This window comes from Lygodium microphyllum, chromosome 15 (genome assembly GCF_053477565.2).
Source record: "Lygodium microphyllum isolate KBCC chromosome 15, Lygodium_microphyllum_v1.1.10, whole genome shotgun sequence".
NCBI classification, from domain to species: domain Eukaryota; kingdom Viridiplantae; phylum Streptophyta; class Polypodiopsida; order Schizaeales; family Lygodiaceae; genus Lygodium; species Lygodium microphyllum.
The window spans coordinates 71,478,156-71,550,244 of record NC_141149.1 but is presented as its reverse complement, the minus strand read 5'-3'; the positions used below and the strand labels follow the sequence as shown (position 1 = coordinate 71,550,244).

The window sequence follows — 72,089 nt, the reverse complement described above, 5'->3', positions numbered from 1 at the left end:
AAGGGTGCACCATTAAAATGTGGGAGCGCCCCCGAATCTTTGTAAAAGAGTGCCAGACTCGCTCCTGTGCAAAGTGTATACATTAGTTGGGAATAGGATAAATTAGAATGGTGGGAAATGGGAAAAAGGGCCTAGGCTACGGCTGGCCATGTAAAAGAGGGAAAAGGGGATGACTGGCCCAAAAATGATTTAGGGCTTTGTATATAAAGTTGAAAAGTGAATGAGAAGCTCATTCTTTGGTGTGTGGCAAAAAGAGTCTTCTTCTTCCTCTTGAGGGAGTGAGTTGTGTGGGAGTGAGGGATCAAGAGGGTGAAGCTCTTCACCATCTCCTCTTCTCTTCTTCTCTTCTCTTCTCTTCTCTTCTCTTCTCTTCTCTTCTCTTCTCTTGCACGCGCGGATATGGAGGATGGAGCTTGGAGATGGAGGAGGCTTGAGGATGCTTGAGATAGCATCAAGAATCGTGGAGCTACCGGAGTGCAAGAGAGAGGAGGGTACTCAATCAAGCATCAAGGTAAGCTCACTACACTCGTAGGATCGACGACGCGTCGGCTAGGTGAGAGATAGCCATTAGAGCTCGCTTGGAATGCTTGAAACAATAAGCAGTCATGGGTCTTGGTGGTTGAGCGAAAGCTCCCACAATGTCCCATTGATTACTCTCTCTTAAGAGAAATGATTATGCTTTCCATCACCTACCCATCAACAATAGGTACCCTACTTCATTGATGGTCAACAAACTAAAGCCATCATGTTGTCTTCTAGTTATGTAATAGCCTATGTAAGCATGTGCACTCACATAATAATTGCATTATAACCTATATATGGATTGGGTCCAAGTGTGGAACAATACTCTAGCTTTTGCCTTAACTTCAATCCATGTCCCAATTCATAAATATGTCATGTGCACACAACCCAACTAGCACTCTCATAGGAAGAGAGTATGAGAGGTTTGCCCTTGTAAGTACAAGTGAATGTGGTGGCTGGCAATTTCTACCTTGAGCCAATATCCTTTGTGGTGTCCACCATCTTCAAATAATCCAGTTTGTTCCAAATGGCCTCTTACTAGGAGATCCTAATTCCATGAGCTGCATTCCATCCACATTATAACTTTCTACTTTGCATCCAATGCATTAAAAAACTCTAGTTTCCACCAGACCTTCCAATGACTTTGACATCCAAATCAAGATCCAACAATAACCACCACTCTCTTCATCATGATCCCCTTGTTGTCCTTGATATTTTTCATCTTCAATGCAAGTTAAAGCATACTACCTCTGACAAAGAGTGCAATGAAACTAGACCCTATCTAGGGGGAGGGAAGATAATGTTAACTACTACTTGTCTAGTGGGGGAGGGGAGGTAGTAGGAGACCATAGGATAGAAGGCAATAGGAGAGCAAAGAGAATTAATAAAGATGTATAAAGGAAAAAAAAGTAAATTCAAATGCAAATCAAGGAAAGGGTGTAAGGCATATAATTTTTGGTCAAAGGCCACAATCATATAATTAATTGTAATATTATTTTGAAGGACAGGTGTAGCACCCGTGCAAGTTGTAATATTTTTTGTTGTGGTAAAAGACACGTGGTTTGCAAGGGCATAGATACTAGCTTTCATTCACTTTCATGATGGTCGGTGTAATCTAGCATGCATGCATAGATTGGGAAACGCCGACCAAGAGCAAAATAGGAGAGATGGATGCCCAAATTAAGTGGAAGCCCAAACATAAGGGAGAAGCTCATTCTTGTGGTGTACAAACTTGAGAGCATGCTTCTTCTTCTTGCTTCTAGTCTACCTACTTATGATTCAACTTGAGAGTGAGGGAAAGAGTGTTAGAATGAGGGACTTGAGAGGTGAAGCTCCTTCCTTACACGTGCTCTTCTATTCTTTCCCTTTTAGGTAAGAGGAAAATTGGAAGGGGGATTGGGTAGACTTTCTTCTTCTTCGAATTTCCTCTCGTAGATTAGGTGCTTATAGAGCAAATTAGGAACTATGGAGATTGCAAATCAAGGCCATTGCACAGATCATGGATCCATCATCGAGCCTTAACTTCATGGCATTGAGAAGGTAAGGTGGTGGGTTCACTATACCCTTATTAATTTGTTTGTTCTTTCTTTCATGTGGTTTGGAAGAAGAATGGATAAATCAATGAGTTTGGAGTATGTATAGGCTATATGAGAGGTAGCCATCACCAAATTGAATGAAGCTCTTGGAATAGTAAGCATTCCCTCAAGCTTGAAGGTTGAGCTTACAAAACCTTCGATATTTTAAAAATGTTGTGCTACATGAGCTCAATGGATTGGGAGGTTGGATATACTCTTATTCCTTCAAGAGCTTCAATACATGAGAATCAACGAGTACCTCTCACACAATCTCTCACACAATGATGCAAGCATTTGTTTGTAGTGCACTCCATGGTCTTCCTTCAATCCCATGAAGGATGTGTGTTCACACACTCTGTGATCCAAGTGAGGCTCCAAGTGAGTGCTCCTTCAATCCCATGAAGGATGTGCTTTGTACACTCCATGATCCAAGTGAGTTCTCCTTCGACTCTCAACCCTCTACAACCTTCACATGCAAAAGAGAAGCACGAACATGGCAAGAGAGAGTGCTTGGAAAGAAGATAAGTAGAGCTTCACCCTCTTGTTCCTCACTCTCACTTTCTCACTCTCTGACTCTCAATTTCTCACTCTCTCCCTCACAATGAAAGTACAAAGGCAAGTGCACAAATTTTTCATACACATGAATAGCTTGTTCTATTCATTCTCATCCTTTTCATACACATTTTCAAGATTAGGGTTTCCCCATCCCTCCAGGGATCCAACCCATCTTTTGGGCCTCAAAGCCCTATCATCTCTTATTGCATGCTTTTCTTATGGTGAAGACGAACAAAAATCTTTATAGTTTCTTCATAGGAGCCTATATTATCATTACAAGTGGCACGAGATCATGTGCATCTTGCAGATTTACATGATAAATCATTGATTATAAAATAGAGTTGTCTCAACATGTGAATAATGTCCAATTGCAAATACAACAATGGATGTGAAGTTGATTGGTGTGGAGTAGAGCACTGATGATGAGTCTAGAAAATATGATACATGTTGAAAAACCCTCTTTGATTATGTGCGTGGTTGAGATAATAAGGGGCATTAGTAATGGATTAGAGACTTAATGCTAGAATTTATAAGTTCATTCTTAGGATCAACAACCTTGAGAACAATCTACAGCAATCTTAAGAGGTCTAAATGATACAACTATCCTTAGATCAACACAACATCATTTGTTAGTCCAATTTAGTCTCTATTTCCTTCTTTTAGTGTTGCCAGGTGGCACCTACATGAGGGGATGAGCACCTTCAATAGTTCTCCCTTGTGTGTACGTTAACAAGATGAGTACCTTGAATGGTTCTCCATTAGTGTGGGGCATGTCCCTAGGAGCGAATTATTATTCATCTTAGGCGGAAGATTGATGGGGATGCCTATCCTTTCCGAGCATGAGGTTTGCAAGTATGAATGCAAATGAAGTCATACGTGGGTGATGCAACAATATTCATATATCAAGCACAAATTTTTATGTGATTTTATTATTTAATGGAATGCCAATGATTATTTGATTTATTATGGATAGCTACATTTATTTAGTTAATTATTTTTCTAACATGATTTTTTAAACTTTTAGTAGAGCTGATGGGTAGAGCGAAATGAATTGGATACACATGGCAAGCACAATTTATTCTATAGACTTCTTCATTATTTAAATAGATGCACCATCGTTTATTCTAAGGCGTGCATACATCCTCTTTATAGATATTTATTCATACTTGAGATTCTAGGAGATATATTAAAGATATTCTAGAAATATTTTATGGCTCTTAGCCACAGTCATGAGTTGTGCAACTAATTGCAACCATGTATTCAATTAACTCAAAGTCTTTTATCAAAAGAGTGATTGTAAAGGGCTTACCTTTGGGCAAAGCAAGATTCATTTCAATATTATAAATAGAGCATAGAGGAGATGCCCACTCTATGTTTGGGGGAAGATTGCATTCAATAGTATATTGCTCAATTTTGTTTTACTCTTCTTTAAATCTATTTTGAGTTCTATCTGTCGTGCTTTCATTTTTATGAGTAAGAGAGAGAGAAGCAGAGCTTTTTTAGTTCACTACATGCAAGTCTCGCATTCGATCTATACAACAATAGTGATAGAAGCACCAATGGATGCTTCTCTTTTCCTTCAAACTCTCTATCAATACTTAAGGTTTGTAAAAGTGGGGATACAAGCCAAAATACAAGCTCTCAGGTAACCCCACTGAAGAGCCAATAGGCAAGGCAAGCCAAGGGGACTACCCTAATACCACTTTCTAGGGTTCCAACTATGAAAGTAGCACAATATGACTTCCTTATTCCTCCATCTAGACCACCTTTCAAAGCACATAATCCAAGGTTTTCGAGGGCATCTAGTGCCTCCTCTCCTTCAAAGAACCATACTTCCAGTGCACATGAGCATTAATGTATTGCATGTGTACTAAAAGAAAATTAGAATGCCTCTCCACCCAAGATCTCAACCCTAAGATAAGGTTTAAGAAGAAGTACGAGTAGAGCTGATTCTTCTAGTGTATCATTAACACATAAGACATGCCACCCTAGCAACTCATGAGCCCTCTCACAATTATTTTCAAAGAAAACTAGGTTTCCAACATCAACAACTAGAAACCACAATCATTTTCAAAGAAATTGAGGTTTCCAACATCAACAACTAGAAACCACATTTATAAACTCTTAGACTCACCTCAAGCAAGTATTTTTAACCTCTCAATTCAAAGACTTCCTTTTCTCGTAAACTCCTTCTCAAAATTGGGTAGGATTTCAACAATGATGACCCCAACCACACAAACATGTATTCCCTATCTCAATTTACCTTCCATCCAAGTGAAAAAAGTTATTCCTCTTTCCAACTCTCATAATGTTTTTCTCTTCAATGTTTGACCAAGTTAATATCACAATGTGTATCCCTCTTTGTCTCTCTTGATGAAGATGCTCTCTTAAGTTTAAACCACACTCCTAACCCCAATAGGTGAATTACAACAACTCAAATTTCAAGTGTGTACTTCAATAAATAATGCAAGTTGAGCATGCAAATTCAATCACAAAAGATAACAACTCGGTGACTCAAGCTCCCAAGAAGTTGACTACTACTTACAACCATTTCTTGCAACAAGGCATCATCATATTACTCATGTAAGAGCATCCACACATCCAACAACCATCTTGACAAAGAAAATGTCCACACTATTTACTAACAAGACTTACATATCCACATAGAAATTAAAAGAAATAGAAAAAAAACACTCTTGAGGAAAATTGAATAATGCATGTTGTTACAACCTCCAAAAACTTCATTGTATCCATTCTTTCTCTCACTTAGCCACCAACAGTGTATCATGCTCCCTATTGGCCCACGTGCAATTATCATTCTCATCCATTTTTTATTTCATGCTAGAGTTGTGTCTTCTTTAGCTCTTCCTTCTTGGGTAACTAGTTCTTCATTGCACCCTCTAGCAAAAGATTGACTTGTTCAATTATTGCTCATAATGTGCTCTTTTTCCTCCAAATTAACACCTTGTACTTAGATCTACATATCTTGATCCCAATATGCTCTCTATATTCTTGTTCTTTTAATAGGCCCCCAATTGTTGCTCTTGATAAATCTAAGTCGTGCATCCTCCATAATAGCTTCATAACCCAAGCTTTAAGAGTCACCTACTAAAGTTTAGGTTGCAAATTAGTGATGGTGTTATAGGCTACCCCACTCTTTGTATTGATTACATTGGGGATTTGATGTTATTCAATAGGCATATGTAGTCTCCCTACATAACTTATATGGAGATAAGCATACATATGATGAAGCATTCACAAATGTTTTTATCAATCATATAGAACCATCCATGAAATCCACAATTTACACTAATATATCATGCATAGGCATGTAAATATAAAAAATTGCACATATGACCTTCTCATAGAGAAGAATATGACATATACTTTAATTAGTCGCACACACTCATAGGTATGCATACGCATGTACATGACATGTATATAGTATGTGTTTTGAATGCTAAAACATATGTGAGGACACAAATTATACATTCATACATCCACACAAAAAGAGGCCAAAGGACAAAGTTATAATTATACACATATATAAACAAATAACTCTCCTCTCTTCTCACCTCTAAGTTTGATGAAGATAAGCCTAGATTCACCCCATAACCCCTCTCAAATCTCTCAAGACATGATGATAGAAAAGAAGCCAGTTCCTAACACTAGTAGCCTTGGAGCAGGTCCTACACATCCCTTGTGCACCTATCAAAATAGCATGCTTTTTTTTATGGATGATGTGCATGAGAACCAACACTTGAAAAGAATGTATCTTGAGATTATGACATGACCATTAGCTCACAAATACTCATGTTAGAAAGATGAATGCATTCAAATAGGTTATGTCTTATCCAAGTCTACTATGTTAGTGCTTTATGAAAAATGCATACATAAGGTTTGTCAATTTGACTTTATGTCCATTTACATCTCAACCTCACCCTCATTACTCTATTTCATCCCCTAATATTACAAATATTCTCAAAGAAATTGAGAATAATTCAAAATATTGGCTTAATTTGGTGTATTCCTTCACAATCCTTAGCTTTCCAACCCCTTACACCCTCTTCCTAGGGTTCCTATTGAATGAAAAATTTTCTAATGTGTTGCGTAAGAAATGTGAGTACAATTGAAGGTGTGGTATCTTGTGCACATGCTTCTGGATTTTCTGAGTATAGCATTTGTAGGACCATGTCATGTAGTGCATAAATAAGGTGCATCATGTGATTTACCCCTCATGATATGGAAGTAATTTGAGAAGTAATGGTATACGATACCCATAATGCAATGTATATAAACTGAGTGTAGCTCTTTGCTTGTGATTCCTTGCCTCCCATATGCGGTGCAAAAGTTTAGGATTCAAGAAAGATCTTACTCTTCTCATGTTGCTTAGCTTTCTAATCTAGCTTCTTTCCTGGTACTGGTGCACAGATGTTGTATGCGTACGTAGTGAGTGCCGGAAGGTCCCCAAGAACAAAAGAACTCTACTTTTGCACAAAAAACAAGAGAGAAGACTTGCACGACATGAAGCAAAAGACTAATTGGATACAATCTCCTCCCATGCCTTGTGTGAGTACTCCACAAAGCATGTATTTGATATATTATTCATCTCCAAGCTCAAAAAAATAGCCCAATTTACAATTAGCACACTTTAGCTTTTGTGTTTGCTTTTATCCCACTAAAGAATTAAAGCAATTGGGTGCCCAAAGAGTCAGGCTATGCCCAAATACAATGTCCAATAACAAATATTTAAATTGTGTGCCTATGCGCATACAAAATAATAAATAAATGTTAGACGCTTCAATAAATAAGTGTGTCAAAATAAGTATTGGCGCCATGTCTAAGATGTGCACCCATCAAAAATGATAATTTCTTCTAAATAACTTGAATACATGCTATTGCCCAGTGCTTCCCAATGCCACTGCTGACTGCTCTACACATCAACTAAAGCATTCACAATTGCTAGAAAATAATAAAATTAAACCAACAAAAGTGAATACCTAGCAGACTTCAGCTACAAAATAAATAAATTGGTTAGAACTCAATCCTAACCTTAATTTATTACGAGTGCGCACTCTAAACTCATAAACATCCATTAATTTAAATATGTATTTTGTGGAATCACCCGCTATGGAATCACCCACTTGCACATTAAATTAACAAGACGCCTAAAAAGGACATGCGTCCCCATCGACTTTTCACACAAGGAATCCACCTTGTGTATGAGCCCCGACAACAAATATAATTTTATGGAATCCACTGCAAAACCTCACGGAATCCACGGTGGAATATGCCTCCTGGCATCAGATACAAAACATCTAGTCTCAACCATAAAAGTTAACAACAACAAGAATGTCAAATCAAAATAAGCTCAAACTTCTAGTCCATCAAGATCTCAAATTTTTTCCAAAAATCATCAAAAAACAAAAGCAACACCTTCATGTGTATATAAGGTCCCAAAACCTAGCTATTCAATGCTAACCTAGGGGGTTTCTTTGGTTTTGCAAAAACACATCACACCACCATACTTTTCTAAGTTTTGAGTAACTAGATTAAGTAAAACTATTATAATAGATGATCCTTCTATTTTGATCACACATAAGTATCTAACACATCTTCAAAATTGTTTCACAAAATAAACCCCATTGCTAACCATTGTGTACTATCCCTAGTACACACCTTATCCAAACTCATAGCAACAAATAGACTTTCTACAATCTCAATTATGACATTTTGTTGAAAGACTATATGCATTTTGCTATTTCCCATGTTGCTTTAATAGACCAATGCTTGGTAGTCACATATGGTACTTCAAGGAAAATATCAAAGTCTTTACTCTTAGAAAACTCACTTATGGGCCTACCTTTCTTAAGTGATGAAAGATGCATGAAAATTGACATTTTATAAATTAGCATTTGCTTTGTTGCTTATTTGAAGAGAGAAACTACAACTTCTTTTCGTGGTCATGTGCATTATCATTTCATTTGGTTTGAAAACTAGAAGAGATAATAAAGTGACCTACAAGGTGAAGAATGGGCCAATTTAATGGAGGCTCACCTTGTTATGTAATTATATTTATCATTGTATTTTATTGACACTCACTATGAAAATAAGTTTATTTTATTTTATTTATTCGTTGCATGACTTGTGACTTATCACACAAGGTGCATTGTGTGATAAGTCATAGATCATGCAGCAAATAAACAAAATCCATAATAAATTAAATAAAATAGACCTATTATATAGAGAGTTTTCACAAAACTCACTATGAAAATAAGTTGACTTTATTTCAAAAAATTAGTCAAGAGATTGCAACTAGAGACTAGCCCGTCATTGTATAAGGTTAAATTTGTGTTTCAAAGCATTAGATACAATGAAACATGAGAAATCAAAGGGTTAGAATTTTCTATGGGTACATATAAAGAAATATTTGATTCCCTAGTTGAAACTCTCCAATCATCAAATATTATTTTTGCTATGCCATTTAATCATTAATTTAATTCTACCATCATTATCATACTCACATGATAACTTTTGAATTTCAAGGATAAGCAATTTATTTGGCTAACAACCCTGAAATTGCATTGTTTCCATTGATTAGTCACATACAAGCTAAAAGAACACTTAGAAAGCAACAAAAAACATGTATGATTCTTGTGACTAAAGTATAATATTCTAAATCTTCTACACTGACACCAACACAAAAAAAAAAAGATTGATATAAACATTATTTTATCGATGATTACCTGTGTGAATTTCCATCATCTCAAGGAGAATCAGATCACAAAATTGAACTCTTTCCTACTGTTTCTCCATCACACAAACCTCCATATAAGCATACTCCCTTGCATAAAAAAGAAATCCAAAGACAAGTAACTAAATTATTAAACAAGGATTCAAGTGTTCCTAGTTCTTCTCCTTTTGGTGCATCTGTCTTGTTGGTTGAAAAGAAAAATAAAAAATATCATATGTGCATTGATTATAGAGCTTTAAATAAGATGATTGTTAAAACTTAGTCCCTATTATGAGAGTTAATGATATGTTTGATAAAATTAGGAGAGCTAAAAATTTTAGAAAGATAGATCTCAAGTTAGGATATCATCAAATTCATATGGATTCGATTGAGGTATTTAAGATAATGTCTACTATCTACTTCTTACACCTATGTAGTTACAACCTTGCCTGGTAATAGTAGTGGAGGTCAAACTTCCCACCATCTTTTTGTACATTGTGGGATTCTCTAATATCTCATCCACATTAGTACTTAGTTTCATTTTGTGATCCAATTGTATTGAGATTGGCTTACAATCATCCATACCATACTTTGTCAACATATCTGCAATGTACTACCTTTGTGAGAGCCATATCCCCTTAGATGTCATATCACCTCAATGCCAAGAAAGTACTTCAGCTCTCCCAAACCTTTTATGTAAAATTTTTACTTAATAAGACTCTTCACATGCTCCACCTCTTGCACATTATCACCCCCCAATAATCAAATCATCCATATATAAGATAATCTCAACAATGTCCCTATCACTCTAATGACCATATAGTGAGTGATCTACATTTTCAACATGGAAATGAATAAAGACAAGACACTGTGCTATCTTGTTATTCCATGCTCTTTGTGCCATTTTTAGCCCATATAAGGCTTTGCGTAGCTTACACATGCATAATCAGGTGAACCATGCTCTCATAACCATGTGGCTACACCATGTACACCTTCATGCAACTCACCATGCAAGAAAGCATTCTTTACACCTATTTGATGAAAAATCCAACCTTTTGTTATAGTCACTACAATCATAGCTTTTTCAATTTCCATCTTTAATTACTACTTGAGCAAATGTCTCCTCATAATCAATCCTATAAATCTGTGTGCATAACTTTGGCAAAACCGTTCTTGCCTTATACATGCTCATACTACTATTTGCATTATGTTTTACTTTTTTTAAAACCTACTTGCAGCCTATAGTTTTCTTCCCCTCAAGTAGTGGCATCAAATCCTAAGTCTGATTTACATATCTAATACAACCATTTTTTATCCATGGCTTTCTCCCAATGCATGTGACCAATAGTTACCTCAAAACAGGTGGGCTCAATTTATTTTATAACATTCATCATGTATGCATAATTGCATGCAACATGACCATCATATGTCAACCTATTTATGAGATACCTTACTATCATTTACCTTTGTACTCATTACGGAGCACTCTATGATCCTTTTGCATCAACCTTGGTCTTTCTTATACCAAGTGTATGAAGAATCGAAATACCAAAATCATCATCTATACTCTGATCTTAGCCATCAAACTCACCATCTATATATAAATAGCCTACAAAAACATATGGCACACCAAGTGACTCAACTACCTTTTCCTTTTCCTAGTGTGATACATTTTTTGCACTTGTAGGGTATTATTTGCATGTAACTTACCACTCTATAGTCTCCCAATAGACCTATTAGAAGAGACGTATTTTGGCCCACTCAATGTCTGTGATTGTGGATCCACATTTTTTGCAATTACTTTTCTTTTGTATCGTCTATGACAAACTAATTTTCAACAACATACCAACTACTCATCTTATCAAATGCAATACCTATATCCACTTGTAACTTACATGTAACTACGTTATTTATAACACATGTAATCCTTTTGCTCAAGGAAATAGCCCATAGATACACACTTTTTAGCTTTCATATCTAACTTCTTTCTTAGCACATCAAGCGCAAGGAAAAGGAAAAAGAGAAAGTGCAAGAAAAGTATTCTAACCGTAGTATTGTACCTACAAAGTCCAGTGTGAAGATAGAAGAGATTAATGTCATGCAGGCCACTGATTCAGATGAGGATTACATACTTGTAGCTTCTTCATGCGATGCCTTACAGACTTCTGAGACACATTCTATGTATGCACAGTGCTGACTTTTGGATTCGGGTGCATCATTTCATGTGACACCCTATAGAGATTGGTTTCATACCTATCCTACCATCTCTGGTTCTATGCGTCTTGGTGATGACAAGTCTCTTGGCATTATGGGCATTGGAGATGTTAGGCTGCAATTTCCTTCTAGCAGTTCTTTTGTTTTGCATGATGTACACCATGTACCTACATTGACTCGTAGCCTTATGTCAGCTGGATAGCTTGATGATGTAGGGTATTTTGTGTCTTTTGGAGACTCTGCATGGAAGATTACTCGTGGCAAGCTTGTGCTTGCAAGATGTGCCAAGTCTAGCAGCCTCTATCCCTTACTTGTATTTGGAGATACCTTGAATCATGTTTTGTCTGTGGGTTCTATCCCCCATGTATCTCTTTGGCATGCTCGTTTGGGGCATATGTCCCTTAAAGGAATGAAAATGCTCCGTGCTTTGTAGTATCTTCCGCCTTTTGAATCTTCGCATTTTGATTCTTGTGATCATTGTTTGTATGGCAAGCAGACTAGGAATACGCATAAAAAGTATGGTAAGAAATGCATGGGTGAGCCCTTGGCTCTTCTGCACTCAGATGTATGTGGGCCCATACCCTGTCAATCACTAGGTGGGGCAAAGTACTTTGTTACTTTCATAGATGATTACTCACGTAAGGTTTGGGCTTATCCCATAAAGAGAAAATCTTATGTCTTAGACACATTTCAGCATTGGCTTGCATTAGCAGAGAGCCAGTCTAGGAATAGGATGAAATGCTTAAGGTCAAATAATGGAGGTGAGTATGTATCACATGCTTTTGAGCAGTTTTGTGATGAGCGAGGTATTAAGCATCAGTTGACCGCCCCTTACACCCCTCCCCAGAATGGTATGACTGAACGCATGAATAGGACCATTCAGGAAAGGATCCGTAGCATGCTTAGCCAGGCTGGCTTACCACAACACTTTTGGGCTAAGGCAGTTACTATTGCAGTGCATCTCATTAACAGGTCACCTAGCAATGGCATTGACTTTCAGGTTGCAGAGGAGATATGGGCAGGCAATCCCCCCTCTTATGATCATTTGTGTATCATTGGATGTGAGGCATTCTGCAATGTGCCCAAGGATAAACTCAATAAGTTTGATCCTAAAAGTGTCAAATGTATTTTCACTAGCTATCGAGATGTAGGAGAGATGGGTTATCGTCTATGGCATCTGCAATTGCAAAAAGTGATCCTAGCCATGATGTCATCTTTCATGAGGACAAAATGCATATGCAACTTGAGAAAGTGATTGAGGTACGTAGAGTTATCTTTCAGGAGCAGCCACCTACTCCCATACAGCCCACTCCACAGCCAGCTAGACAGTGTGCAGCATCACCTGATGCTCATGACCCAAATGTTAGGCATGTTGATGTTAGACAGAATGTTGGTCAGGCAATAGAGCCTAGGTTGAGGTGTTCTAGTAGAGATAGACAACTTCCTAACCGTTTTGCGTCCTCTATGGATTATGTACTGGTTACAGATGCAGAAGATCCTCTCACTTATGATGAGGCTATGCATAGGGGTGATTGTCACTCTTGGGAGAGGACTATGCAGTTGGAGCTTGACTCATTCCATAAGAATCAGACTTGGAATTTGATTTCCTTGCCTCAAGGTAAGAAAGCTTTGCCATGCAAGTGGGTGTATAAGCTGAAAAGTATCCCTAGACACCCCAAGCTGGCATATAAGGCTCGATTGGTTGCTAAGGGCTTTAAGTAGGAGTATGGTGTTGACTTTGATGAAGTCTTTTCTACTATGGTCAAGATGACCACCCTACGCTTAGTCTTGGCCTTGGTTGCACACCTTGATCTGGACTTGTACTAGATGGATGTCAATATGGCTTTTTTACATGGGGATTTGCATGATGAGATTTACATGGAGCAACCTAAGGGCTTTGCAAACCCTGGCAGGGAACACCTAGTGTGCAAGCTAAAGAAGAGTCTATATGGCTCGAAGCAAGCATCTAGGGAATGGTACCATAAGTTTTATGCATTCATGCAGCCGCAATGCTATGGATTCGTGCTTGTACACGAAGAAAGCCCGTGACGGTTCTTTACTAATTTTAGTACTCTATGTGGATGGCATGCTTTTAGCAGGGACAATTCATGAGGAGCTAGATGCTCTTAAGGCTCAACTCAAGAAGAGCTTTGAGATTAAAGATCTAGGACATGCCTCTCACATACTTGGTATGCGCATTACGCATGACAAATCTTAGGGACTCCTCTATCTGTCCCAGAGGGAGTACATTCATAAAGTCCTTGAACGCTTCCGTATGCAAGAGGTTAAGCCTATTGGTTGTTTATTACTTTCTCATGTGAAGGTTTCACAGGTCGATTGTCTGCAGACAGATGCCGAGATGGCCAAGATTCTCTATGCATTAGCAGTGGGCAATCTTATGTATGCCATGATAGCCACCCGTCCAGACATTGCTTTTGCGGTTGGGGTGGTGCCACGTTATATGGCTACACCTGGCAAGAAACATTGGGATGTCGTGAAGGGTATCATGAGGTACCTGAAGGGCACAGTAGATATGTGCATTTGCTATGGCAGCTAGGATACAGGAGTCGTGGGGTACATTGACTCTGATTATGCAGGACATGCAGATAGTAAGAAGTGCACTTCTGGCTATGTGTTCACTTATGCTGGAGGGGCTATCTCTTGGATGTCTAGGGCGCAGAAGTGTACGGCCCTTTCTACTACAGAGGCCGAGTATATTGCAGCCACAAAGGCTTTAAAGGAGGCTATCTGTTTAGGCTGTTTGATTGCATACCTTGGTATGACATATGCTATGCCTATATTGCATTCGAATTCTATAAGTGCCATCCAGTTGGCCAAGAATCTAGTCTTCCATGCGAAGACGAAGCATATTGAGGCAAGGTATCACTTCATTTGCAATGTTGTTTGAGGACAGGTCTATTGACCTTGTCAAGATTCCGACTGAGAAGAATCATGTAGACTTGCTCACGAAGAATCTCACTACGGAGCGCTTTGCCTTCCTCAAGAGATTGATGGGCATTGGATGAGATGATGTCTTTTTCCTCATCCTATTGTACATGTGTACATTTTGTACTGTCTTTTCTTTTCTTTTCTCTCTCACTGGGGTAGATTCGCCTTTAAGTGGGAGGTTTTTGGGGGTAAAGGCGCCTCCGCCTAGTCGCCCGTGTATTACTACACTAACAGTACCCACCACTGCACACTGTAGGTGGTGGCCGCCCATCACAATCATTTATTCTTTATTCTTTTAGTGACAATTTGAATAAAGGAAGGCCCGACCACACATTGTGTTTGTTGGAGTTCCCACTTTGAGTTTCTCTCTAGCTCTTGCTCTTGCTCTCCATCCACCATAGCTCTCACTGCCAAGCTTCTTCCTCCTGGGTTCTACTTCCCTTTCACTCCGGTGGATTGCATACATCAAATCTTTGGACCCTAAATTTCAGCATATTGCAGGAAGAGATAACCCAAGAGATACTATGAGAATGAAGATGGGATGATGGATGAGGAGGAAGAAGATGACTTTCTTGCAACTGAAAATGATGTTGTAAGAGTGAATTTAGCAATGCAAGGTGTTGCTACAGCATTAACAGAAGCTTGGACAACAAAGAGAAGACACTTTAGATGTTTTGCATCTTGTATAGAAGTGTTTCTGGAAGACAAATATGCAAGAGAGTAGCTGAGAATGAGTCAATACCTCAATACATTAACAAAGAGAGATGAATAGTCAGATGAGGAGTTTAAGAAGATCAAAAGGAAAGCCTATGGGTTTTCTTAAAAGATGGATACTTATGGAAACATGCTAAAAAGAAACAGGGTATGCCATTGTGAGTTTTGGGTGATAGAGCTTCACAAGTAAATGTTATGCAAGAATTTCATGAAAGCTTGTGGGCTGGCCATAGAGGTGTTTGGGGTTTTTTTGCAAAGATCAAAGAAAGATATTGGTGGCAGGGTATGTATAAGGATATTTCTCACTTTGTGGAAACATGTACGACATGTCAAATGTATTGCAGCCCACATATCCATTGTTTCCATTTTAAGTAAGTGGTGGATTTAGTCACGATACCTACAGGTCTTTGGCAAATGAGGTATCTTGTACTTGCATGTGAAGACTTAACTAATCAAGTGGAAGGGAGAGCTATACGTACTAAGACAACAAATGATGTGTGTCCTTTTCTCTTAGAAGGGATCTTTTGTCGGTATGGCTGTGTGGGAAAATTTATTGCAGATAGGGGTGAGCTGGATGTAGATAAAGCTCATGATTTATTTACACTGTTAGGGATAAATCTTGCTTTAACTTTAGCCTATAACCCTGAAGGAAATGACAAAAGTAAAAGAGGTCATCCACCTATTATGAAGGCATTGGCAAAAGCATGTAGAGAGAAGGTAAAAGAGTGGCCATGATTGCTCCCTTATGCCTTGTGGGCTGATAGAACAACTCATAGTGTTGTTATAGGATATATGCCGACAGAATTGATGTATGTTCAAAAACCTATCATGCAAATAGAAGAGATGACAGTCACATGGAGTGTGCTACTTTGGGAGGAGGATTGAATTGAGAGGAATTGTTGACCTTATGCATTAGACACTCGGAAAGAAAGTCAGAATATATAGAGGTAGCAATTGCAAAGTTAAGGGTAGCAAGGATACAAAACAAGAAACGGTTTGACAAAAGACATAAATTGAGGCCAAGAACCATACAAGATGGGGATTGGGTACTGGTTTATGATAGCAATTTAGACAATCAGCATAGCGCCATGTGTAAAGTTTCCAAAAGATGGTTTGGATCCTATGCAGTAAGACATGTATTTGATAATGCTACTTATGCATTAAATGAGCTGGATGGGATAGCCATAAAACTTTTGGTAGCAAGGAAAAGAATCAAATTATTCAAGAGGCGGAAATCTATTGCCTATGAGTTGCCAGAATTGGAAGAAAATCGTGGCCATAATACAGGGGCTAGCTAGGAAGACATGGAAGATAAAGAAGTAAAGGATATGGTTGTAGAGGATGAGGACTCAGAATCTAGTGACAACTAGGATTTTGGCACATACCGAAGGATGTGTAGATTCAGAGGTGGTGTATGTCGTACCATTATATGCAGACATGGTGTGAAAAAATCTGGAGTGCATCATCATCATCTGACTTTCTTATTAATATAGAGAGTCAATGTGATCTAAGTCATTAGTGCTAGTATTCGTGGCATGGATTGTCCAAAAATACTAGATTTTTGGATACTTTTAGCCAATTTTTATTATTATTTATTGTAAAAATCCTAAAAAGTTAGAAAAGCTTCTAGATTAGGATGGCATGCAAAAAGCAAGTGGTTTTTTAGTTAGTTTTGGGATTTTTCATAAAAAAGAAAGATGGGCGAAATTGCATGCATCGCAATCGTAGTTGACAGGTTGAAAATTGCACTTTGAATTGGAAGAGGAAGAAGGAGTGATATGGGAGATCCCCGAGTAGGTGTCTTGAGGTTTTACCCCCCTTTCGAAGCCAACGGAGCCATTAGATTTGGATTTTGAGCAATAGAGAGGAAGCTATTGGTTGATACATGTTTTTGGTCTACAAAGGAGCTCCAAGAAATCTAATGCCTCAAGATTGCTTCTGAGTAGTGCTAAATAAGGGATTTCAAGTTCTATCAATATATATTGATTTGATTCATTGTGCTTTGACTTTATTGTGTTTACCTCTTGTCTATTCTTTTACTTCTCTTCCATCTCCTATCTCTACTTCCTTCTATCTCTGATCCTTGGTGGATACGACCTTTCAATAAAGACCCCTCCAACAACGAAAGACCTGCTGGAAGAAAAAATCACAACAACAAAAAGCACATGTTGCATGTGAGAATGGACCAAAGCATAGTCATTGGCTACTCTCTCTTTCTTGGCCAAACTCTTCACCCGGGTAGGAGCCACACTCTCAATAATCACAAACATTTATTCATCATCTAGGATTCAATTCGCCATTTTCTCTATCCCTTGTCCATGCACAACTCACTCCATTTCCTACCTCAATTGTTCCGATGTCTCACATCCTACAAAGAGGTTTGCAAAATCTTAAGTGTATCTCTTCATCTCAACAACTCTTCCTCTAGCATTGAGACTAGTAACACAATCATCTTTGTAAAATCCATTTTCACAGCCTTTGGATCTTGACATTTCTTAATCCAAATGAAAGGTTGATAGCCTCAACATATTGCATTGATTGTATTCATTTTATCCCCCAAAAAAAGGAGAAAACAAAAATAAAAGAAAAAGAAACACCCACGATCACAACACAACACCTAGGGGTCCTCAAACTAGGTACATCTAGTGACCTTGGTCAGTTGGCTCTCGTTCCTAGTCCCCTAACCCTTTACGCATCCCCCACAATTGTTCAAGACACATCAAAAAGGCAAAACATACCTAGGAAACACGTCTAGACCTGTCACCCTGAACCATTTGCACAATTTTTTTTCGCACTCCACCTCAGTACCATCGCAATCAATAGTGGTGAGCAAGGCATGAAAGACCATGGAAAGTACACTGTACTCTTCAAACATTACAAGTAGCCACTAGCTATCAAAAGCTAAGGCATCAATGAGCTCAATTATGCTACATTGTGTTATCAAAATCACAAATGATGTTTCAAGAAGCCTTCAAGTGTACTTCTCCTCAACATTGACAATTTTTTCCACCCCATTGAACCCTGGCTTCATCCACACATTGCTATGAGAAACCAAAACAATAGTCTTCTAACTATGTAATATCTGCACCACAATCTATACACAGTTTGGGTCCTCAAGTGCAGGACAATACTGTCGGCTTGCTTAGAGTTTTGCTTAGAGTTTGACATGTCTCCCAAACTAATCAAACTACGTCTTGTGCATAATAAGGAGGCTAGCACTAACTCGTAGGGAGAGACCATATGAGAGGTTTTCAATTGTAGGTATTGAAGACTCCAACGAAAGTAGCATCAACTCTTCATCAACACTCAACTCTGAACTCTTGTCCTTTATCATCATGCAAGCCTACCAAAGAATCGTCATGTGCAGAATCTCCAGAACACCAACATCTGTGCCAACTAGGAGTGAAATTCCCAACAAAGAACAACCCTATCACTAGCCAATCACGCCAACAAAGTGCCACCAACGACCTTCATCCCCACCACCACCAAAACTCCTCCAAGGCAAACCATAGAAATCCCTTCCACTCACGTCTTCAGTGCATGCCAAAACCTGCTACCTCCGACAGAGAGTTTTCAAGATTGTGGGAGAGAAGGAAGGAGTCTCACTTAAAGCTTTCTTGCTTGCACAATGGGGGAATACACACAGAGGTGGAGGCTGAAAACAGTTTTCCTCTTCTTAGTTGTGTAAGCCAAAGAGAACTCAAGTACATAGAAATAGAAGAACCCTATATATGGGTCTCAAACCAAACTCAACTAACTAAGGTGGCATGCTAACTAAGCCACGAACTAGAGTAGATAAGGATAGCTATCATCTCGCTATTATTCATGGGCGGTGTACCAACTGCATCTGCAAACTGACAAGTTGGTGACATCAATGCACAACTGTCACCCTGGCATATCACGAGTGGAGCACATAGAAATAGAATAACCCTATATATGGGTCTCAAACCAAACTCAACTAACTAAGGTAGCATGCTAACTGAGCCACGAACTAGAGTAGATAAGGATAGCTGTCATCTAGCTATTATTCATGGGCGGTGTACCAACCACATCTGCAACTGACAAGTCGGTGACATCAATGCACAATGGTCACCCTGGCATATCATGAGTGGAGCTCGATATCTCAACACTTCCCCTCGAGCTCAATCCCAATTCCTGCACACCAAGTAGGTCTCTGAACTTGCGCAGCTTCTCTGTGCCCAATGCCTTCGTGAATATGTCAGCTACCTGATCCTCTGTACTGATATAAACTAGATTAATAAGACCTAGTAAAACCCTCTCCCGCACATAGTGATAATGCACCTCAATGTGCTTTGTTCTAGCATGATAGACTGGGTTATTTGCCAAGTGTATACTACTCATGTTGTCACAATAAATGACAACTGGCCCATCTGTAGGCTGATGCATATCATAAAGTAGCTTATGCAACCAAGCTACCTCACATGCAGCCATTGCTACATCCCTGTACTCAGCCTCTATGCTCGAGAAGGCAACTGTACGCTGTTTCTTGCTACTCCAAGTGACTGCAGCACTCCCAAAAGAGAACACATATCCACTGGTAGATCGTCTATCAGAAATACTACCAGCCCAATCAACATCAGTGTATCCATGCAACTGTATCTAAATCCCAGTCGCATAAAATAGTCCATACTGCAATGTGGACTTCACATATCTGAGTATGCGTCTAGATGCATCCAAATGTGGTTTCCTTGGAGCTTGCATAAACTGACTTGCCAATCCAACAGCATAGCTCAAATCTAGCCTGGTAATAGTCATATAAATCAAACTTCCTACTATGCGTCTGTACATAGTAGGGTCTTGCAGAAGCTCACATGCATCTGCGCTCAGCTTCACATTCTGCTCCAAAGGAACTGAAATAGGCTTACAGCCTGTCATCCCATATTTGGGCAGCATGTCCAGTCCATACTGCCTCTGCAAGAGCTGTATCCCACTTGGTGATCTAATCACCTCAATGCCCAAGAAATAATGCAGCTCTCCCAAATCCTTCATCTCAAACTTCTGCTTCAATAGCATTTTCACATGAAGGATATCTTCATCACTGTCACCTGTCATAATCAAATCATCAACATAAATGACAAGTAGCATAATACCTTTCTATGTATTTCTCACATAAAGTGAGAAATCTGCCTTGGAAATTTGAAAACCAATAGTGACAAGATATTGTCCTATCTTGTCAGACCATGATCTAGGTGCTTGCTTCAAGCCATACAAGGCTTTCTTCAACCTGCGAACAAACTCAGGATGAACAGCATGCACATAACCTGGTAGCTGCTCCATATAGACCTCTTCTTGCAAATCACCATGCAAGAAGGCATTCTTTACATCCATCTAATGTAAAGACCATCCCTTTGATGCAGCCATAGCAATGACTGCTCTTACGGTTGCCATCCTTGCAACCAGAGTGAATGTTTCTTCATAGTCAATGCCATATGTTTGTGCATACCCCTTGACTACTAATCTTGCCTTGTATCTATTCACAGAACGATCTGCATTGTGCTTCACCTTGTAAACCCACTTACAGCCAATTGCATTTTTACCTTTAGGCAAAGATACCAACTCCCATGTAGCATTTGCTTCCAAGGCATCCATTTCTTCATCCATGGCTTTCTCCCATTTTTCTTTTCCCATGGCTTGCTCAAAAGAAGTCGGTTCTGGTTCCTGTATCACTTTGACCATATATGCATAGTGAATGGCTGTAAATCCATCATATTTCAGCCTATCCACAGGATACCTAGCTCTGGTAGACCTGCGCAAAGTAGGTTCACTCCCAGGTGCTCTCAAAACATCCCTGGTCTTCCTTACTCCAGGTGTAACAATAGAAGGAATACCCAACTCATCATCAATGCTTTGTTCTGAGCCACTGGATTCACCATCCACATAAGAGTGACCTGCATTCACATCAAACATGGGCTGATCTACCTTCTCTTTTCCTTTTCATGATACCTGCATACCACTATCTGCATTGCTTTGAGAAGATTCTCCTGATTTCAATATGCCTGTCCATGGCGAAGAATGTGAACCATTGCTAGAGGACGCTCCAGGTCCACTAATATCTTGTGACTGCTGCTGTGAATTCTGTGCAGCACTACCATTTTGTGCATCTACATTATCAATCACATTTACTGTTTTATACCAGCTACTCATCTCATCAAAAACAACATCTCTGCTCACTGTAAACTTACGAGTAGAAGGGTTATAGCATCTATACCCTTTTTGCTGTAGAGAATAACCAATAAAGATGCACTTCTCAGCCTTTGGATACAACTTGGATCTCAACTCATCTGGCACATGAATATAGGCAATGCAACCAAAAATTTTCAAATGAGAAATATCTGGTTTCCTACCAGTATACCTCTCCTCTGGAGTCATCCTATGTATTGCTACAGTGGGAGTCATGTTCATTATGTAGACTGTTGTAGCAACTGCTTCAACCCACTAAAAATCTGGCAAGTCTTTTTCGTTGAGCATGGCACAATATACCTCTCCAATATGCCTGTTTTTCCTTTCTCCAATACCATTTTGTTGTGGGGTATGACTGCATAAATATTGATGCTTTATGCCATGCTCCTACAGGAATCTTGCAAACTCATTTGAGAGGTACTCTTCCCCTCCATCTGACCTTAGGCATTTTATTTGCAGGCATGTTTCTTTTTCAACCATAGCTTTAAGAGTTTTGAAATGCCCAAAAAATTCACTTTTCTTTTTCATAAAATACACCCAAACTTTTCTGCTATAGTCATCAATAAAAGTGACAAAATAATGACAGCCTCCAAGAGATGCAGCTTTAGTAGTCCACGCATTAGAGTAGATTAATTCTAATGGCTTCTCACTCTCTTGAACATGTCTAGGAAATGGTTTCCTTGCCTATTTTCCAAACTGACAGGCTTCACATACCTTATGCATTTCTGCAACCTTGAATTTTGGCAATCCTGCAACAGTATTTTGGGCCTGCATTGATTTAAGTCGATGTACATTAACATGACCAATGCGTTTATGCCAGATATCAATATCTGCAACTACCCCAGTCCCATGTGCAAACATTGTTGCACTCAATTCAGGCATGTCTACATCCAACGTAAACATTCTGCCCTTCTTCTTTCCTTTTGCTATCAAGCGACCTTTATTTTTCATATCCTCAACAAAGCATCCATGAGGATTAAATCTGACCTGCAAGCCCTGCTCAACCATTTGACCAACAGAAATCAGATTCTTGGTGATATTCAGGACATGCAATACATCTGACATGTATTTATTTTTCCATCCTGCATAGACAAAGAAATTTTTCCAATCTGCGCAATAGGATGTGCAGTATCATCACCAGTCTCCACAAATCCTGGTTTTTTCATTTTCCTTGCATCCTCCATCCATTCTGCATGACCTGTCATGTGGTTTGATGCACCTGAGTCAACATACCATACATCGTTGCTCTCTTCTGCACTTGTCACAGAATTGTTCATGTGTTGCACCATAAACAAATGCTCATTTCTGTCATCACCCTGTCTACTAGAAGATGCATAATTCCCTTATTGCAATTTTCCATTCATGATATCATTCTACTTTTTATAGTAGTCTTTAGCCATATGACCCATTTTACCACAGTAGTAGCATTCAACATTGCTGTTTGCATTTTGGCCTCTTTGCCATCCACCACGACCTCTTTGGCTCCCCCTGCCTCTAGAGTTACCACGTGCTCCTCCATAGGACTGGTTTTCTTGAGTTTGCTACATATTCTGATTTCTACCACGGCCTCCAAATCGGCCTCCTCTACCTCTGCCTCTACCTCTTCCAGCATTTGAGTAGAAGACAACTTCTTTTTAAGTTCCTCCTGAAGAAGATGCACCACCATTTCTCTGCTCCTCAAAAATTAGAAGAGCAATCAACTCCTCAAAATCAGGAAATCTTTCACGGACGAAAATGGATGTTCGGAACTGTGCATAATCCTTTCCTAGACCATTCAAGGTCATGGAAACTAAATCATCATCTTCCACTGGTGACCCAATGGAAGCAAGTACATCTACGATCTTCTTCACCTTCATGTGGTAGTCATTGATGCTCATACTTTCTCTTTGCACATTGTGCAACTCTTGCTTGAGCTGCATTTTTCTGGCTTATGTATTTGTGCTATACATTTTTGACAAAGTATCCCATGCCTCCTTTGGCATACTTGCATCTTGAATATGCACAATCATAGAGTCTGAAATGTTGATAGACAGCCAGTACATAACTTTCTTGGCTCTCTCATGCCATGCTTTAAATGCTTGCATTTGCTGTTGATTGGGAACATCAGGAAGAACTGGTTCTTCTTCATTTCCTGCAACAAATTCCCAATATCCTTTTCCCATAAGGAAATTCATCATTCTAAACTTCCATGCTTGGAAGTTGTTCTTGTCAAGCTTTTCAGTGACAATCTGTGAAAGAGAATCAGACGCCATTACAGAACACTGCAAAAAATTCTGTCACTGCAAAGAACACAGCTTCAGCCTCACAAGGGCAAATCTACAAAACTAACGAAAGTGGTATTTCACCACACAGTCACTTCCTAGTGACGATTTTACATCAACATGCAATAAGGATGATTCTGTAACTCCCAATGTCTCTGTGCACAGGCATACAATGCAATTTCTACAGTAACTTTTCACCGACCTTTAGAACAGTGGTCGCACAATATAAAACAGAGCCTTTTCCTGAGTGGGTGCAGAAAACGTCCACCTCCAAAATAGGCCTCAAAATGGCCTCAAATCAAAAAAACAGGTTCACCAAGGGCTAAAGCCCTATCCCGCAGCATATACTGCCCTCTTGCTTCACCGTGAAGAGCGTCTCAACCTGAGACAATGCACTCTTACAATTTCCGGCTGTGCTACCTTGCAGAGATCTGCTCCCAAAACAGAAAATGAAAGCAACATTTCTCCTCTTACCAGAACACCGCGAGCTTGGTTTGCTTTCTTGAGCTCCTTACCACGAACAAGGCTCTGATACCATGTCAAGATTGTGGGAGAGAAGAAAGGAGTCTCACTTGAAGCTTTCTTACTTGCACAATGGGGGAATACACACAGAGATGGAGGCTGAAAACAATTTTCCTCTTCTTAGTTGTGTAAGCCAAAGAGAACTCAAGTACATAGAAATAGAAAAACCCTATATATGGGTCTGAAACCAAACTCAACTAACTAAGGTGGCATGCTAACTGAGCCACGAACTAGAGTAGATAAGGATAGCTGTCATCTAGCTATTATTCATGGGTGCTGTACCAACCGCATCTGCAACTGACAAGTCGGTGACATCAATGCACAACGGTCACCCTGGCATATCACAAGTGGAGCTCGATATCTCAACAAGAGTGCCATGGGACTGGCACTCCTCTAGGAGGGGGTTAATGTTAACCCTCAAATGAACAAGGTGGAAAATCCATAAATCTAAAATACAATACAAGGCCAAGAAGGAAAAAGTTAAACGGAAGATGAAGGCGTACCAAGAAAAATCTAGAAACACAAGAAGTGCAAAAAAGTCCTAAATCAAGAAGAGAGGTGCACAAGAAAAAGCGCAAGTTAATAATTTTGTAAAAGAGCGTAAGGCGCACCATGATTTACTTTATAAAAGAGCACATCTCTCACCTGTGCAAATTGAAAATGGTTAGAGCTCATTTTGGTGTGTGACCAAAAGTAGCTCTCCTCTTCTTCTTCTTCTTCTTCTTCTTCTTCTTCTTCTTCTTCTTCTTCTTCTTCTTCTTCTTGCTTGCTTGAGCTTGTGCTTGAGAGAGGAAGTGTGAGAGTGTGAGAGAGTGAGTGTGCGAGGGTGAGGGACCATGGTAGAGAAGCTCTCCATCTTCTCCTCTTCTCTTCTCTTCTCTTATCTTATCTTCTCTTCTCTTCTCTTATCTTATCTTCTCTTCTCTTCTCTTCTCTTCTCTTACTTGCGGCAATGGAGCTTGGAGTGTGGAGCTTGAGGATCGAGCTCGCTTGAAGCTTGCACTTGGATCGTGGAGCTATGAGAGTGCTTGAGAGAGGAGGCAACTCGATCGGGCATGGAGGTAAGCTCACTACACTCATAGAGAGAGATAGCACGCCGGCTATGTGAGAGGTAGCCATTAGTGCTCGGCTTGAAACGCTTGAACAATAAGCGGTCCGTGGGTCTTGGCGATTCGTCACCTCTACAAGTAGACCAAAGGTTTTAGCAATTTTGGTATTGTCTGTCATTACTGTGGAAGAACAAGTCGTATTACATCCCATTGTTATGATAAGAAGATGGCATTTGCAATGGTAAATTGTAATAAGGAAATTATGAATATTCTTCAAGACACAATGATAACAAAATGAGTGTTTGTTTGTCATGCAACATATCATGAATGTTGTCACAACAAAGGGAAAATATGATTATCTATGGTACATTGATTTAGGTGTATCTAATCATATAACTAGCCATGCTGAATTGTTTAGAGAGCTATAGGATTTACAAAGTCCACATTATGTAGAGATGGATGATAAATCATGCCATCATTTTTACACATTAGAAGAGTTCCCTTGTTCTTGCATGATGGTCAAATAATGTGTTTGTTAGACCATTAATATGTGGGTGATAAGGAGTAGATTTCTTGTGGAGGATCATATGCTTCCTTGTCAATTCTAATATAACTTTATTCAAAAAATGCTTACCCTGATCAATAACGACCTTAATAGGATATTGAAAATGAGTCATTATATTAGAATATAAAAAACTAGTGGCACTTCTAATTATATTATCTTTCAAAGCCTTTACTTTTACCCATTTTCCTACAGTAATCTATATAGACCAAAATGTTTTTATTTTGAGTATACCTTGTTGGTGGTTTTATTAGGCCTATAAACATCTGTTAACACAATAGCTCACCATAATCTAGCTTGCAAAACTTTCGACCCATCCTTTCTCTAGAGAAAAATGCCCTCTTGAAATTCTTACATAAGCCTCTTCCAAGACTACTCGTTGTTCTTCTTTTGGAACACATCATTAGGGCTTCTTTTATACAACTTTTCAAAAATGACATGGAAGGATTTACTTCGCAAAGCCAGCTTCCTCCACCACTGATCAGTACTCAGTGTATTTGGCATCCTTCCTAAGAGTAAAAACTTCAAGAGTTGATCATAATAAGTATTAGGACTATACACCTGAACCTTGAATAAATCAGCATTCAAAAATTGATCATCAATCCTAGTGGTTGCTCCTAACCATCCAACCTACTAAAAAAATCAGCCCAAGTACAGGTTCTTTATTGGTGGGCATATAAACTACTTAATAATCAAATTCTTGCAAAAGCAACATCCATTGAGCTAAGAATCCATTTAACTCAAAGCCTAATTGGTGCGCAAATCGGACGATGTATGCTCGCGTAGTGAATGCCGGAAGGTCCCCAAGAACAATGAACTCTACTTTTTGCACAAGTTACAAGGTAAAAAGCATGAACGACAAGAGCAAGAGACCAATTGGGTGCAATCTCCCCCCATGCCTTGTGTGAGCGCTTCACAAAGCATGTATTTTATGTATATTTCATCTTCATGCTCAATAATAGCCCAATTTACAAAAATATAACAAGCTTTTTGCTTTTGAGTTTGCTTTTACACAAAAATAGGAAAAAAGCTAATGGACGGTGCCCAAAGAGTCTGACACGCCCAATACAATGTCCAAATAGAAATAACATAACCGTGCGCCCATGCGCATACAAAATAATAATAAATAACCGATGCCTCAATAAATAGGCATGACAAAATATAGGCGTGGCGCCTATCAAAATATAATCCATAGATTGAATACTCGCTATCCTCCAATGCTTTCCTCCGCCACTGCTGCTATCTCTACACATCAACTGAAGCATTCACAATCGTTAGTAAAATAATACAATTAAACCGACAAAAGTGAATACCTAGCAGTCTTCAGCTACATAAATAAATCAACTAGTTAGAAATAAATCCTAACCTTAATTTATTACGAGTGCGCACTCTAAACTCATAAACGTTTATTAATTTAATATGCATTTTACGGAATCACCCGCTATGGAATCACCCATGTACACACTAAATTAATAAAACGCCCGAAAAGGACAGGCGTCCCCATCAACTTCTCGCACAAAGAATCCACTTTGTGTATGAGCCCCGATCATCAAAGTTTACGGAATCCACCGTAATACCTCACGGAATCCACCGTGAAATATGCCTCCTGGCATCATACCCCCTAGGTGGGATAGCAATTGGCCTCAATTGCTATTAGCTCAATGTGGAGCTAACAGAGTGGGGAAAGCATTTAAGTCTCTAGCGTGCATCCATTGAGCTTCCTCTACAGCATGGTTCTTAAATTTAACTAGATATCTAGAATATCTTCGGCCAGTTCTAGTGATCATAAAATCAGTATCTATGATAGCTTCAGGTTCAAGTATTTCAGTCTCTTCCTCTAACAAAGGTGAGTTTTCATAAACAGGGTGTACAGGTATTTGGCCTCTAAATGGTCTTAATAAACCAATGTGAAATGTGTTGTGAATTTTCCAATGAGATGGTAATTCTAACTTGAATGCATTGTCATTAATTTTATGAATGATCCTAAATGGTCCATAGAATCTAGGTGCTAATTTCACAACTGGGTGTCTATCTACACTTTGTAATCTACCTTTTTTCTATTCTCAACCAAACATATTCATCAACTTTGAAATTCATTGCTTGTCTTTTCCTATTGCCTTGTTTGGTGTATGATTGCTGGGCTTTGGCAATCATGTCTTTAACCTCATCAAAGATAGTATTATGCATACTAGCAATATCATCAGCACTTTGAATTCTATTTGACAAAGATGCAACAGGTGTAGATAATCTATATCCATAAATCACTTCAAACGGTGCTTTCTTTGTAGATGTGTGTGGTGTATTGTTATATGCAAACTGTAATAAATGCAAATGTGTGTCCCATATCTGAGGTTTAGAAATAGTATATGCACGTAAAAGATCAAGAATGGTGCTGTTAGTGGCTTCTATTTGTCCATTAGTTTCTGGATGAAATGCAGATGAGAAATCAATCTTTGTGCCTAGGTTAGCAAACAGAGTAATCCAAAAGTTGTTACAAAATCTGGAATCACGATCTGAAATAATAACTTTTGGCAATCCATGGTTAGTAAAAACAGTTTTCAAAAACAATTGTGCTGCTTGTGATGCTATTAAAGTTTTCTTACACGGAATGAAATGTGCTTGTTTACTAAATCTATCTACAACTGTCCAAATCATATCATGGTTAAATTTAGTATTAGGTAAACCAGTAATGAAATCCATAGAAATTTGTTCCAAAGGTTTAGATGGAATAGACAAAGGCATAAGTAATCCATACTGTTTACCATGATGTCTCTTAACTCTTTGACAAATTAAACATTCAAAAACACAGTTAGATACATCAGCATCCATATGCGGCCAATAAAAATCTTCAGTTAACGTACGTAAAGTAGATATGATACCTCTATGACCTTGATATGGGGGACAATGAATTTCATTCAAAACAAAAGATCGGAATGGAATTGTAACACACAATCTCTTTTCATAAAACATAAATCCATCATTACATGACAATGAATCAACAGGAATGAAATTATTTTGAACTAATTTATTCCTATCAGAATGAAAAGTAATATCCTCGTGATATGTATTTTTCATAGCAATCAAAGAATCAAAAGATATGACAGAAATATTATGAATGGCAGGTCTTCTACTCAATGCATCAGCCACTACATTTTCTTTTCCAGGTTGGTATTGAATGATAGGATGAAAACTTTGAATAAAGGAGGCCCATTTGATATGACGGTTAGAAATTTGAGGTTGGCTAAGTAAATGTCTAATACTTTGCTGATCGGTCTTAATCATAAATCCTAAACCCATTAAGTAGTGTTTCCACTGTCTTAATGCTTGTACAACTGCTAATAGTTCTTTGTCATATGTGGAATATTTCAGCTCAGAGGGTTTCAGCTTACAACTAGAATAGGCTATAGGATGATTGTCTTGCATAAGTACAGCTCCTATTCCTCATCCACTAGCATCGGTCACTACTAGAAAGAATGGTCTATTAAAGTCAGGCAACTGTAAAACAAGGGCATGGGTTAATGCATGTTTTAGTAAGTCAAAGGATTTCTGTTGATTTTCGGTCCATTAATAAGCAATTCCTTTCTTCAAAAGTTTGGTTAATGGTAAAGCAAGTAATGAAAAATTACGTACAAACTTCCTATAGAAACTAGCAAGACCAAGGAATGAGCGTAACTCATGCACGTTTTTAGGAACAGGCCAATTCAATATTGCATCAATTTTCTTAGGATCAACTTTAATTCCATCAGATGATACAATATGACCTAAATACTCAATTTCTGTCTTAAAGAATTCACTCTTTTCAGGATTTGCATACAGTTGATTTTCTTTCAATAACTGAAAAACCAATGAACAAATGCTCATAATGTTCTTTCTCAATTTGACTAAACACCAAAATATCATCAAAGAAAACAATTACACAATACTGATATTTCAAAAAGATATGGTTCATCATTCTACTAAAGGTAGCAGGTGCATTAGTCAATCCAAATGGCATGACCAAAAATTCGTAATGACCAAACTGTGTTCTGAATGCAGTCTTGAATATGTCAGACTTATCTAGTCTCACCTGATGATAACCAGACTTAAGGTCAATTTTACTAAATATAGAAGATCCTTGCAGTTTGTCCATAAGGTCATCAACTCTAGGAATAGGATACCTATTCTTTACAGTGATCTTATTTAAAGCTCGATAGTCAATGCACATACGATAGGTATTATTCTTTTTCTTGACTAACAGAACAGGTGCACCGAATGGAGAACTGCTAGGTCGAATCAATCCTCTATTTAGTAATTCCTCAACTTGGCTCTGGATTTCTTTTTGATCTATCTGGTTATGCCTATATGGTGCTTTGCAAGGTGGTTGTGTGCCAGGGATTAAGTCTATTTTATGGTCTTCTGGATGTGAAGGAGGTAAACCAGGTGGTAGGTCTTCTGCAAAACAATCCTTAAAATATGCAAGAAATTCTTTATGCCTAGGGTGCGTATGATTTTCTTTTACTTGCAATTCATTCACCCAAATGAGATAAGATTTACTACTCTTGCGTAATGCACGTTTAAGCGTGAGTATGCGAAAGCAGTGGAAAAACATTAGATGCATGCATACCATATAATGTAATAGATTTTCCTTGAAAATTAATATTCATTGAGTGTGTGGAATAGTCTATATCTGGATTATGCTGGTGTCGCCAAGGCATACCTAAAATAATGTCACTCGACTGTAATGGAACAACTAGAAAATTTTTTCTTTCAATGTATTGACCAATTTGAATCTCTAAGTCTTGCACTTCCTATGTACCATTATACCTAGTGCCTAAGAATGCAGCTTTGATATGATAATGAGTAGGTACATTCTATAATTTCAATTCTTTTACCGATTTTGCTGAAATAAAATCATGAGTACTACCGTCATCATGCAAAATAGTCTTTTCATTTCCATGTACCAAACATTTCATAGTCAATAAAGAATGTGGAGTAGGCATACCTGGTAAAGTATTGGAAATAGTAGTAGTGTCATCCTCATCTTCAGTGAAATCAGGCATATCCTCATGTTCGTCTTCCTCCATGGCTCCAAGATAGTTGATATGAGCTGGTGGCTTCTTTGAATGACAATTTGCTGCTAAATATCCAGGCTGGTGGCATTTATAGTATACTATTGGCTTGGCTTTGGTTACATTGTTTGCAATGGCGGGAAGTCTAGGTACATTTGGATTTGGCTGTGGAATAGGCTTAGGATTTGGATTGACATTGGATGGTAATGCAGGTGGTTTTGCCCAATTCTTGCGGAAAGATGATGAAGAGAAACGACCTGGATTAAACCTTCTAAAATTGGAATTGAATTGTTTAGTTCCATAATTACCATTGGCTTCGAATTGTTGTGGTCGTCTGTCTCTACCTCGTAGCTTATCTTCAGTGTCATGAGCTAGTAAAATGGCGTCTTCAAGGGTAACAGGCTTGAACATGTTAACTTCAGCGTAGTAATGCCCAAGGAGTCCAGACATATACTTGCGCTTGTGTGTCGCTTCTGATACGTCTTCAAGCATGCGTAGCTGGAGTAGTGCATTCCAAAAACGCTTTATATACTGAGGAATAGGCTCACGATCCCGTTGCTGGAGAAGATCCCATTGCTTAATAGCTTTCTCATGAAATTGTGTTGGAAGGAAATTCTGCATGAACTTCTTCTTGAAATTCTCCCAAGTATCAGGACATTCTATGCTCTTGCGTACTATAGTCCACCAAAGAGATGCTCTGTCCACTAAATGATTAGTGACACACTTGATTTTATCTTTTTCTACATAGGTTTCCTCATGGAAATAGTCATCAAACTGACTAATGAATGCTAGAACAGTTTTTCCTTCTCATATGCCATTGAAAGTACGGAATTTGAAACTTCTTTTACTTATCTTTGATTCCTTGCGAATGGTTTGAGCTTTGAGAGTTGCGTCGATGGTACGTCGAAGAAGATCTTCAGCTTGAGGTTCTTCTTTATCGGTAGACACTCTTTGTAAATTTGCCAGTTGAGCTTGCAATGCTTGCCTAGCCCTTTGTTCTTCTTCCAATTACATCATGATTAAGTCTAGCTTTTGCTCCATCGTAGGTTCAGGTAGGTCGCCTTTAACCATAAGATCATCCATATGTGGTTCCGTCATCCTGCAAAACTCAAAAGACATTTCTCACTCAAAATCACGTTAGCGGGATGAGCGTAGCTCAAGTTCGGGAATACAAGGCTTATGTGTTTTTTGGTATATCTTTCTCAATCTTCGGAAAATCTGTGATTTATCCTTCTTCGTATGCTGAAAATGCTTCAGCAAACCAGCGTATGGGTAGAGTACCTTCCAATGAACAACTTTGCAGTTCGAATTTTCTGCACATGAACAGCCCTTCTAGGAGTTTTGAGCACAAGTCAGTTATGACTCCAGTTGACTTGTCTGACTTGCAGAGTTGCAGACTTATGTGACTTGCAGAGTTGCAGACTTGCAGAACTTATTCAATTTACGGAACTTGCAGAACTTGATCAGAAAATACTTGCAGAACTTGATTTTGTTGGGTGTAACCAGAAGTTAGTAGTAACTTGATTGATTAGGAAGCTTAAGGATCAGTAAACGGCGAAATTCGTGGGGGGGGGGGGGGAGGGGGGGGCCGTTTTTTCAGCCATCGCGCAAATTTTAGAGGTCTTTCGATACCTCGCTGACGAATTTTAAAGCTTTCAAAGCTTCTTAAAGCTTTTAAGCTTCACTACTAAGCTTTTGAAAAGAATTAGATATGGAAATTATGAAGCTTATCTCTGGTTGTCCACAACTTGATGAAGGAGATAAAGGAGTGGTCCTCCGCCTCTATAGCCCGGTCCTTCGCGATCCAATGACAGAAAGAGGGGTTCTTGATCGCCAGAAGTCTGCCTGTATTGACGGTTCGCGACGAGATTGACCATAGAGCCCGATTGTTCCAGGAGCTCCACCTTCGCACGAGATGGGTAGCGATTGGAAGTTCTTGATCTCAGCTCCGCTCTGATACCACTGGTGCGCAGATCGGACGTTGTATGCTCGCGTAGTGAATGCCAGAAGGTCCCCAAGAACAATGAACTCTACTTTTTGCACAAGTTACAAGGTAAAAAGCATGAACGACAAGAGCAAGAGACCAATTGGGTGCAATCTCCCCCCATGCCTTGTGTGAGCGCTTCACAAAGCATGTATTTTATGTGTATTTCATCTTCATGCTCAATAATAGCCCAATTTACAAAAATATAACAAGCTTTTCGCTTTTGAGTTTGCTTTTACACAAAAATAGGAAAAAAGCTAATGGACAGTGCCCAAAGAGTCTGGCACGCCCAATACAATGTCCAAATAGAAATAACATAACCGTGTGCCCATGCGCATACAAAATAATAATAAATAATCGATGCCTCAATAAATAGGCATGACAAAATATAGGCGTGGCGCCTATCAAAATATAATCCATAGATCGAATACTCGCTATCCTCCAATGCTTTCCTCCGCCACTGCTGCTATCTCTACACATCAACTGAAGCATTCACAATCGTTAGTAAAATAATACAATTAAACCGACAAAAGTGAATACCTAGCAATCTTCAGCTACATAAATAAATCAACTAGTTAGAAATAAATCCTAACCTTAATTTATTACGAGTGTGCACTCTAAACTCATAAACGTTTATTAATTTAATATGCATTTTGCGGAATCACCCGCTATGGAATCACCCATGTACACACTAAATTAATAAAACGCCCGAAAAGGACAGGCGTCCCCATCAACTTCTCGCACAAAGAATCCACTTTGTGTATGAGCCCCAGTCATCAAAGTTTACGAAATCCACCGTAAAACCTCACGGAATCCACCGTGGCACGGAATCCACCGTGAAATATGCCTCCTGGCATCACTAATGATCCACATGAAAAATAACTTTGTTTTCCAATAAATGGTGCCTATATTTTTGCAAGGCAAACACCATGCCAAGAGCTTCCCTCTCAATAATTGAATAATCCTTCTCTATAGGATTAAGCCTTTTGCTAGCATAATATATCCACATGAACCATCATGGGACCTCATCCTGCATTGAAATCGCACAAATAACAACATCAATGCAAAATGGGTGCTACCACAAACATATTCTTCAATGCTTCAAAAGTCTTTTGCTAAGAATTTTTCCACATAAAATGACATTTTAATGTTAATGCAGTCAATGGAACACACATATTAGCCAAATAAGAAAGGTAAGTGCTATGCTATTTTATCTCACCAACAAACCTCATAACTTCAGAGATAGATTTTGGAGGCTGAACTTTGCTCATCACTTCAATCTTTCAATGATCAATTGCCATTCCCTCTTTAGAAATAATGTGACCAAGAAATATTCCATGCTTAGCCACAAAAGCTAATTTGAAAGGATTCAAAGATAACCCATAAAATAGACACCTTTCAAAGCACAACCTAAGATGATGTAGGTGCTCCTCCTTCTTCCCAAATACATAGAAATCATTTAAAAATGCATGCATGAAGGAAGTCGAATAAGTATCAAAAGTCCAATGTGTCGCTCCTTGAAAATCCGTAGAGCCATTCTTCAAACCAATCATAATTGTGCTAACAAAAGCACCACATTTTGTTTAAAAAAATATTTTATCCATGTCATTAGCATGCGTGCAAATTTTGGCTATAATTTCAAAACCTATCAATGAAATAATACATTTGGTGACATGCTACATCATCAAGTATGGAATTAGTAAAAGGAAGCACAAAATGGATCCGCAATAGTAGCTGCATTTAATTTCTTGTTATCCACACACACCTGAATTTTTCCATTCTTCTTTAGAACTACAACAATAAGTAACAATCAAGTGACCTAACTAATAGGCTCAATAAATCCTACCTGCAATAGTTTATCAAGTTCCTCCTTTACTTGTGTTGTATAATTTAGATTCATCTTGTAATACCATTGAACAATAGGTTTAGCATCCTTCTACAAATTAATCAGTGAGTATTATTCTATTGTATTGGATGAGGATTATGATGTATGAGTGAATGAGATTATACATGAGAGAGAGAGAGATTGAGTAAAAGACATTCAAATTTCTATGGGAAAACACTGTATCTATGAGAGATTATGATAGGATGAAGGAAGAAGACTATGAATTATGAATAATGAAGCTTATGTGATCATTTCCATTAAATATTGAGCATTCATTTGTGTTTGTAGTATTTGTGGTTGGTGGATATGAAGATTTGTTGTGATAAATGCGTGGGAGATTCATTCTATGATGATGCATAGAGAATTCATGTTCATGGTGTTCTTTTTCTTCCTATGGTTTCTTGAAGCATGGGAAACAAGTTTGTTGGTGTGACAATATATATTTTCTTGTAGTATTCGCTCTATTTCTTTTGTATTTTCTAGAGAGCTTCAACCACCACAAAGCTCTCTCTGTGGGCTAGCAGCATGAAGCAGCAACAACAAACCCATCAAGTAGAAAAGAAGTAATCTACATAGTGGAATCAAAAGGATGGCAAAGGTAAAACTATCCCCCAATATTTTTCCAATAGAATGAAGAGACTTATACCTCCCTCTCCCTCCCCATCCTAGTCACCAACACCCATTACATCTTCTAGGAGTGACTTAGATAAACCTCCAACATCCAACATGAAGAGAAAAAGCAATTCTATATCTTCACCCTCATTGACCAGTGATTTAAAGAAGTAGAAGTGCAACATGGCCAATTTGAATACCCCAAATACAGAGATATTGCATGATCCATGGATGTTGTTGCATGCATGCATACATGCATACATGTTAGTAATTTGATGTGTTGCACACATTTTTCATTGTTACTTTATTGCATTATTATTAAGTTCTGATCAAGAATTATTCTTCCCTGGATGGGGGAAGTTGCATTGGTGTCTGCCATTTGTGCCATTTGAAAGAAAGACAATCTTTTGCATGATGAAATCCTAGGCCCATGAAGTGCATGGCCTTTCTAACTCGGGTAAGGATCCCCAATTATTACTGAGGTAAAATTCACAACCTCAGATTGGTTGACCTGCTTCATGGAGGTGCCAAGGGGTGGCAAAGTCAAGTGCAGGGATGCAAAGCCAAAATTTTGGCTAAGTTCTATACAATTTTTTACTTCCTTTTATCAAGAGCTGCAAAGGAGTTATAGTATGGAGGCTACAAAAACCTTTACCAAGGGATTTTGTTCGAAGAGCCCGATGGACCATGCATTATTTGTAGAAAGTATTACTACAACCATGGATTCTCTTAAGTTGTAGGCTAAGAAGTAGAGATGGAGTATGTTCCATTCCTCCTCTACACAACAAAATTCTTGACAATTGTCAAAGGTTGTGGATTTTAATGGAGGGTATGGCATTTCCATTATTGATATGCATGAGGTCAAGAAGGTTTTGTCATTTGGTCCATAGTCATTTGAAGACTTGGATAGAATAGAAAGAGTCTATTGAAAAGCAAGCATGCATTAGTTTTGTCAAAACACATTGAAGTAGTCTACCAACTTAACTTGCATAAAGCTAATATGTATAGAGTTGAAGGGGCTCGTACCCTCTTTAACAATCTACAAAGGCAACTACATGACATATAGGTATCTCTGTGGTGGCTAGCATAGGACAAAGGAGATGCACATTATACATCAAAAGTGAAAATTTTGAAAAGTTTAGTTCACAAGCTGTCACTCACTATACACATGTAGGTAGTAGTATTTGACAAATCGTCGATAAAAGCTCTACATTGGGCTTAGGAAGAGCTTGATCAAGCCAAAAATCAGGAAATGCTTGCATGTGTGCATGTCAACTTTGTTCAAAGTATGTAAATGAAGAGAAATATAGTTGCTCTATTCCATGTGTCCTAACACCAAAATTGCCACCCACTAACGTGGTTGTATGTAATGAGGAAAATTTTTGTACTACTTGTGGCCTTCTGATGTATCATGAGGATGCACTCACTTCAATCACACTCCCATGCAACCATACTTATCATATTTATTGTTTTGCGCATGCTCTTGACAAGGATGAGGGCACGTGCATGGGTTTAGGTTGTAAACAAGGAATATCACATGCAATGAGGTTGTTGTTTGTCCTACAGAGTACTGATGCACAAGCAATACCATCTTTAATGCTAGTCAATAATTGTAATTTGAAAAAGGTCAAAAGTCAGGTATGCCTTGTAAGTTTTCCATTGAGCTTTAAAGTGTAACCATATTTTATTCATGCAACTACATGACTTGAAAGTGGTAATTACCACTTTCAGAGCAATACTAATTACTAGTCCTAAACTGGTAGCTACTAGTCCCATCTTCTAGGAAGCTACCACTATGTGGTCCCATAGTTGCCATTTTTTGGAATCGGTAGCTACCAGTCTACCGTTCTCAAACTAGTACCTATGTGGTAGCTACTAGTCCCATACTTGTAGCTACTACTAGTATGGCAGGCTACTAGTAGTAGCTACCAACTAGCTACCATAGTTGGATTAGTATTTTCAATTCTAGACTTGGTAGCTATTTGCCAACCACCACTCCCAAGTATGAGTCCTCATGCTAGCTACCATTTCTAGGGTAGTAGACTAGTAGCTACCAATCTCACATTCATGGACACCAACCCAAACCAAACTTCACATGGTTGAACATGAACTCTAGTTTTTACTCAGCTAACTATCACTCTCGAGGTAGCTACCTTTGTGTTGTTTTGGTAGTCAACATTGTATGCTAGTAGAAACCACTTACACATTGGTGGGTGCCACTGTCATACTAGTAGGTATCACTTTCTTGCTAGTAGCTACCCGTTTTATCCTAGTAGCTATCAGTATAATGTTGTTAGCTGGCAAGTAGCTTTGTCCTATTGGTAGCTATCATTGCATGTTGGTAGCTACCTCTATGTTGCTAGTATCTACCACCGTATGCTAGTAACTACCATTGACACATTGGTGGATGCCATTTTTATACTAACGTGTACTACTTTCCTACCAGTAGCTACTCGTTTCTTCTTGGTATAGCTATTAGTGTCATGTTGTTATACCTATCACTATTTGTCCTACTAGTAGCTATCAGTGCAAGCTGGTAGCTATCTTTGTTGCACTCGTTTAGTTGCCTTCTTCTAGTGAATGAAACTAGAGTCTTCTTAATAACTAACAACCTAAATTGTGTCCTCATATGTAGAGGTACCTAAAAGCTACAAATATCCTACCTTTTCTCCCCATTAATGTTATTAACTAAAAATTTCAAACAATGTAATTTCATGTCAGACTCAATGTGCAACTATAGGCAAGTGAAGAACAATCAAATGGGTGAGACGTATGTATTGTTTGTCCAAAAGGACACCACAATATTTGACTTCCTCTATAATTACACTTCTTGTGCGTGGCTATCACTCACTAAAATGTAGTGGCAATGTTGTCTCCTTATGTTGCAATTGAGATCTAGTTGCATGGAGGTTTCTTTTATGTATCCAAGAAGCCATGATGCAGTTGCTATATTTGGTTTCCTCATTTAGTTTGCAAAATTCAACATCATTTTAATACTTGGATGTTTCAAGAACAACTCTTTCAAGCTTTTTGGTTTCTTCATTGCCTTGAACGTGTTGTGCAATCCATTGATGAAAAGACTTTGCTCAACACTCAAAACCTCAAGTTGATTACATTGAATTTGTAGGCCTCTCAACTCTTAGTGTTCAAAAGACATTTTAAGGATCTTCACCTTCGCCAACTTGCCAATACCCTTTATGTGACACGTGAAATACTTCAGTATCTCAAAACAAATTTTGCATTGTCTAGTGTCACTTAGCTTAACCTATGTAATTGCAACATTCCTAGCCTTGGCCTTTGCAAAGTATTCATGCTTCCTCTTTGTTTCATACTCCTTGATTGGAGTTTTTTTGCATTAGCCGCACTAAATTGAGCCACTACATAGGCATGTAGTAATAGAATTACTACCATTTGCTATTGAGATCTCCATCCCATTGGTCTTTGGGAGGCAAAGTAGAATGGAAGAATAATTTATCCCAATTCATAGATACACATTGTAGGGTTTCGGATGTAATTTGTGTGTGTATGTTAGAGAGAGAGAGAGAGAGAGAGAGAGAGAGAGAGAGAGAGAGAGAGAGAGAGAGAGAGAGAGAGAGAGAGAGAGAGAGAGAGAGTGTGTGTGTGTGTGTGTGTGTGTGTGTGTGTGTGTGTGTGGAAGCTTTTACAGTTTGCTACTCACATAATTTCCATTCAATCTATGCATTAGACAATTATTGGCCTAATGCGGTCTCTCTACACCTTTTTCATATGGAAAAAGCACTCTTGCATGAGAGTTAGATGGCTTGTTTTTGTAGAACACTTGCAACATGCAAGTCAACTGAGAGACTTTGTTATTTATCCTTGTGTACTCCATACTAAGAAAAACCTTGTGTGGACCCCACCTACATTCATGTGGTGAGAGAAAAAAATGAAGATTGACATGATGTTCATTAAACAAACTAATATCATCATCAATGAAAATTGTTTTAGATAGAGTCGAAGTTTATGTGCCCTACCCACATGTCACATTGCACTACTCCCATTAGCTATGCATTTAAATTTTACATGTGCATGGAATGGTTCTAACTTGTATTCTTTAAAAAGGAAGCTTTTCTTATTTAAGTCACTTATTCCAAATCATCAACTTGATAAAAAGAACCAAACCAAACATGTTATATATATTACTTCCAAAGTGAGATCTTAGCACATATGCTCATGTTCTATTCTCCTTAATTTGAGAGTATCAAGGAAACTTTCAACTCAAAACATATTAGGTAAGGACTCACACCTAAGATATGGTGGCTTTGTAATGATCAAGGTGATGGAAACTACATCCAAAGGAATTTGTAGGAATGAGCTATGAAGGCAAAGCTTAGAAAGGATCTAGTAATCTTGCAATGGCCAATTTAAGAAAAACAATGTTGTACAATAGTATCTTGCACAAAACTTACAGTTTGTATAGGCCAAACCCCCTCTCTTCCACCATTTTTCTTTTTTTTTTAATGTCTTTCTTTTTCCCGCCACACGGGGGAAGGGGGGTTTGTGTCGCAAGTCTCCATACTAAAAAACTCCAAACCATTATGTCATTCATTTTCTTTTATCATTTAAAGATTGTAATCCTCATGGAGTTATTGGGATCCTTCTTATAGAAGATGTAATCCATGATAAAGAGATGAATTTAACATATTTGATCCAAATCACCAATTTTAATTGACTTAATATTTTGGCAATTAAGTTTGAGGTACTTTCTTCTACTACCATTATGAAATGCATATTTGTTTACAATATAAAATCATGAAACCTCTGATTTAAATAAGCTATGAGTTTTTTTCTAAATTCATGAAATATTGAAATATGAATTTTGTTCTAAATTCATAAGTATAGCTTATTTTAGTTACATTCATGTGAGACCCTATTTACCATTTTGAAATACAATTTTTTTGAACAAGACAAAATACAAATTCATGTGAAATGCAAAACCCCTATAGATGGTTAAGTGGAAAGTTCTTTTTAAGTGAAAAGGCAATAGTTATATTCAATGTTCAAAAAATTTAACAAAAAAGGGTGGTTTCACATATTCATTGATGTTTAAGTATGTTGGGGATTGTTGGGATTACTAGGCCACAAGATCAAGCTTATGTACAAAAAGTATCTATCCTTATGAAGAGTATAACTACTATGTCTAATCTAATTCGAATGCTTAGGGGAGGATCAAGCATCAAATAGCCATCCCCACTTATTGAACTGGTTGAGAGGATAAAGAAGAATTTGGGGTTTTCTTCTCCAAGTCTTTGGATAAAATAAAAATTTTAACACAAATGCCAAGAAGCTACAAGAAAATGATCAAAATGAGAAATCAAAATCCTCTAGGATAAGGGGTTTAATTTAGTGATAGCTATTGGCTCCACCCATAATCTGTACAGTTCATAGAAAAATGAATAGTACAATGATATATTTGGCTTTACAACATTCAACCAATCTTCAAAATGAAAATTTAGACTATCTTGCCTGCTTCACATCCTTCCCATGGCCATTGGTGAATTTCTATGATTTAAGAAGCACCCCCAAAAATGTGATAGTCAAGGGCCCTGAGAAAAGAACAAATTTTGTGACAAGATAAAGCCCCCTCCACCAATCAAAAGGCTCCATCTCATTGCTTTCTGATGAGTTTCCCATGGCCATTGATATGAATTTGTACAATTTAAAAAGCACCCACATTAATGTGATAGTCAAGAGTCCTGAGAAAAAGCATCCAATTTGGTGACAAGATAGAGCTCCCCTCCACCAATCAAAAGGCTTCGTCTCATTGCTTTTCGATGAAGATACATCTAAAAGTGTTCCTATATTGAAGCATGTATGATACAAGGAATTATCAAGGTCATCACTTTATTTTGAAAAAATGCAGAGATATATTAAAGAGATGTACATTAGCCATATGGTGACATTGCTAAGTCATGGACTAGTGCTTCCTTAGGGCTTTGTAACGGACCTTAAAGACAAAGTCTTTTTTCCCAATCCTTTTACAAGCGACCAAAACCTCCTCCTTGGAGGTGTCAAAGTAGAATGGGCTATACCTAGAGTTTTTGCAAGAAATAATTGCATTCCTACACCTCCACAGGCTTCTAATCATGACAACTCGGATTGCATTGCAAATCTTGAGTGACCCTTCATTGAGCTAAAAATACAACCCAAAGAGAATGTTCTTGGCATTGAAACTTTCATGGAACCCTGAAGTCTCAATCCGTCGCTCAATTGTCTTCCAAATGGGTTTAACTTCTTTACATTCCCAAACCATGTGTGCGACCAACTCCTCTCTTTAGCAAAGAGGGTAGAGAGGAGATATCTTAGCGCTCTTATGTAGTCTCTACTTTGTAGAAAATTTGTTTGTGAGAGTCTTCCATAGTGTTAGGTTTAGCATGTATGAGCAGATGGCCATCCAAACAGTTCTCAGCCTCTTCTTCCAAGTCCTCAACTTGGTTTTGGGGAATTCATGCTACCAATACTCCATGGTCCTCATAAGGACTCTTCCTTGATAGGGTCTAAAGTCCCTACCTTTCTTATAGTCCTCTAGGACTTTACCCACCTCGGTTTGGATAGAATGGTATTGTGGAACGTTCCTAAGAAAGCAAGATTGGATTCTTTTTCTCAAATACTAGGCTAAGCCACTCCTTTTCTCTGCCATTCAATTGCTTGCTCTGGGTGATTTCTTCTATGCTTAGGAAATCCAACCTACTCCTATGCCACAAGTCAACGCATCTATGTATGCCTTTGCAATGCAAAGTTTTTGAGATTCAAGGTCCAACTACTAAGGTGGAGAATTCACCTTCATTCGCTTTCTCACAAAGCCAAATTGACTACAATAGGGAGGCATCACCTCTCCCATCGGTAGAGACTATGGATCAAGTCATCTTCCCTACCTTACTTCTCCACACATGTACTAGATAATTGGTGACTTTAGATCCTTTGATGGTGATTTTGGCATTCTTGGTTGCTAATCACATTAAGTCCTCCAATTGTAAGTTAGGCCACCAGTAGTCTTGGATAGAGTTGGAGGTGATCATATGCAGGGTCATTTGTGCCCATGGTTGGCTAGAGTTCAATTGACCAAGAAGCTTCAAGAGTAGAATATTGGATCTTTCTTTAAGGGGTTCCACCCCTTGCCCCCCTTACTATTATGAGCGACAATGTCCCATGAAATGGCATGCCAAGCTTGGGCATCTCCTCTAGCCCACAAGAAGCAATTGAGTACCTTTTCAAGTTCATTCCATGCCTATTTGCTGAAGGTAAAGATGCTAGCTACAAAGATAACTATAGCCATTAGTATAGAGCTTAAGATGAGGAACCTTGCCCCTACAGCAATAGCTTCTCCATTCCAATTTTGTAATTTTGAAGCCATTTTAGTCTTTAGCCAATTGAAGCACTAAGCAGTAGTGATCCCCATGCCTAACAAGGGGCAGCCAAGGTATCTAAAAAGCTCCCATTTCTTAATTATCTTCAAGCCTAATAGTGGAAGCCATTCAAGGGTGTCATCAGATACAACACTTCAAATTTGGTATTGCTTATTATTGAACCTGATAGGTCAGAGAAGTCTTGAAAAGCTTCAAACAATGTGTTGAGTTGACTTCATTGGGCCGTGATGATGTTGGAGTTATCTTCCACAAAGAATTGACTTGCTACTTGCCTAACATCGTGCATCCTTAGGCTTCGCAAGGTCCCTTTTGGTACTAATATCTGGTCTAATCTTCTTAGCAATGGGCTGATTTCTATGGCATAGAGAAGTGGGGCTATGGGACAACCTTGTCTCATAGACCTTTTGAGCTCAAAGGATTTGGAGATCGCCCCATTAATGGAGACTCTTAACTTCTACACTTCAAGGAGTGTCATAATCATTCTAGAGAACTTCCTCCCTAATAACATTGCTTCGGGGTAAATGCAGATGAAATCCTAAGGAATGTGATTATATGCCTTTTCAAAATCCATTCACTAGGAGGTAGTCCTATCCACCAATCATTGCTTAGTCAATAGCTGTTGCAAGGCTAGGGATGGCATTCTCTATCTTCTAATAAAAAATGAAGCCATAATGCTGGGGGTGGATGACTTGAGCTAGTAATACCTTAATTTTGAGTGCCAAAGCCTTGACAACAAGCTTATAAGACATATTCAACATGGTCAAAGGCTGCTAATGGTTACCTTGATGCACATGGGTGATTTACAAATTACCTTGATAACACCCGTGTTGGCCTCCATAAGGAATTGCCTAGTAGCAAAGCAGTGATTGGTGAAGGTGGTGAAATCAACCCCATATCCCATATTGCATTGAACAGCTCTATCAACATGCCATCGATGTTGGGAAGTTTGTTGTCCTTCATCTTCAACTGTGTGAACTAGAGCTCATCCCTCATTAACGGCCTACAGATGTAGTCACTTCCTCTCCAGATACCATGGTTGGGTACTCTTGGAAAAATTCTGCCATCTCCTCCTTGTACCCATAGCACTTGTATTTTGCCCTAACAACAAATGCCAAATGGTTGTGGAAGACAGATAGTATGTCAATAGTGATGTTTGTTTGGAGCACTCCTTGATCATCCTTGATCCATGTGAGAGTCTCTCATGCTCGCTCATCTTTAAAAGCATTGAAGAATAAGGACGACGGAGCATCTCCTTCCACCTCCCACCTTGCTCTTAGTTGAACCTTCGCAAGTTGAACTCTAGCATGCTCTTGCCTTGCCAAGTAATCCTCACACTCCTACAAGAGCTGAAGCAAATTAGGGTCAGCATCAAAATCACAAAGAGTAGAAAGGAAATAACCTCAAGCTCAAGGAGCAGCAACCACATCCCTTTGCCTCAAGCGAGCAACAACTCTACCATAATTCTTAAAATAGCATGTGATAGAGCCAATGCATGTGAACCATGTAGTTGCAAGCTCTAGCATTTCCTACTTAGAGCTATTTCACACGTCATAGCCTCATGAAGAGTGAGGATCATCCAAAAAGGACACGTTAAGGCGAAATGGGGGTAGGCCTTCTGCTGACTCCTACAGTTCAAGATTCGAAAGGAGTAAGTGAGGGGACAGTGATCAAATGCGACCATGTCTAAGACAATGGAGGCTTTATAGTTTGATGTCATCCACCAACCCTTCCTATTAGTATGGCATCTATCCAGTCTGGAAGTACTCCACCTCTCCCCTTTTGATTGTTATGCTACATGTACTAGAGTGCATGGGGATCCTTAGCAATCAATGCCACATCCTTCAAGCCATGAGCGATCTAGAGAGCCTTCCAATAATCTATCTCCACTTGGATAAAGCTTCCCCCACTAGATCAGTCTCTTAGCTATGTTTTATCATGTTCCAATCACCCACAAGGTGAGCTTCTTGCCTATTTGTGTTTCCAACCATGCCCATTGGTGAGCCCTAGCTGTAAAGACATTGTTAGCATAGATAGAGACAATATGTTGGTAACTAACACCTAGATTGAGACAACTAGAATGGATCCATCCTCCACTGTCCACTTGAAGTTAGGCGCCAAATCTCCATTGAACACAATGTTAGTGAATTTGGGAATCTTTCAAGTCCCATTTTTCATTATTTAGAATATTGGGACTCCAAAAAGGCATATTTAAGTTTCCCAAAGCCATCATATGATATATCATTGGAAACCTTATTAAAAATGAAATCTATTGAGCTATTGAAAGTTATAGCAAGGAGAAAGTTTAGACCATGAGTCCTAAACTTACGGAAATTTTCCAAACTCACTAATAGTGTGTTATTGATTATTAACATAGAGCCTCCTCAACCACATACACAATCCTTGATAAAGGTATGACAACCAACGATGGAAATCTGACTGGCCTCTTGCTCTCCTAGTTTGATCTCTTGCAACGCCACCACTTGGGGTTTCCTTCTCCTAATGATGGAGTAGAGAACCTCCTTCCGCTTTGCTGGAACACATCCCTCTAATATTCCACGAAATCAAGTTAGTCCTCCTTGTCCTATGGTTCATTTAAATAGATCCATTCTTCAATAGTCTCCTCAGCACCATCAATTGAGGCATAGTAATTATGATTGATCAAAGGGTTGCGAGATTGTTTCTTGAGCGAGACTTTGTGCTTCCCTTTCGTTTCTTTGTCAACACCTTCCCCTTGGGTTGGCATTCTCCTTATTGGCATCCATGACCTTAAGTTGCTTGGCTCCTTGAGCACATGTGTTGGGCCTTACTGGTGAGGGGTCTAGAGGAGCATCCTTCCTCCTGTCCTTTGAGGCCACATTAGGAACGTTCTCCTTTGGGGGGGGGGGGGGGGGGGGGGGATCTTTATGCACAACCCTTTGATTAGGGACCATATTAGCAACATTCTCCTCCATTTGGTTCTCCTCTCACTTGGGGTAATCCTTCGCAAAACGACCATATTGCTTGCACAAGTAGTAAGCATCTAAGGTGCCAAACAAAACTTCAAGGGCTAGAGCTTCCTATCCCAAAGGATGCATGCCCTCCAATCCACCACAGACCTATATTGCACAAGGGAATCTTTGCTCTTGTATGAGGCACAAAACGAATGATCAAACTCTTCTTTCAAAGGAGGCATGCCCATGAAGTAGAAGAAGACACTTGCAATTGCAAAGTTGACAAATCTCCTACAAATCCCATCAAAGTACATTTCAACATTAGCCTTGAACATCTTGCCTTTGGCTGTTGTCTTGACACGCCTTTGGTCTTTGAACACCTCTTGCTTAGCCTTGACAATCAACTTCGACTATGATAGGTCCATTCCCTTTGCAACAAGCAACATAGTCGAGATTCATGGAGGCTACACTCCCTCTTGATCCTCTTCCCTTGGTTGTTCTCAACAAGAGAGTCTAATTGGCACTTGCCACCTCGAGGACACTTCATGCATGCAACCAGCAAAGCGACCAAGGGTCAAATATCATTTAGGACTTAATGGCTATAAATTGCAATTACCTTGTCTATGCTTGGGCACTCGTCTCTCTCTCCACCTACGATGCAAGCCTTTAACCCCTTACCCTATTGGATCTTAACACCATAAATGGGGAAAAAACGAAGTATCTTTGGAGATGAAAGTTAAATTCTTTTGTATTGGTTCTCAAAAAAGTTTTTTTAATGAAAACACTAGGGACAATAATCAAAGTTAGTCACTCTTGAAAGTTTCCACACTTATGTGAACATGGCTCATATGATAGACAAGACAATGAGTCCCATGCAAGGCCTAAATTTGATGTCATGCTTGATTTTGGCTATTTTGCAGCCTCGAAACAATTTTTAAAAATTTGCATCAGTCAAATGATGTCTTGTTAAAGACGGTCGACCCTTTTCTTTCCATTGACATTATGTCTAGTAAATCAAGATTTCTCGATTGTCTGGGGCTAGAATCAAACAAATGAGAAATACTTCAAAAAAACGTAGCTGACACATGAAATATCAGGCACCGGGTCAAATTTAAGCCTTGGTCCCATGAAGGTCCATGAAGAGTTAGAAAATAAGCCTTGGTCCCATGAAGCGTCAAATTTAAGCCTTGTTCAGAATCATGGGAGTCCCATGAAGGTCCATGAAGCGTTAGAAAATAAGTTTTTTAATGTAAAAAAACTATTTCAATGAGTAATGGATTCAAAAAAAAATTGTAGAAAACGGTCGGAACTTGGTATATTGACAAATGAAGGACGGTCAGATATACTGGCCCCTGGGAATCGATCAAAAGGGCGGTAAGGAATCTTTGGCATTTAAGGCGCAAGCAAAGTAACTGGCAGCTGGCCCCCCGACAGAGAACGTGCCCCCGCCATCATGCTGACGGGTACTCTCCCATCGCACCCCAGTCAGGACTCAGGCTGCTGCTTCTGCTTCTCCTACTTCTTCTTCCCTTCCCCGAGGCCGCCTGATATAATATCTAAGATTGGTAATAAAAATTACACTGACATAACAATAAACAAATAAAAACAGGCTAACCTTTAAATTTTGTTTTTCCATCAAACCATTCCAACGAATTCAGCATCAGTCACCTGCACCATTTTTACTGTAACAAAACTCTTAAGTAAACACATGAAGCCTTTGCTTAGCTCAAATAACATGATAAATAACCAGAATTAAGGAGACGTTGTCCTTGTCACACACGCAGGATTATGGAGTCTGGAGATATTTCATGAGAGAGAGAGAGAGAGAGAGGCTAGAGCCGCATGTAGTGTACTTAGACTGGAGAAAAATATGATTATAGAGAGAGAGAGAGAGAGAGAGAGAGAGAGAGGCTACAGCCATAAGATTGTGTAATTAGTATGCAAAAAATGATGACCAGTGTGTTAAAGATTGAAATGGCCATTGGCATCCACATACAGAGAGTCAGTCATGTAGAGAGTGATGAGAAATAGTCTGCGGAGAGAGAGAGAGAGAGAGATGGATCAGAACTGGCATAGAGACTTCTTGGAGCCTCTCTCGACAAAAGGAGCGGGAATAGAGATCATTCCCTCATCGGAGATCAGACATCAGGCCGAAGCCGTAGCCTGTTGCCTCACATTGCCTCCCAAGCCCCCCGAACCTTCGGCCATGGTACCAGCTTCACCAGACGAAGCTTCCGGCAAGGGTCGCCTGGCAGGATCTGAAGAGCTTCTTATCCTCCTTCTTCTGCTTCTTCTTGCTGCCGCTTCAGGAAACTGTGCCTGCCTGACGAAGAACGGCTGGCTATGGCCGCTCTCCTGATCTGGAAAATCAAGCGTGTCCAGCCTCACGCAGGAGCACCTGTCCAGCGACGCGAAGAAGGCTGCGTAGATGCCTGCGCCGAGCCAGCCTGCGACTCTCTCGAGCTTGCACACGACGCCCGATCCGCCGTTGTTCATGAGCACCATCTGCATGCTGCTTTCCTCATGATTTGCGCAGCCATCGCTGTTGCCGCTTCCATGGTTGTTGCTGGTGCTCCTTCCATTGCTGTGGCTGTTGCTGCTCGGAGCAGCCATTGATAATCAAGACCTATTCCAAACCCTTAAAACACACACACACAGAGAGCGCTCCTATGTGAGGGAGAGGCACCTATTTTTATGAGAGAGAGAGACAGACAGCAGACAGAGAGCAAGCCCCTATGTGGAGGGGAGGGAGCTCTTGCAGTTGGAGAGGAAGAGAGAGAACGGACTTGAAAGGTGCCAGGATGTGTAAACCAGAAGGCACTCCTAAAGGTGCCTTGTAGCTGAACGTGTACTTGGGGCGTTCATTAAAACCAAGGGGCTTTTCTATCAAAATGGCTATCCATTAGCCCATCTATCCTAGTTTGGGTTTAGAGTAGTTCCGCATGAGCTCAATTGTTGAGAGAATATTTCCTATTTACACAATAGAGTTTCTACAAGCGAGGGCATGTGCAAGTAAACAAGCTTGCATGTGCTACCCTATCAAGTGAATCATCACAAACACAGTTTGCTAACTCGGTGTGGAACATAAGGCTAGCAAGGAGAGAGAAGCCACATGTTTTGCACTAGAAAAGCTAAGAGAAGCCATAAAGCATGGTGATATCCAATACATAGCTGCCATGTCTTATCGACTCTAATGAGTTCACGGGCAACTAGGTGTAGTACCATAAAATGTACTACTAATGGGCCCTTGAGGTTACAGAAGTCCATGGCATCGCAAACACATGCAATACATTGGGGATTGAGCACATTTGCTCAAATCAATCAAACTAAGCATGTCTTGGCTCTAAATTCACATGCAATTACAATCGGAAACTAAATTTCTCATCTAGATTATATTCTTCATCCAAAGGGCACAAAATTAGACCCGCTAGATTAGCTGGCCCTTGCCCCTCGTTTTTCATCACTAGGGTAAGTGAGCTAATAACCAAACAACCCCCCTTTATTGTATCACCGCTACAAGGGAAAGGGGTGGTTAGTGGTGCCATAAATTTGACTCCAATTTTCAATGTTGTCGCTTAAACAACCTTTGCCATGACATAATCAATGCAATTGGGGAGAGAGAGAGAGAGAGAGAGAGAGAGAGAGAGAGAGAGAGAGAGAGAGAGCACAAGAGATAGAATGTTGATTCTTGCTTATAGTTTAGTTGTCGGTTAATGTCTCATCTAAGTTCTCGTATTATTGAAAATAGAGAAGAGAGGTGAGAGGTGAAGAAACTAAGAGTGCACACACAAAAGCAATGGAGACTTGAGTATATAGAGAGATAGGGTTGATATCTTCTTCTTCTTCTTCCACACCAAAGGACTAAGTCTGCAACATGATAAAAGACTAATATGAAAGTATCACAATGTATACACACATGGTCACTAAGTATGAACCTACTAAAGAAAGAAGAGGTAGCACAATGAATACGCCATAACTAAGGATGGTGGACTACATGGGTGTAGTCCAGCTGTAGAATCACTAGTGTATCTTCATGTCCATCACCTAACATACTAGTGAGTAATATCATGTCACATTACTAAGCCACGTAGTGGATGCTAACTTGTGTAGAGCTTGATATCTCAATACTCCCCCATGAGCTTAGCATGTGAACTCGAAGCATAGTCATGAAGTATTGAAGCTTCTAAGCCTCGATGGCCTTGGTGAAAATGTCAACAGCTTGATCCTTTGTGTGCTACATAAATCAATTCAATAACACTTGCCAAAACCCGCTTTTAAATGAAATGGTAATGGATCTCTATATGTTTGGTCCATGCATGATACATTGGGTTCCTAGCCAATTGAATGCTACTAAGATGATCATAATAGATGATAACATTCTTATCCACTTGCATCCCTAAATCACCAAGTAGCTTTTGTAGGCAAGCTACCTTACATGTTGAATTGCAGCACCTGTATACTCTGCTTTTGTACTAGACAGGGCAATTGTTGACTGTTTACTGCTGCTCCAAGTAACATTGGCACTACCAAAAGAAAACATAAAACCATTGGTAGACTTTTTATCTGAAATGCTACTAGCCCAACTATAGTAAGAATGGACTACAAGGGTGTAGTATCTGGTGTATCTTCATGTCCGTCACCTAACATACTATTGAGTAATATTCTACCACATCACTAAGGTGCATAGTGGATACTAGCTCATGTAGAGCTTGATATCTCAACACTCCCCCGTGAGCTTAACATGTGAACTTCAAGTATAGTCCTGAAGTATTGAAGCTTCTAAACTCACAAGGCTTTGGTGAAAATGTCAATAACTTGATCCTCTGTGCTGACATAAATCACCTGCCAAAACCCGCTCTCAAATGAAATGGTAATGGATCTCTATATGTTTGGTCCATGCATGATACATTGGGTTCCTAGCCAATTGAATGCTACTAAGGTTATCACAATAGATGATAACTGTCTTATCCACTTACATCCCCAGATCACCAAGTAGCTTTGTAGGCAAGCTATCTCACATGCTACAATTGCAAGACCTCTATATTCTACTTTTGTATTAGACACATGGCAACTATCAACTGTTTATTGCTACTCTAAGTAACAACAACACTAATTAAGGAAAATATAAAACCATTGGTAGACTTTTATTTGAAATATTACTAGCCCAGTTGTAGTAAGAATGGACTATGAGGGTGTAGTCTAGCTATAGAATCATCGGTGTATCTTCATGTCCATCACCTAATGTAACATCTTGCCATATTACTAAGGCGCATAGTGGATGCGCCTTAGTAATGTCTTGTCATATTACTACGGCACATAGTGGATGCTAGCTCATATAGAGCTTGATATCTTAACACTCCCCCACGAGCTTAGCATGTGAACTCCAAGCATAGTCCTGAAGTATTGAAGCTTCTAAGCTCCCAAGGCCTTGGTGAAAATGTCAACAACTTGATCTTCTGTGGTGATATAAATCAATTCAATATCACCTACTACCAGAACCCGCTCTCAAATGAAATGGTAATGGACCTCTATATGTTTGGTTCATACATGATACATTGGGTTCCAAGCCAATTGAACTCCACTAAGGTTATCACAATAGATGATATCATTCTTATCCTCTTACATCCCCAAATCACCAAGCTTGCATAGGCAAGCTACCTCACTCTGCACTTTGCTTTTGTACTAAACATGGTAACTATTGACTATTTATTGATGCTCCAAATAACAACATCACTGTCAAAGGAAAACATAAAACCAATGGTAGACCTCTTGTCTAAAATACTACTAGCCCAATCTGCACTTATGCAACCATGCAAATCCAATGGCATGCTTGCAATATGGCATAATCCAATATAGACTTGACATAGTGCAATGTACACCACACTCCATCCAAATGTAGCTTTGTGGAAGCTGCATGAATTGACTCTCCAAACCAACTGTGTAGTTTAGTTCTAGCTTAGTGATTGTTAAATAGATAAGACTATCCACAACTTTCTGATACATGTGATATCCTCAATCAAGTCACTCTTATGTGCATTAAGCTTAGCAATAACATCCAAAGGTATAAAAATAGGCTTGCAATCGGTCATACCATGCTTCTTTAATATATCAAAAGCATACTATCTCTATAAAATCATATACCCTTTGGAGTCTTGATTATCTCTATGTTGAGAAAATAACACAACTCTCCCAAATCCTTCATCTTAAATTTACTCTTAAGGAGACCCTTCACATAGTCAATCTCTGTCTCACTATCACCCACAATGATTAAATCGTCCACATATATAGAAATGACCACAATACCTACATCAATCTCATATATATAGAGCAAGTGATTAGTCTATGCCCTACAAAATCCAATGTTGAAAATGTATTCTACAATCCTATCATGCACCATGCCTTGTGTGCTTGCTTTAGCCCATACAAGGGCTTATGAAGCCTGCATACATAATCTAAATGATTTCATCCACATAACCAAGTGGTTGCTTCATATAAACTTCCTCTTGCAACTCCCCCTGCAAGAAGGCATTCTTAACATCCATTTGATACATGATCCAACCATTTGATGCAGCCACTATTATGACAACCCTTATAGTAGCTATTTTAGCTAATGGATCAAAAATCTCCTCATAATTAAAACTATGAGTTTGCACGTACCCTTTGGCAACTAGTTTAGTACTCAATAGATCCATCTAACTTATGCTTAACCTTGTAAATCCATTTGTAGCCAACAACTTTTCTTGCTTTTAAGTAAAGGCACCAACTCCCATGTATCATTCTCCTTAAGTGTCGCAATTTCTTCATCCATAGCACAATCCTAATACTCATTACCTACTGCATTCATGAGCTTCATAGCTATCATATATTAATCACTACATTGGCTTTATTACTCTATTTGACTTACATCAACCTAGATCACAATCAAGTGCTTTAGCATCATATTGTGCCTTTTGCAAACTACATGTTTTAATATATGGAATCCCAAACTCATCCAAGTTTTGGTCAAATCCATCTTAATCAATATCAATATGAGAGAAACCTAATGATACATATGTCATAATAGGTAAGTCCCCAACTTTCGATTTACATTTTCTTGGCATCTATGATTCACTTAGTGGAGTAACGTGTAACCTCAATCTACTACTGGTCTATCAACAAAACCATGGAGACTCTTGTTGTCCACTCAATATATGTGATTACTAACTTATTTTATACACAACCACACTCTCATATTCATCCACCCCAAATGCATTCTACACATTACTATACCATCTATTCATTTCATTAAAAACAATACCCATGCTAACTCTCAGCTCATGTATAACAAGGTTGTAACATCTATATCCCTTCTACTCAAGAGAATATCCGACAAATATATATTTTTCTACTATGGGATCCAATTTACTGTGTATTTTATTAGGAATATGCACATAAGCAATACATCCAAATACTTTTAAATGGGACAGATTTGGCTTTCTACGTGTAAACTTCTCTTTGAGCATCATACAATGTGCAGCAGTAGTGGGTGTCGTGTTCATAATGTATATAATTGTACCAATTGCTTCAGTCCAATAGTAACAAGGCAAGTTTCTTTTTGATATCAATGCACAAGCCACCTCTGCAATATGCTAGTTTTTTCACTCAACAACACCATTTTTCTATAGAGTATATCTACATGTATATTTCTTATGTATATTATTTTTTATAAAAAATAAAAAAACCATTAGAGAGATATTAGCTTTTAAAGTGAGTGAACACCTCACTTTTGTCATGTATAAAGTAAACCATACTTTGTGAAGGAAATATAATACTTGCAACCACTCAAAGTTGTAGTCTTTGTAGGACCCCACAGATTAGAATATATCAATTCAAGTGGCTTCTTACATACATGCTTTCCATATGAAAACACATGCCTTGCTTGCTTTCCAAATTAACGTGCTTCATTTACTTTATGCATCCCATCAACTCTAAACTTAGGTAAACCATCCACAATCTATTTTAATTGCATGTCTCTCACCCATTGCATCATTTTTAGGATCAACAATCAAATGTGAACCAAACTTCCAATCCTTATTCTACCATTCGACCAAAAGAAATAAACTTTTGTAATATTTGGTACATGTAGCACATCAATCAAGTGCTTAGTTTTTCCCTTATACATACTCATAGGAACATTTTCAACACAAGTAATGGGATAAGCTATATCGTTCTCTATCTCCACATAGCCCAGAGACTCTAGACTACACATATTTCCAAACCACTCTCAGTGTGAAGTCACATGGTTAGAGGCACTTGAGTCTACATATTATACATCATTCTTTGATGAACCATCAGTAGTCATAGAATTCAAAAAGTGTTACATAACAAACAACTGTTCACTTCTGTCATAATTGTTTCTATTGCTGGATGCATAATTTCTTTGCTACTTTTTTCCATTTCTAATTTCAACCTTTTTTTAAAAGAAAATTTTAGAAATGTGGCATTTCTAACCACAATGCCAACATTCCTTGCTATCATTAGAATTCCATTACCTATTAGAATTTGCAACTTGGCCTCTTTGACTCTCCCTTCCTCAAGATAGTTGTCGTGTATTTTAATGTGCATCGTAATTTTGACTATGACCACCACCTTGGCTTCTACGATGATATCTACCTTTACTAGTACAGTAAAATACATATTCCAACTTATTTTTATTTTGAGAAGAAGGGGAATCAAAGCCTAGGTTCTTCTCCTCAAGTATCAGCATAAAAATCAAGTCGGCAAAATCGATGATATCATCTCTCATATTCATAGATGATATAAAGCTATTGTATTCATCTCCAAGTCCATCTAAGCATGCATGCATAGCATCATTATCATCAACTATCACATTGATAAATCTAAGAGCTTTCACAATACTCTTGATCTTCAAGGCATAATCATTAATGGCTAAGTTTCCTCTTTTCACTTGGTTAAACTCTCACTTAAGCTACAACTCTCTAGCCTTTGTGTTTATTTTGCATAGCCTTGTAAGATTCTTCCATGAAATAGCAAGAGTATCAAATTCATGCAAATAAGCTATCATCTGTCTATGACACACTCACAAATAGCCAATACATGACTTTACACTATGTCTGATCCCAATCTTTCCTAGCCTTTACTTGTTTTGGAGTAGCATTTCGCATACGAACTTTGGGTGCTATTACTATCTAGATGAATGGATCTATGCTTGATCCTTTAGAAGTAAAGAGGGGTGTTAATGGGCAAGGATGCCCATTGAGTGCCCTCCTATTTACACTAGCCATGCACCCACTATTTTGTCTCATAAATAGTAGCTATGTAGGTAATTGGGAGCTACAAGGAGTCAAATACAAAAACAAACTACTTGTTGGACAAGGCTTTATTGATGTTTTTCTTGTCATTATGCATGTAAAGAAGGAGAATTTGGATAAAGCCTTACAAATCCTAAGGATATATGAAGAGGCTGCTAGATTTAGGATCAACTTAAGTAGATTTTCAACAATTATTGTAATTAAGGAATGCCTATAAAATGTGGCTTGAAAAGGGAAGGTAGTGCAAAGAGGTAATGAAAGGTGAAGCAAGAGTGGAAGCATGAGCGAAAGCAAGACCTATGGATATTCAAGCAAGAAGAGCACAATGGTGCATGGTAGCTCAAATAGTCACAATGTGTAGCCTACCTACCCTTATTCTATTGTCATGTAAAGAATAAACTAATAGTGACATAGGTGGCCACCATATATAGTGTACATGTGTGTGAGTAATAAGTACAAGTAAATATAGGTACCTAGGCACGAGCGGCCTTTAACCCCCAACAACCTCCCACGTAAAGGCGAATGTGCCTGAGAGTGGACGAAACAAGAAAAAAGTGACAAAGTACAAAGAGAGAGAATGTGCTTGAGGAGAGAATATCTCATCAAGATCAACTCCCTTCTCCTAACTAAAACCCTTAGCAATCAATCTAGCCTTATATGCTGGCTTGGAGCAACTAGGGGTACTCTTCAATTTGTACACCCACTTACATGGCAATGCATGTTTACCATCTGGCAAGGAAACTAAATCCCATGTATGATTTTTCTGGTCAAATGTAGACTATATGGCCCCCTTGCAAGAGTGATTATCATCTATGTATATAGCCTCCTCATAAGTAAGGGACTCGCCAAAATAAGAGGGCTCGATCAAGACAATGTGAGGCTCTATTAGAGCATCTCAAGATTGGTTATGGAGCTTGCATGGCCTATCCTCTATATCCAACATCATGACCCTGAACAACACGCAAATCCTAGGTTACTATAAGCATCAATAATTGTAGCATGCTAACTAATGGGAGGTGGCTATACTATAACAAAAGGCTCTCCTGAAAGATCACCCTTTCTATCTCAACTACCTACTCTGATCTCATATGTATCTTCTCCTTATGAAACACAACATCATAGCTATGGATAACCTTCCAAGCTTGAGAATTCTAAAGATTATAGCCCATCTCACTTACATCACCATATCCAAGAACGATGCATTTGATAGACTTAGGATCTAACTTATTATATTTAACTTTGAGAATATGGTAGAAAGTTGAATGTCCAAAGACATGCAAATGTGCATACAAGGGAGGTTTATAAGACCGTATCTCCTTTTACAACTCTACTACCAAGAGTAGTACATGGGGATCTATTAATAAAATAAATGATAGTAGTAACGACCTGAGAACAAAAGTATTGTGATAAGCCTACCTAACTAAGTTTATTGTGGACTCTTTCTTGAATAGTCCTATTTACTACTCAAATGCCCTAGAGAAATATTCACTCCCATTGTCAGGTTACAAGCATTTCAATCTAGCCTAGATGGGTTCTCAACCACAGCAAAAAAGTGTTGAAATGTAGCTAACACCTATGACTTCTACTTAATAGGATAGGCCCAAACTTTATGTGAGTAATCATCAATAAATGTCACAATCCCAAGATGGTGATACCAAAGAGATACATAAGGAAGATTGGTCATGGCCAAAACATGATACAGATACAAGCAAAGAATACAAGCTATCAACCTTGGTACCTCTTGCAAAAATGGGGCTGCCATAAGTAATCTTCCATGCAAATTCACCAAAAGAGATATGATAGCTTTCATTGTGCAATTGTCCAGTGGAGATAACGCTTTTAGTTAAAGTTTAAAAATGATATACATCATGAAGCATAAATGAAGCACAAGTACCAAAGTACAATCTCACATTACCTATGTTAATAATGTCACATACATGATCATCACCCAATCTGACTAAACTTGAAATAGTGTGGTAGGTATCAAACAATTGACTATGCATGGTAACATGGAAAGAGGCCCCCGAATCGAGAAGCCAACACTGAGAATAAGAAAATAGAACATCAAGCAACTGAGTAGCATCATGAGTGATGAAGCAACAAGTATGTAATCATCTGAGTTATACTCCAAGGCATTTATCTCTTCTATCTTAACATTGGACTTAGGAACAATGCTATGATCATTAGAAGATTTGGCATTATCATATGCTTTCTCTTTGCCTTTTTCATGCCTATCATTGCATATCTTATGGCACTATGGATTTGTCTGACCTTGCTTCCCACATTAACAAGTAAGAGAGGACTTAGAACCATGGGACTTATTGCATGAATGCTCACAAGACTTAGACTTGCCCCTATTGGACTGTGAGTCTCTACCATGATAATTATTCCCATTTTTACATATTTGCCTCTCACTATAAGTGAATGACCAATACAAGTTGCATCAATATTCTTCCTAATCGCTTCTTTTGTAAACAAAGCATCCTCTATATCCTTAAGTTGAAAGCTGCTTTCTAGAGAATTTGCACTGATAGCAGTGTGAAATTATCCCAAGACTCAAGTACTATGACAAGCAAGAAAAGAGACGTGATACTCTCCTCAAACTTAAGGCCATGTGAAGTAAGCTGACTGAAAATGAAATGAAACTCATTTAAGTGAGAAGACATAGGTATCCCTTCCTCATACAAAGGTCCATGAGCTTCTCAAGCCAATATAGCTATGTTACAAGACTCTGCTTATCATAGAGATTGCAAATCTTTTTCCATAATGCATAAGCACTATCCTCAATCCTAATGACATTGAAGTATACCTACTTTGATAATGACAAAATGATGGTAGACTTACATAGCTCATCAAGCTCTTTCTAATCCTCTATATCATAAATTTCCTAGCTTTATGCCCTCTAATTTCAACGATTTGACTTACTTCTTTTGTATCAATACCTACCAAATCTAAGTCTTCCAATACTAGAAGTTATCACCATCTAACTTCTCTATGTTAAAGATAGCACTATCATTAGAAGAAGTTGAAGCACTTGCCATTATGTCTATCAAACGAAAAGAATATGAGTTGTTGTAATAACAACAAATCACCCCAAAACCAAGGCAAAAAGCATGCAATAGGAGAAAGACTAGGCTAGGCTAATACATTGTTATACATAAACAATAATTACTAGAGTGTCATGAATCGTGTGGTGGGGAACTTGCTTGAGCGATTGTACTGGATACACATACTACACACAAGAGGAAGTTTCCTAAAGAACAAAAGAAAAGAGATGGTTACCAAAAAGAATCTTACTGGTTTTTCTTCCTTCTTCCTTTCATAGTGTAATATACACAAATTATAAATAAGATACAACATAAAGGCAAGTGGCCTACTAAGTCAAACAGTGTACAAGTGACTATACTAATTGACTGGTTTTATAACTAGGCTAGCTATAGGTAGGTGTAATTAATTAAATATAATAAGTGATAAGTTAGTGGCATTTGAGGATCATAATAACTATCAAGTGCTAGCTATAGAAGTGCAGACCTATCTAACCAAGTGGTCCATTATCAATGTATGCACGTGTTGAGCTTGCCATCTTAACACTCACTCTTAAGCTTAATTATATATTTGCAACTCCAAGTAGGCTTTGAAATTTTTGAAGCTTCTCTACGCCTAATGCCCTTGTGAAGATGTATGTTATCTAATCTTGTGTAATGACATATATCAAGTTGATATCTCATGCAAGTACATTCTCTCTCTCAAAATGGTAATGTATCTCAATGTGTTTTGTTTGAGCATGGAGCATTGGGTTCCTAGCTAACTATATGCTACTCATGTTGTCACAGTGAATGATGGCTTGGACCATCTCCCTACACATCCAAATCGCCTAATAACTTTTGCAACCATACCGCCTCACATGCTACCATAGTAGCATCTCTATACTCAAGTCTCTATACTCAATAAAGCAATAGTTGGTTGTTGTTGCTTTTTGCTGCTCCAAGTAACTACTATACTAACAAGGGATAACATGAGTCCACTAGTATTTCTTCTATCAAACCTGTTATACCAACCCAATTTGCATTTGTGTACCCAAAAAATTATATATCCTTACTTATCTCATAAAAATTTTCAGAATTCAAGATGGACTTCACATATCTTAATATGCATCTAACTATATTCAAATGAGGCTTCCTAGGTACCTACATAAACTAACTCATAAGTCCAACAACATATTGCCCTTGCAATAGTCATATGAATCAAACTCCCTACAATATTCTTGAGCATAGTGGAGTCTTTTATTTCATCCCCAACATCAGTACTCAACTTTACATTTTGCTCCAATGGCACTGAAAGAGGCTTACATGTCGTCATACAATACTTGGATAACATATCCAAGTCATACTATCTTTGGGATAGCCATATACCATCAACACATCAGATCACCTCAATGCCAAGGAAGCACCTCAACTCACCAAATCCTTCATCTCAAACTTTTGCTTAAAAAGGCCATGGACATTAGCAATCCCATTGTCATTACCACCTATAATAATCAAGTCATCCACATATATAACTATGACGACCAAACCTACATCACCCTTCCTCATATAAAGAGTAATCTGCATCTAAAACATAAAACCCAATGTTGACAAGATACTCTCTCATCTTGTTAGACCATGCTCTAGGCACATGTTTCAATCCATAAAGCATCTTCTTTAACCTACATACATATGCAGGATGCTCTACATCCTCATAACCTGTAGGCTGCTCCATATACACCTCTTCTTGCAAATCACAATGTAAGAAATCATTCTTCACATCCATTTTCTATAAACTCTAACTATTTGTTGCAGCCAAAGAAATCACACATCTAATAGTTGCCATCCTAGCAACTAGACTAAATATCTCTTCATAAACTATGCCATATGTATGTGCATAGCCTTTTGTAACCAACCTGGCCTTATATCTACTAATAGAACCATTTACATTATGCTTTATTTTATAAACCCACTTACAATCAATAGTTTTTTTTTTCCTTAGGCAATGATACTAAATCTCAAGTGGTGTTGATCTCTAATGTAGCCATCTTCTCATCCATTGCTACATCCCAATGAGTATGACCAATAGCCTCCTCAAAATAAGTGGGCTCAACATCCTCAACTACCTTTACCATATAAGCATAATGGTGAGATGTATGACCCTCAACTACCTTTACCATATAAGTGAGGCACATGAATGTATGCAACACAACCAAACACTTTCAAGTGTGATATATTTAGTTTCTTGCCTATAAAACATTCTTAAGGAGTCATACTATGAACTACAGCTATGGGAGACCTATTCATAATGTAAACATCAATATAAATAGCCTCAAACAAAAAATGCTTGGGCATATTTTTCTCATTCATCAATGCTCGTACAATTTGTGTAATATGTTCATTTTCCTTTCTACAACCCCATTTTGTTGTGGGATATACATGCATGTAAATTGTCACTTTATTCCATGAGACCTCAAAAAATGATTGAAGGATTTTATATTTTGAGGTAAAATGAAAACAAGACACATAATGTAGTTAGGTCAATCCTCAATCGTTTTCATTCTTGCTTATTTAAATGGAAACACATTCATGTCAAGGCTATCGCCCTCTTAGCTAGGGCCGAGACATACATTTATATATATGTTTGGATAGAAACATGAATGGGTGGACCAAAAAGATGTGTCTTAGGCATGACTATTAATAACTTTAGCACACTAATTTTAAGGTGCAAGCTTGACCAAAACACAAAAATTCATGTCATGCTTTGTATCATTGGACATGCCTTTAAGAGAAGATTCTACTTGTAAGAGCTTTGACAAATTATACATTTACTTGCAAAAAAAAGCCTTCACCTTTTTACACAATAGCTATTTAAATTGACTTAGAACTAAGAAAAGCTTACCACCTATTCATTTTTCCACTTATCTACCTAGCTATGCATGTCTACTTACTTTGAAAAGGCATTGCCTATATATGTACTTGGTTTTGTATGTACACAAATTTCCATGTTGAACACATCTATCTTAAGGCTACTTTTTTCTTAGATAGTTCTACATATTACCATGTACAAAATAAAAACATACATAGATGTTAGCTATGTATCATTTGACATATAGGCAGGTGGAGTTTGACATAAGACTATACATATATACTTGACATGTATAGGTAGGTAGGCTTTGGCACAAGGTTATAAGACATTTTATATGACTTGTGGACATGGTTAGATATCAATAAAGGTATAAGCTACCTTTGACCTTGTACGAGGCTCAAGAATTAAAGCTTTAGACCGATGAATACATATGAATTCATAAGTCTATGATGCTATTAAAATTGGTCAAGATAAAGACTTTACACATTTTCAAATAAGCTACATGCCTATGTATTAAGAGTAGCATCTATACAAAATATTGAACCAAAAACAATGATTGACTTATTCTATATGTGACAACTTGCATACTCTAACAAGCATTGTAGTTAGATTAATAAGTAGGTTCATAGCCTCTTCTAATGCTTAAGTTAGTCTTGCATTTTGATGAGCAAAAATATGTAAGAATAACGATGATATCCGGCTTTATATTTCAAGATATTGGGAGAATCATCCTCTCCACTAAAGACATATGTTAATATGCATGTTGTGATGTGTAATTTGTTTACTTCTTTCAACTCTATTAAGACTCATGTGGTCATATATATAATGAAATATGTTTTCCTCGATGCTTATTACTAAGGCAAAACCATATGATAAACATGGTCTATTGCTAAATAACAGAGTAGGACTAATGACATAATTGTGCTAAAATGATGCTCACATGTAAAGTGCATGCATTATATCTATAAGTAGTTTGCGGTGGAAAGCATGCATCTGCAGATGCAGTACAATACATGAAGAGACTTTTCTTCACAAAAGCAACAAACATTACTTGTTTTTCATGCACATACAATTAATTCAACAAAGCACGCAAAGATGCTGTAGAAGGTGTTCGCGTCTAAAGATGCTCTTAAAGGCGCTTTTGCTGCCATAAATTCAAGTGTTGAGCCAGGATGTGATAACCACCTTAATCCAAAAAAAAAATACAAAACTTGAAAAGGCTTTGAGCCGGCGTCATTCCCATGATCGATCGATTCCACATCATGCATCATGGTTGGTGCCAACCATGCCGCTCTATATAATCATCGAAGGAGAAGAGGGGTTCCCTCCATCCCGGCCTTCTCTCTACGAATCACCCCACTCACGAATCGCGATTCGCTCTTCTAAAATCAACCCCATCATTCTTATTATCTTTGTCCTCCAAATTCACCCCAAAACACATCACCTCATATCTCCCCTTCATCTTTCTACCAACGCTCACCCCTACTAAGAAGATCAAGCAATAAATTATGTTGACATAAAATAGACTTGATTGATTTGATAGTGAAGTAAGTACAATGTTTTATAGCTTTTCAAGTATGATACTCTTCTCTCTCTTTGCTTGTGGGTTACAACCCTCTCTGCCCCCATAGCACTTAATACTTTTGATCTTTACATTGTTGTGCATTTAGCACTCCCTACAGCACTTTACTTTTAACACCTCCCCTTGGTGCTAGCTTGCCTCTAAATAACTACACCTAAGGATGTAAGTTTCCCATTAAATGCATGCAAGGTATTTAGCTCATACACTGTCGAACAAAATGTAGGAAATACAACCCTATCTTTTTGGATCTTTTTGTTCCCCATGGCTATATCATTGGTCCCAATGGTGGATATTACAATTTTGGTTTTTTTTTTTTTTTGTCTTTGGTGCTTGTGCTTTTTGACTCCTTGCTCTTAGTTGTCTCTTCTTTCTCTTCTAGCTCCCTTTCTTAGCCTTTGACATTCTTTGATAGTCTTCATAGTGTCCTTGCTCTTTTTGATTTCCTTGAACTTCTTGGTCGTCGTGATCTTCTTCTTCTTCGAGTTTGCTTTTGCATTCATTTTTGAAAGGCAAATATTATTTTGCCACTTCGTTTGTACACAATTCATTTTAAAAGTACAATGGTCTAGTTTAATGTGAAAGTGGCTTACAATAAACAACCAGTTCAAACTATGCAATGTGACCAGATCTTAAATTTGAACTAGTTCAAAATATATAAGTGTGAAAAGGGCTTAAGGTAAACTGTTTTGGGAGAGGAGAAGGCATGAAAAGGATTGAGTAATTAAGGTTCAATTGACCAAAGAGAGATAGGGTCCTTTTGAAAAAACAAAGAAAAGAAGGTCTTCCTCTATTAATGGTGATTGAAATTAGAGTTTTGAGCTCTTTCAAAGTGTACAAACCAATTTTCCAAATCTCTCCTCTACTGTGTTGGATGGTTTGTAAACCCTTTGCTTCATTATTTTATAAGTAGGCCACCAACCTCAGTTCAATAGCTCCCTTGAGCTTGTGACAACAAGTAGGCCCTTTAACAAACCTCTTGCTTAAGGTGATGACAATGGGAAGGTTCAAGCCAATGGATCTTAAACTAGCCCCTTTTGTGGATGCAATCTTCTTCTTTTTGATAATAGAAGCCTTATAGAGCAACTGTAGAATGACAATAAATAAATGAAGAAAATGCATCTCAATACCTTCCTCGAGTAGAACGTCTTCCAACTTCAATGCACTTGATACTCTTGAGAGTCTTCAATCTCCAAGCTTTGAGTCTCTTGGACAATAGCAATACCACTACTTGGACTCTTGAACCTTGAATCACAACAACTATGGAAACTCCTACAACCACATAGCCTCTAGGAAAGAGGCTTTGATACCATGTTGGAAAACATGGTTGAGCAAGAATATAAGATTAGCTATGGGGGAAAGAAGAAGAACAAGTAGGAAATCATGTTAACGTGACATAGACTTGATTGATTTGATAGTGAAGTAAGTACGTTGTTTTATAGCTTTTTAGCTATGCTATTCTTTCGTCTCTTTGCTTATGGGATATAATCCTTTGTGCCCATAGCACTTAACACTTGTGACCTTTACATTGTTGTGCATTTTATCACTGCCTGTAGAACCATACTTTTAACAAGTTAGTCAAGCTAACTCTTCACCAAGGAGCTAGATTACGGCTTTGGATATACTAGGATTGGCATCAGACATTAGAGGTCTCTCCATAGAGACTTGCTATTTAGCTAGGAGGTGCCAATGAGCCAAGGGGGACCTTGTTGAAATTCCTTGGGTATTCTAGGACTAGCTTGCTCTCGCTATGAGCCCAGATGGATGTCCAAGAAAGCTCTAATGCTAGCTAAGGGTGGATTTGGTGTGTTATTTTTGGCCTTTAGATGAAGTCGTGATATGAATTGGAATAACTATTACAATAAGAATAAAGACAATGAAATTGAAAAAATATATATTTTTTCAAAAACATTGTTTTTCTTGCATTCGTATTTGTGCTTAACTTACATAAAGGGTTAGTTAATGAAGTTTCCTTCATTGCTTCCACCCAATGATCATTTGAAAAATCATATTTATAACATAGAGGTTCTTCATTGCATGTTGTAGCCACCAATGTACATGCAAGAATATTACATTCATCCTTATGAGCAGAGACTCATGTGCGGGCAGCCAAAGGAAGAGGCTACTTGTGATCCCGAAGAGTGTTTAGTAGCTAGTGAGGGATTCTTTTAGTAATGCCATTGTGGCTATAAATTAGGCTGAATAGACTACTATAATGTATTTGAAGATGGTGGAAATGAAGGATGAGAAGAAGGACTAGCTATGGAACCATTATAGAAAAGTGGTAGTAGGCTATCAAAGATGTCTGAAGCATCATTAGTAGGTTGTTTTTGATAGTCCAACAACAAGGGGTGAGAAGCATTTTCAGCAAAGATAACATCTCGGTTAACAATAACCTTGCTTGCAAAGGATGATAAAGACGATACCATTTACTTTTAGTACTATATCTAATAAATATGTAGCAAATAGCCTTATCATCTAGTTTATGCCTTTTTTGAGAAGGCACATAAGCATATGCCAATGATTCAAAAATCCTCATATGAGAGAGAGACGACTTGGAGCCATTCCATGCCTCACAAGGAGTGATGGTGTGTAATGTGGGACACTTGTTCAAAACATAATTGGCACATATAGAATAGCATTGAACAAAAAAAGAGAGGTAATTTCTTACTCTTCAACATGCATCTTTCCATCTCCATGAGTGACCTATTCTTACGTTCCACTACATTTTGTTGTGGAGTGTAAGGGAGGTACATTGATGATGGATACCTCGAGATGCAAGATACTTTGAAAGTTGCTTGGAAAGATATTCATCCCCCCCCCCCTTTTGTTGGTAAGAAGGGTTTGAATGCAAAAAATGCTTTGGTTTGCCACCATGGTAATAAAAGTCTTGAAGCAAGAGAAGACTTCAGACTTAGATTTTAGCCCATATACTCAAGTAAATTGGGATTTGCTATTAACAATGAATGTGACAAAACATAGGAATCCACCAATGGATGTGGTTTGCATAGGAGCACAAAGATCATTGTGAAGGAGATGGAAAATAGATGATGAATAAACATGTGAATCCTTAAGAAAGGAAAATCAATACATCTTACCAAGTAAACAAGCTTCACAAATGTGATTTGATGGGAAGTGAATTTTTGGAAGATCTTCGACCATATCCTCTGACTAGAGCTTCATCAATGCTTGATAGTTAATGTGGCTAAGTCTTTGATGCCATAAATGTGTATCATGAAAAGATTCATTTGTTACAAAGGCACTATCAATAGGATTTTTAGCAAGTTATTGATCATAGGTATCAATATGATAGAGACCTTTAGTGGGGGTGCTTGTTAAGACAATGGAAGAAGAAACTTGATCGTCATATACCAAACATCGGGGGCCATTAAAAATGATGTAAAACCCTGAAGTTTGCAATGGTTGAAATGGAAATAAGATTTTTCTTGATGCCGGGGCACATAGAGAACATCATGCAATGTCAAAGGATTACCCAAGACTGAGACAACCTACAATGCCTTTAACTACATAAGAGGCATTGCTAGCACACATAACTATACCCCCTTAGGTACATTAGAGAGAGGTGAAAAGAATGCTCCATAAGAGGTGATGTGTTTAGATGCACCACTGTCAAAATACCAAGTAGAAGCCACATCAATAATATAAAAAGAAACATCAGGAATAGAAGAAATATACTGACATTGAATGAAAAAAGTATAATACTTCAACTAAGAATAGTTCATGATCTCATGTGTAAGAGCAAGACTTGATTCCTTCTTCTTCTTCTTCGATACAATGTGCTTACGACATTCAGTGATATTGTGCCATGTCTTTCAAAAATAACTACACCTCTCACGTTTGTTAAATGTACCCTTGGAAGGATGGGACTAGCATGGAAGGATGTCTTTGATGTAGAAGAAGGAATGGATATAGAAAGATTAACAACATGAAAGTTTGCTGATTTTTAACAAGGAGCCTTGTTTTTAAATCTTGGTTTGGGTTTTTCACGATAATGGGTGGAAAAGGCTTGTTTGGTTGCCATGTTAGCATTGCAGTCGAGTTGTCTTTGTTCTTCTTGCAACAAAAGAGACACAAGCTAATTGAAACTTGTTTACCCATAGTTACCAACCACAAGGTGGTAGTGAAACCTTAATATGACTTTGATAGACCATTAAGAGTGATGGAAACAAGTTGATTATCGAGAACTTCTTCATCAATATTTAATAATTGCTAAATACGAACTTTGATGCCAATGAGATAGTTATCCATGTTACCTCCTTCTTCCATGTGAACGTCTTTGAGTTGCTTACATAAGTAAGCAACATGCATTTCATTGCACAGTTGATATAATGTTGCAAGCTTTTGCCATGCATCCTTGGCCATCTTGGCAAATGATCGTGAGCAATGGCGAGAGCGATGAAAGAAAGCTACTTTGATACAACTATTGGCGTAGGAGTGGAGCAATTGTATGATTAATTTAATGAAAAATGAATGTAAATGAAAGAATTAATCGATAGATAATGATACTCAATCATGAATAAAAAAGTAGTGTATTAATGAGTGAGAGAAAGTATAATGCTCAAGGCGATCACACTAAATAATGCCACACTTATGTGGTGCTAATGAGGCATAGTGTCTATTTATGATAAAAGTGAAATCCTAATAGCTTAACTATTATAAGAAACCGTAAAATAAACCCTAACCCTAGTGTCACTTAGTAACTAGGGCACTAAGGGAAACAATTGTATTTAATGATAGTTTAAATACTTAGGGAGCCCAGATCATGGATCAAAGGGCATCAATGCATGGCCCATGAGATGGCCTACACACTTAAGCTCTGAAATCACATCCATATATGTATTTGATTTATTACAAGGAGATGGAAGATGGATTCTTACTATTATTAGCAAAGATAGTTGGATTACCAAGCAACAATCAAAACATAGGAAAAGATAGAGATATGAGAGCTCTTTCATCTTTGCTTGGAAGGATAATATTAAAGAATCCAAACTTGGAGTAAACAAGAATAGCATAAAAGAGGTTTTAGTACAACATGCACTTATGCATAAAGAGTTGCATTTGGAATATGGAGTTTCAAATCTTCCATTGCATAGATTGAATTGTAAGTGTTTCATTCTCAAGACCTTTTTTTAATTAAACTTTCTATAGGCTAGATTAAGATAAATGTTATCTTTATTTATAGATATCTATCCTTATAATCTTGAGGAATGGTAGTTAATCGAGTCTATTATTGATGTTATTGATGTTATGTATGGTTTGATTGGAGAAGAAATGTACAAAGGTAGGAGAAACACATAGCTTTAGAGAATGGAATATTTTTTAATAACAATTTTTATATAATCTCTATGTAACATGGCCAGTGGGGAGCAAAATTCATTCTTCCTTTGTCTAATTTTACAAGCCTTGAGTGTTCTTTGCCAAGTCCACTGATGAGAGCTATAAATATAAAATGTTTTCTAAGAGAAAAATAGTATTAAAACCTAATATCTCAAATAGGCTAAGAAAGATTACTTTGTTTATGCCTATTAATTTATTTATTGTTTTCTTTTGTAATGTTGAGATAAGAAGATCAAAGGCCATGTTGTCAAGCATATGATCATGTCTTAATTTGTCGATAAGGGGTGGGATACCAAGAGAGAAGGCAAGATAATTTGTAAGATAGATCAAGAATCTATTGCTTTGTAAAGGAATGCTTGCTACTCAAAATTACATCCTTAGCTTTTATTACAATAGATGACATTGTGCTAGTGGTGGTCTAGTTTCTTTGGATCAAAATCTTAAGGATTTTAGCAAAGATCTTGAAATGGATCTTGATGTTTGGCTCAACAAGGACATTATTACTGTCAAGATTGTGGGAGAGAAGGAGTCTCACTTGTAGCTTTCTTGCTTGCACAATGGGGGAATACACACACAGGTGGAGGTTGAAAACAATTTTCCTCTTCTTAGTTGTGTAAGCCAAAAAGAACTCAAGTACATAGAAATAGAAGAACCCTATATATGGGTCTCAAACCAAACTCAACTAACTAAGGTGACATACTAACTGAGCCACGAACTAGAGTAGATAAGGATAGTTGTCATCTAGCTATTATTCATGGGCGGTGTACCAACCGCATCTGCACAACTGACAAGTCGGTGACATAAATGCACAACGGTCACCTTGGCATATCACGAGTGGAGCTCGATATCTCAACAATTACAACACTAAAGATTAGATAATTATGTACACTACATCAAGTGAGGATGGATTTATAAAATGAAGACATTGAAAGGACATTATTACAACACTAAATATTAGATCATTATGTACACTACATCAAGTGAGGATGGATTTATAAAATGAAGACATTGAATTGTCATGTTTATTTATATTCTAACTTAAAACAAATGAGTAAATTTCCACATCAAGTTATATATATTGAGATGTATATTCGATTCCACTTCTTGAATATCAAATATTTATGCTAATTTTTTTACAGATATCAAAGAGAAAAGAGAAGAATATACAATGCAATGATATAGAAGAATATATATATTTACCCTTAATATAAATACAAGTTCAGATATTGTAGCAAATTCATATTTGTTTTCTTTATCATTTACATACGTGAGGTCTTAAAAGACAATATACAAAAGCTTTTTTTTTTTAAGGAACATCCTTTTTAAGAGTTCTTTTTTCTTTTTGTGATACTTCGATTACCATAGATATTTAGGCTATCTCTCCTTTCTTCTCTACTTTCACACACTTGGTGTCATCCTTGTCTCATTCTTTTTGTATGAAATGGATGTATTTGAAAATCTTTGATTGTGCATACCAAACATGCTCACTATTATAAAAATCCTTGGAAGACTCAAATATTTGAAAGAATAGAATATTAGTTCAATGCTATGTTGCAATGGAATATATTTTTAGTGAAACTCTATTTTAAAGTTAAACATATTTCACGTTATCTTTATAAGTTTATCAACATTAAGATAAATAAACTTAACCAATCTTCTAGCATTTTCAATTATCCTCCAATCAAAAATAACTATCATCTTGATGAGAGCTCTATAACCAATAACGCAAAGCAAATTTATGCAACTTATTTATGGTAGTTTATAGAATCAACTATCTTGATATATTTTGATCAAAAACTTGCATAACTTATTGATACTCCATTTGTACAAGTAGAAGGCATATGTAGCTCTTTTTGTAGCACTTCACTCGATCTGTTTACATTTTTATGTTTAACTAAAAAGAGTACTAACAAAAAATAAAAATTCAAATGATCAAGGAGCCTTATATTATTCAACTTATATCTTAGTATTTTCATGGATTCCTTTCAAAGCTTTAATAACAAAATACTACTTGTTAATGCAATCTATGGCAATCAAGCTCGAATGAGATCTGAAAACAATCATAAACAAATAATTTAAGTATAATAAAATCTCTTGAAACTAGATAAAATATCAAACTTTTTACTTTTCATGGTATGGAATCAAAACAAGCTCTAAAGTATCAAAAGTAATTCAATCGAGCCAATGGTCAAATCTATTTGTTTCAAGCTCACTTAGCCTCATGTGATGGGAGATTGAAGGATCATCTTAATTTTTTGTTGTATATTGAAAGGGAGTTCATGCATCATGCACCTAGAAAGTAGTAAGATAGTGAATTTATAGAAAAAAAAGTATTACTAGAAAAATATCATTCTTAAGAATAAACAAATTTGGGTATGTTATACCTCAATCCAACAAGAAGAATATAATCATTTAAGTCTCTCTCTTTATCCTTAAGGATCTGAACACATTCTTAGTCAAAATACCTATGTTACAAGGTAAAAGTCAATACACATTGAACCCAATTGGATTAACACCCTCAAGCATGTTATTTAATTTAAGTATAATAAAATCTCTTGAAACTAGATAAAATATCAAACTTTTTACTTTTCATGGTATGGAATCAAAACAAGCTCTAAAGTATCAAAAGTAATTCAATCGAGCCAATGGTCAAATCTATTTGTTTCAAGCTCACTTAGCCTCATGTGATGGGAGATTGAAGGATCATCTTAATTTTTTGTTGTATATTGAAAGGGAGTTCATGCATCATGCACCTAGAAAGTAGTAAGATAGTGAATTTATAGAAAAAAAAGTATTACTAGAAAAATATCATTCTTAAGAATAAACAAATTTGGGTATGTTATACCTCAATCCAACAAGAAGAATATAATCATTTACGTCTCTCTCTTTATCCTTAAGGATCTGAACACATTCTTAGTCAAAATACCTATGTTACAAGGTAAAAGTCAATACACATTGAACCCAATTGGATTAACACCCTCAAGCATGTAAGAGAGCTTATTCTCTAATGCTTCTAGTTTCTCTACTTCTTTTTCTTTTGCTTTCTTCCTCTCCCTCCATTTCTTTACTTATTTTTTTGTAGTGTTTTCTTCCTTCTTATGTAGTCTTGTATCTCTCTCATGTGTGATATTCTCCACTTTAGGATGCATATTTGCAATTTTTTTGCTATATGGTGGCACATTTAGAAATTATATATCTTCTCATTTGTAAGACGAATTGATTCTAGAACCTCGGAGAATCTATATTTTAACATTCTTAAGATAATCATGTCCTTATCTATAAGTGTCAACCTATATGCATGGGTAGCACATATGTATGTATTCTAGAAAAATTCAATCAAGGAGTCATGTGTAGCTTCCTAGATACAATTAAAGGCACTCCTTGTCCACCTAAAACTATTAAGACTATGCTTATCACATATCTCCCTAACCAACCTTTGGAACATAAGCTTCTGAACTACATTATCAAGAGCCTTCATTCCCTTCTAATGTCTCTTAGACATCTCATAGCCTATACAAATATTCTCTTATGCTTTGTTGGTGGCTTGAATGGTTTGGAAGAGTGATGAATCTTTTAAGAAATATTCCAAGGATCAACTTTTAGCTTTCTTGTAGTGGCTTTTATTCTGGCCTTAGCTAAACTCACCAACTATTTTTAAAAAAGTCATGATAGTAGAGTCAATAACCCATCATGTCCACATGGATATATGAAATGCAAAAACCATGGCATGCAATGAATACACAACTATCAAAATTGCATTTCATATGACATGCTTCAAAATAATGCAACTAAAGCCAAAAAACCTATGAAATGCGAAAACTAGGCCCTACAAGCAAAAGTCAACAATGACTTTCACATTTCATATGAGAATCATACAGAGTTCCTCCATCAACGTGTGAAATGAAACACCAAGCTTACACAAAAAACAAAACCAACCAAATTCACATTTCATATGATAGAGGTGTAGACTTCCTCTACTATCAACATGTGAAACATGAGACCAAGCTTGCAAGCAACTTAGAGTCACCAATTTTTGTATTTTATATGACAAATATTGAAGATGGCACATAAATAATGCCCTAAACGTATGACATGTAACCAATCAAATGAGAGATGAACATTGAAATTATATTTCATGTGATAAGTTTACTTCAAAGAATCAAGAAAATTAGGTTTGTTTGACTCATATCATGTGATCATTGAAGTGTCTACCTTAGAGGATTGGGACTTGTTAGGATATTCTTGT

At 37.8% G+C, this 72,089-nt stretch overlaps 1 protein-coding gene across 1 annotated transcript; it reads right to left on the bottom strand.

The window, feature by feature from the left end:
• Positions 1 to 46,683: 46,683 nt before the first annotated feature.
• Positions 46,684 to 48,555, bottom strand: LOC148024662 (uncharacterized). Its single transcript, XM_087694304.1, has 2 exons — positions 47,319 to 48,555; positions 46,684 to 47,247 (listed from the first exon to the last, which is right to left on the bottom strand). Exon 1 carries the CDS (start codon positions 48,314 to 48,316, stop codon positions 47,849 to 47,851), a length of 468 nt encoding a protein of 155 aa, XP_087550430.1. The 5' UTR covers positions 48,317 to 48,555; the 3' UTR covers positions 46,684 to 47,247; positions 47,319 to 47,848.
• Positions 48,556 to 72,089: the final 23,534 nt, after the last annotated feature.

Coding starts and splice junctions, on each gene's coding strand:
- LOC148024662 (XM_087694304.1), bottom strand. CDS start 48,316: ATGGCTGCTCCGAGCAGCAACAGCCACAGCAATGGAAGGAGCACCAGC.